Genomic DNA, 56,995 nt, shown 5'->3' with positions numbered 1-56,995 from the left:
CCGTACTAGCGCACACATAGCAAGCTCCCGTCTTCTTCTTCTTCTTAAAAGTGGTTGTCTTCTTAGTCTTTGGTTGGTTCTGCGGTGGCTTTTTCTTGTTCTTGTTGGAGTTGTTCTTCTGAACAAGATTGGCACTTGAAGCACCAACAACTCCTTTCCCACGTATGTCCTTTGCTCTCGCCTTCTCCTCAACATCAAGAGTCCCTATGAGTCCATCTATTGTGAACTCCTGTCTCTTATGTTTTAGAGAAGTAGCAAAGTCCCTCCAAGAAGGTGGCAGCTTAGAGATTATACCTCCAGCCACAAACTTATTGGGTAACACACATGGGGACTCTTTGCTGCAATTTTTGAGATCTTTTGCCAGAGTATGTATTTCATGAGCCTGTTCCACTACAGAACGGTCTTCGACCATCCTGTACTCAAGGAACTGCTCCATGATATACAACTCACTCCCGGCGTCAGATACTCCATATTGAGCCTCAAGAGCATCCCACAAAGCTTTGCCAGTTGGCAGCCGGATATAAGAATCCACCAGGTTATCACCGAGAACACTAATGATCAAGCCTCGAAAGAGGATATCAGCCTCATCGAACGCACTCCCTTCCTCTGGAGAGAATTGTTCAGGCTTACCCTCTTTCACATGGATCACTCTCGATAGTGTTAACCACAGTATAAGCCGCTCTTGCCAACGTTTGTAATTTGAACCATCAAAAGGTGATGGTTTGATTGATGCAGCAAAGCTAGATACCGAAAGCCTATTAACATAATCAGGTTTTTGGATTGTTAGAAAACTAGGCAATTTTCGGTATATTTTAATTCCAAAATTAAATGTATAAACTAGCAATATTTCTATGACTTTAAGGAGTAAAATAAAACATGTGAACATGTTTATACTTATCACACATATAAGCATAAACAATATAAATAACCAAAGTTTCAGGGAGTACCCTAAAGCGGGGCCGTTGCCGGAGGCATTGGCTGCGCTGTTACCAACTGGAGTAGACATCTACTCGGTTGGCCTCAGTCGAAGTAGTCGAACTAAATCGGTGCAGGAAGAAGTTCGCAGTGCAGTCCCACGAGCGGTCACCAAGATGTAGTCGACGTAGTCGTTCGGCCACCAGAATGTAGTCGACGTAGTCGTTCGGCTCGTCCACCAGGAAGTAGTCGTACAATCGGGCAAAGCCTTAGTATTTTTGAGCAGTCACGCTAAAGCGTTACCCAAAAACCTGATTGCCCGCCTATCCCGTGCAGGATCTCAAGGCGAGCAAGGTTGTTGGGGAACTCAGTTGTTGCAACTGGAGAGGGAGAAGAGAGGAGCCCCTTATATAGTGACTCAGGTGCTCAGGTTCGTTGAACCTGGACACCATCAGAGTCATTTAGGTGATGCGGTTATGGCCATTAATTACAGATTTAATTGCACGTTTAATCGCACGATTAATTGCTGCCGCACCGCACCGCCCGTCCGGCCGCGCCGCGCCGCGCCGCGCCTCGGCCTCGGCCACGGCCCGGCCCGGCCCGGCCCGGCTAGGCGAGCGAGCGCGCGCGCGTGGTTCACCGTCCTCCTCTTACCGGCTTCACAAGTGGTGTACAAGAAGTCCACCTTTTAAGTCGGTTGAGATCCTCCTCAATTCCCGGTACGGAATTAAACATTGATTCCCTAGCATTAATAGTGGGCTTTAAATTCTTTTAATGCTTTAGAATAAATGGGCCAAGCCCATTACTCCAACATTATCAAGCGAAATTACAATTAGGGATGGAAATTTTAGAGCTATGATCGGGTTTTAGACGGAAGCTCATGTTCAAGGTTTGGTTGGAGGGTAGAGGTGGCTGGTGGGCAGGGTTGCGAGGTGTTGGGAGCCACTAATAAGATGTTAGAGGATGCTTGACCGGGATGGTCGAGGCAAGGATGTTACATTTTGGTTGGTTATATGGTAGCAAGAGGCAGAGGGTGCGGTGACGGCGGTGTAAAAATGATGGGATACTGCTGAAGTACCATGGCGGAAGGAAGAAGAAGAGGACGGAAGAAAAAAAAAAGGAGAATCATCAGATTAAAAGTTGATGAAGATCTAAAGGTCTGAAATACTTAGGTATGCTATATAAAAAGTTAATGTGCTTATATCAACTACCAAAATTAAGAACATTTCTATGTCTATTATAGTTTCTGGCGGTCACAAAACAGTAGGCAAACGGGGGATCCATTAAACCTGGTGGTGGAATGGGCGGGTACACGTATCAATTCGACCTACTCCACGCAGGCTCGGGTGGGGACGACCGAGGCTGGAGGTCCGGCGCCTACCGAGCCGCAAGACAACTGGAGACAGCCTGTCTCCCACCCCCCTCCGCTCTTCTCCGCTCTGTCTCCGTTCTCTTTCCTCCCCCTCCTCTCTCCTCTCTCTCTTTCTCTCTCCTCCTCCTCAACCCCTCCCCCTTCCCCCATTCCCCACTGCCTCGCTTCACCACCTCCGTCGCTAGGGCTCCATTCCCCTCCATCCCCGCCGCCGCCGGATCCCACCTCGCCTCGCCGCCGCCGCCGGTTCGATCCAGGAATCGCCGGATTCGGTGGTGTTTCTCGGCCGCCTCGGCTTCCGCCGCCGGAGGCCCCTGGCGGCGCTCCCCGCCGCCCTCCGGCCTTCGCTGAGGTGATTTGCTAAGAGCTTGCGCAGTCTCTCCGAAGCTTTTTAGGCAACTCTTTTTTGGTGATCCTGTGCTTACTGTGGGGGTTAATGGTCTGGATTTGAACCGTTTAGCTGCGGGGAATGAGCAAAGATGTTGCTTATTGTAGTATTTAGAGGGCTAACAGGTGCTATTCTTGCTATTTCTGAAGTGGTTAGGAGTTAAAAGAATCGCTGTGTTCTAGTGCAGGAATGGTAAGTTTTCAGTTAGCTGATTGAAGTAATTTGCCACCTACTTAAATGCCCTAGGTTATGCGCCTACTGATTTACCTGATCAAGTTACGGCATTTCAGTACTGTATTAACTGCACTAGCTGTCACTTATGAATTTGTCCTTGTGTGAGCCCTGGAGGTCTAGGGTATAATCAAATGAATTTGCATTAAGTCGTTGTGGTGGTGAAGGGAAAATATCTTTTTTGGGTACTAGTCTTTGCAAATTTGCTTTCTTGTTGCAATCAATCTTATACAGTCGCTTGTCGATTGCAGTGCTGCAGAAGCTGGGCATCCTTGAGACTTAGAAGGCAGCTGAGTATATGGTATTTGTGGGCCATTGTGCTGTCGATGCGAGCGGAGAGCATGCGTGGCAACTGTTCTTCGGGTGATGCCCCTGACCAGAGTAGCTGCCGATGCATTCGGTGTGTTGACAATTACACTGTTTGCCCTGTTCGCTGCTCTGGGCCTCTTCTGCATTTCCCAGTCAGTCTACTTCAGGTGTCGGATTCGGAGAGGGTCCTCCTTCCTTCTGCTTGGTTACTTTAACGGTCCATGGGTGACTCGCATTGCTCTGATTCTGATCACCATTTGGTGGGGAGTAGGGGAGATAGTGAGGTTGAGCTTCTTGAAGAAAAAGTTGTTCTCAAGCTTAGTGTGGCAGAGGAATATATGTGATGTGTACATACTTTCGAATCTAGGGTTTGCAGAGCCAGGGATCTTCTTTGCATTTGCATTCCTGCTCCATGGCTCATTACAGAAGAGGGAGCTGGGCACTTTGAACCAAAGATGGAATTGGAAGACCATGGCCTACATGTTGGTTTTCTGCATTCCAGTGTTCCTTGTGCAGGCAGTTCTAGTGTTTGTTGGGCCAAAATTTGTTAGAGATGAGGACAGTGAACCGGGGAGGAGAAAGATTGCTAAATACTTCATACGGACGTCTATGGCAGTTGGAGATACAAGCGTTTGCACTTACCCATTGTTTGGCACCATTTTTCTGGGACTTGTAGATGCTATCCTGATGAGCTATGTATCATATGTCGGAACTCGGGTGCTGTCCTTGGTCATCAACAAGGCACTACGAAGGAGGGTTTCCCTGCTGATGCTGTCAGTCCTCTGCTTCCTTCCTATCAGGGTGCTTCTCCTTGGTTTTTCAGTCCTACCCAAGCCGGGAGATGTTGTCTTCGAGGGCATTATCTTCCTGTCATTCTTGATGATGCTGTCCTGCACAACTGTTGGGATACTCTTGCTGGTTTACTACCCTGTAGCTGATTCGTTGGCCCTCCGAGATATAGGCCACAGGGAAATAGCAGAGATGGTGCCCTATGATGATTATTACTATGAAGGTGCGTCACTTGTGGCCAACCAGAGTTTCCGAGAAATTGAACGCAATTCTGACACTTCAACGAAGCGGGGCTCCATATCCTTCCGCACAATGATCAGGGAAGACCAGCTCCAGCAGGATGGTGCAGATGAGATTGGCTTCTCTTCTCGCAGCGGTGTCCAAATTGGATCACCCTCAGGATCTTCGCCAAGTGCTGCAATGCCCATGCTCCCTCTCAAGGAAGTACCTAGACACTAAGCAGTATTCACCTGTCCCTTTTGCCCCTCTTTTATGTTCTCCCTTTTTTCCCCCTCCCTCTTACTACCTTAATGATAACAGTTTTGTGGCAATCAAAAGGTTTTTGTAAAGTTTTCCCAGTAGCTTGACTCATCATTAGTCCAGTACTCTAATTCCATTTATCAAAGTAGCAAGTAGCTAGATCTTGCACTGGCATTGGCTGGAGAAGGCTGAGTTGGAATTCACTTTTGGTTGGTTTTGCTGCTCCACAACTCATAATATCTTAGGGTGTGTTTAGATCACTTTGCATTTTGCGTTTTTGTCAGGGAATCTTTAATATTTGAAGTATTAAATGTAGACTAATCACAAAACTAATTACAGATCTCGTCTGTAAACTACAAGACGAATCTAATGAGCCTAATTAATTCAGCATTAGAGCATGTACTGTAGCATTACTGTAGCAATTTAGTGCCTAACCACGTCCTAATTAGGCTCATTAGATTGGTCTCGCGATTTACAGTCCATTTTTATAATGCGATTTATTTTTCGACTACATTTAGTATACCATACAAGCGATTTATAAAAATTTTGCGTTTTGTCTTTACAGCATCTAAACACGGCCTTAGCCAATAAGTTACACCATGGACTAAGCTGGAATGGGCCTCTGCTGTGTCGTCTATTCCTTAGCTGTTTGTCTCTGTGACAGCTGTGCGAGGAGTATATTATATTTGCCTCTTGGCCTTGAATTGAAGGATGGGCAGGGGGCTGCCTGTTATAAATGGCTTGGGAAAAATTTAGTACTATATACTGGGTAAGGACCAAGGACCACAGCCCAAGGGCTTCCATATCTATACACCCTTTTTCTTATCTGTTCAAACAACAAGTTTAACGGTGAAGATATTGATAGTAACAAATGTTTGACCAGATTAAGTCAAACACTAGTTGAGGCTCCACTCAAATCGTGTTGTTTTTTCGCCTTCAGTTTTGTGTTTCACTGTCACCTGGATGGCCGGATGAATTCTGTGCCACTTTGTTTTTGCTCGGGATGTTCTATGAATTTGATATCACTAGATGTGGTGGATGGCCGAGGGGCCCAAGACCTGCTCTATGCTCCCTAGCTGAAAGCTTGTCTTTGCAAGGATTTTGTCATGAGCTGGGCTGGAGTCTTTGGCGGTTCGCACCTCCTGTCTTTGTGCTTGCTGTTGACCACGCCTAGGTCCGCGGGTGTCTCCAGCGAAATGTTTAAGCGCAGAGCTGCGCGTGATCTAGATGCCCGTTGCCTGGGCTGGAATCCAAGGCTTTCCCCGCTGGAATTAGTCAACTGGATGGACAGTGGAGGCTCTGTCATTTTTGCCGTTGCCTTTTTGTCCTGCCACAAATTTTCTACTGCGCTGGATTCCTGAACCCGGGGCAATGCGGGCAAGCTCTGCTGCTCTGCTGCGTAGCGGCTCCCGCTTTATTTATTGTTAAAATTTTATTATCGGCCGTGCATCCTCCGTTGCTACGTAGTACTAACACGCATGTGATCCGTGTTCTTCGATGGGTCGGGTATCATCAGTTTGTCTGGGGGGCTGCTTCGTGTTTAAGTGATGATTACCCTTGGAGAATCACTCGTCTCCCAAACAGGAGCAAAGCAAGGTGAACGTTGCAAATTGTACTGTGGAAAACTGGGAAAGTCCTTTTACTGATCTGACTGAACACATCCCGGAAGGAAAACCGCTGGAACCACCTGTCTGTCGCCACCTCTGTTTCTTCCATCCTCTCTTTTCTTGGCTTCTGAATCGTTGAGGAGCTCAGCATGGAAGACGAAGACCGGCATCCGGAAGCCGTGTCCTCTCGAATAAACTCGGCTGCATCCCGAAGAAATTCATGTGGGCCGTGTTGGACACAGTACAGACTCGCGCCGCAGGCATGTGCATCGGGAGCGTGCGCCACTACCACTAGGCAGCCAACTAGTTCTCGGCTACTCCATCATCCATCGTAAAGAAGCAGAGCAGCCGGGTTGGTTTCTCGGCGATCTACGATCCGCCGCGGGCGTGGTCCCGGGCTCCCGACCGGGCTTCCGGCACCCCAGGTGGATCGCGGGGCCTGGCAGGATCCTCCTAGCTGGACGCGCATCTTCCTTGCGGGATCGGGGGGAGAGGCTAGAGACGACGAAGCTTGCTGCGCTGGCGCAAGTGGCGAGCTCATGTGCCCAAGTGCCAACTGCCCAAACTTGTCGACGACATTCTCCAGCGGCGACGACCCCTTGCGCTGCGGCGCGGTGGCGAAACTGGCAGTGCCACATTGCCATGCCAAACCTATGGGCGGGCTGCCGCAGCTGTGGACCGGGCCCCTGTGCCCGGCGAACGCGCTCCGAGCTCCGGTCCGGATCACGTCGAGCGAGATCACGGCTCACCTCGCGCATCAGTTTGGGCTCTGGTGCTGATAGCTTCCTCATGGAGGACTTGAGCGGTAGGCCCAACATAGAGACGAAGACGACGCTCCCCTCTCGGCAGGCCCTCGTATGCTGTTGTGGGCTGTGGCTGGCTGGCTGCTGTTGTGATCAAGCCATGTCGGCCAGGCCGTCCCGCACTCCCGCCGCGCCCTGAGTGACTGCATTCCGTGGGTCCCTCCCTCCGGCCCGGCCAGCCGCCTCCGGCGAGGTGCCCGAGAGGAAGGGGCATGGAAGCTAGGGTACAGGCCGAGTGCGTCGCCGCTCCGGCGACCGGCGCGCCGCGGCGTGAAGATATCTGAGATAGCGACCGGGGATGGACGGTATCTCAAATACCGTCCACCCCCTGGGCACCTACCGACCGTCCGATCGGTACCATGCGACCCAGATCGGCCTCAAATACCGTCCACCCCTGGGCACCTACGGACCGTCCGATCGGTACCGTGCGGCCCAGGTCGGCGCGTCGTGGAAGGCGTCTTCCTTGCCAGGCGCGCGCTGCAGGCTGCAGTACCGTGCGGCCCAGGTCGGCGCGTCGTGGAAGGCGTCTTCCTTGCCAGGCGCGCGCTGCAGGCTGCAGGCTGCAGCCGTGGCCATGGTCCGGTGGATGAGGAGATGCAGCGGCTTGCAGATCACTTCGGCGGCGGCAGCGGTGTGAAGCGGGAAGCGTGGCGCGAGGCGCGTCCAGACGTGTTCATGGAGGTGCCGCACCCGCCCGAGACCCCGACCTCACGTCACATGCCGCTCGCTACCTGCCCTGCGTCGAGGGCGAGCAGGGAGAGTAGCCTGGCAGGCGATGTGACTACAACGGGAGACTCTGCGGTCTCTCACTGTCGCCCGGAGTGCCGCGAAACGCCCAAGGAAGGAATTCACTATCCGAATGCAAACATTCACCACGCCTGAAAGCCGGATTCCTCATTTTTCTTTACGCCCCATGGCTCTTCAGAAGGCATGCTGCCTGCAGGTAAGCGTTCTGCATGAGCAGTGATCTACGGCGAAGGGCAACATTGCTTGCATATAGACAGACATTGTTGCCTTGGGACGGCTGGAAGAGATCGTGCTGCCAAAGGCAGCCGATTGCTTTCGCCAGAACGCTGAATCTACGATCTACCAATTGCTTTGGAAGTCCAAGCGTGGCACTGCATACATTCAGGTTGAGGAGGCAAGCATCTTGATGCCAAGCACAAAGAGGGCACCGATGAGCTGCTTCATGCGGGCCACCGAACCTTGTTGCTCTCCCAGTTGCTCTTCAGTCTTCACTACCGTACCGTACCCCAATGGATCCCCACTCTTCATCCTGCATCGAGCTAAATCTCCCCTTCTATGCTAGCTGCTCCAGCCACACTGCTGCGTTGTCGGATATTTCACAGTGACTGCACTATCTCCAAGTTCATTTCCTGCTAACAAACTACAGCTACATGTGCAAACCCCAACCGATAAGCCGAAACTCCCTCCAGGGAAGCAGGATGATTGGTGTCTTCCCAGGGATGGTGTCTGAATGTGAATGTGACTGCTGGGAAGTCACATAATCAGCTGATCCAAACCTTGTCTTATCCTGGAGGTCTAGCTGTTGGAACCTATAGAAAAAATCCCTCTCGGGCAAACAAGAGCCAAACACTAAAATTGCCTTAAACTGCCTCCATGTTGTCACCAAATCGATTTTCAGATGTCGCCATGTTGGCAGGCGGCAGACATCCAAGCAAAAACACAGCCAAAAGAAGAAGAAAAAAAAATCAGGTGTTGGCAAATTATCATGTCCAATGCTCTAAAAATGACCTGCATAGATGTGATGTAGATTGCTGAAGATCAACCCAGGTGCTGTGCTGTTTCGAAACCAAAGAATTTTGCAGACCACGCAGTTGGAATCGCACCAGGAGCTTCTCTGCCTGATACCCTCCGTAAGAAAGAACCAAACCGGCATCACACTGACACAGAGGGCCACGTGCTCGGTGCTCCTCTCCTCCCTTCCCCTCCAGCGCCTTCCCGTTCCCGTTCCCCACTCGGCTGCTCTCCCCACCTCCTCTTATCGCCTCCGCGCTCTAATGGCCTCACACCCCACCACGCAGTAAACGAAGAGGACGGGCCCCACTCCCTGGCACCCACCCCCGCGCTCCTTCCATGAGGCAGCCGCACCTCTCGCCGCAGCCCTCCCCCGTCCTCTCCTCCCACTTCTCGCCGCCGGCGGCGCCCGGGGCCTCGCCGTGGCGGCGGCGGCTGCTGCACCGGGGGCGGGCCTTCCACCCGCCGCTCTCCTCGCTGCGGGAGCCCAACAAGGCCACGCTACGCAAGGCCTCGCCCAACGTCCCCTTCCGCCTCGGCGGCGGCGGGAGCGGCAACCCCAAGGACCGCCGCCCCGCCGCCGATGAGGAGGAGGAGGAGGCGGAGGGTTCTGGCGGCGCCGGGGCGGTCACAGGGACGCTGCTCGCTGGAGCGCTCCTGGTTGGGGTCGTAGGGGGCTTTGGGGCGGCCGGCTACGTGTACAAGGACCAGATCAACTCCTTCCTCACGCAGTTCTCTGGGTTCATTGATGGTAATGGGCTCACCAACCTTTGCTCTTCAGCTCTTATTTCCGTGTGCTTGTTTGAGCTCAGCTGGTGACTGGATACCACTGTACGAGTGTTTTGACTTGGTTAAAAGCTAGTGGACTTGAACTAGTGTTTTCAATGACATGGGTACAGTTGCAATGTGTGGATGTCATGTTTCAAACAAGTACAGGTCTTAACTATGTCATAAATTGTGGTGGCAATGATACCATTTAGCATCAGCATTTACCCCTGCGGGGGATCCCAGTGTTACGTCGTTGTCTGCCCATTCTGATCACTCTGTGGATTGTGCAATATGCTGTAACTGTGTTATACGGACTAAATGGGAAAATAAGAACCGAAGAACTGATCAATTGCATGTATGCACTGCTTCTTCTTGTTTAATAGTCATGGAACTGTTGTGCATGACCCATAGTTGGATATTTTTGGCTAAACTGTTTCATTGTCTTATATGGACAGGTTATGGTCCTGCTGGATATGCTCTTTTCGTACTTGTATATGCAGGCTTGGAGGTATGTTCTCAAGTTAGCAACCTTGGTTCATTGTCATTGTAGTGTTGTAGAAGCTTATGATCGTATCCATGGCAGTAGCAGTCACCTGCAGATTATAACACAAAGTTGAAAAAAGTTGTCACATGCATCTAATAGCTTCTGAATATTTACAATATTATTTTACTTCATTTCAGGTTCTTGCAATTCCAGCAATACCTTTAACCATGTCAGCGGGTCTGTTATTTGGCAGTGTCACTGGTACAATTATTGTTTCAGTTAGTGGAACAGTAAGTAACCCTGCATCAACAGCACTTGTGTTGCTAATTCATCCCCTATGGTTGCAGTTCCTTATTGAACTCTATTGTTTTGTAGCTAGCTGCAGCGGTCGCCTTCCTTATTGCTAGATACTTTGCCAGAGAGCGAATTCTCAAACTGGTTGAAGGAAATAAGAAGTTTCTAGCTATTGATAAGGCAATTGGTGAAAATGGATTTAAAGTTGTTACTCTGCTACGTTTGAGTCCCTTATTGCCTTTCTCCCTTGGGAACTACCTATATGGCTTGACTTCAGTGAAGTTCTTGCCTTATGTCTTGGGCAGGTTAGTTTCTATTTCTTTTCTTGCTTGCATTCCAGTGTGTTTCTATTTCTTTTCTTGCTTGCATTCCAGTGTGGTTCTTATCTTCAATTCTATAAACTGCATTTAGTGAGAACCTAGTTTCTTCTGCATATCATGTGAATTGTGATGCAGTATTATCAATCTGGAAGTGTGTATTTTATGATACCAAAAGAATAGCAAATTTCATATGATATATCAGGTTATTATGACTTTAAGACTATCAGTTTCGTGTTAGTATAGTTGGTTGTGAGAAATGATGCTAACACTATGGTTGTTTAAAAACCCTGTTAGCTTCTGTTATAACCATTTTTGTGACATTCACATGCAGTTGGTTGGGAATGCTTCCAGGATCATGGGCTTATGTCAGTGCTGGTGCATTTGGGCGAGCTATAATTGTAAGTTCTTAGGTCATCAGTATTTTTTGGATCCATCTTCAGTAAAAAGAACTTACGCTGCCAGAAAAGTGGATTTGTTCTTTTATATCCACATGTTTTGTGCCATCGAGTTATTTTCCAGCTTCTAATAGCTGCTAGGCCATTCTATTCCGAGTTTGCTAATACGAACACATGTGCATACAGCATTAGACCTCAAGAGTTATTAACCTAGTGTTCAGCATCCAGCATGAAGCAATTATTAAGAGTTCATTCGAGGCAAGAATACTCAAGATGTTCACATATTGCAATGCAGACATCTTAGAACACCTCAAGACATCAGTTAGCCTTTCAATCTATTTAGCAGTTGCTGTTCCCATCTTTTGGCACAGCAGTTCAAAAGATTCATGACAATATTAGAATGATAGAATCTGGTGTTAAGTGTTAACAGCAGAGCATCACATGGTTCTGTTGACTCCTGATAGTGTTACCCTTTCTGGGTTAGGATTGATGAGAAAAATGTAACTATAGTGAGCAAAATGATCTATTGGTTTTCCTATTTGCATATGACCATTGAAAAAAATATCAGTGGCTTGAATCTAATAATGTTTCTCATTTTCACAGCAAGATGAATCAGAGATTGGTTTGCAAGGAAATGGCCAGCTATGGACACTGGGTGTAGGGTTATTATTTACAGCCGTTGCTGCTGCTTATGTAACAAGGCTTGCAAAGGTAATGATTTTTTGTTGGTATGGAGTATGGACTTTACATACCTGTCAATTCACAAATGAGATTCCTGAAAAAAGGCATGACCTAACGTGGTGTTAAATGATGCCCCCAGATAGCAAAACTTCAGGAATGCTTGGGGATTATTCCCACTCGTGTTAATTTGTACTGACTGCTCTCTTTCATCTGTTTTTTTTTCAGGATGCTGTAAAGGAGATCGACGATTAGAATGGTAGGACACTCTAGTAGAAACGGGGGGCCCATCTGGATAGTATACTAGCACATTGTACATCACTGGCACCTTTGGTGCAATCTAATCTACTAATAGAAATTCAGAGCAATTTTCTGAGGGAATTTTTATCTCCTGTTGATGTGGCCTCAGTTTCCAATGAACTGGAATTCCTATTTTGTCATACCGCTTGATTCGCTCTACCATGAACCTTTCACAGGCCCCTCTGAATCTACCAAGATCCAACAGTGGAAACTCTGCCGGATCTACCTACCAGTAATCACCACAAGAACAAGCTCCATCCTTCATGTGGTGGAAGCAGTTCGCATCTCTCAGAATGATCTCCCTACCGTACACCTTGGCGACCATCTTGATCGCGGCATGGCAGTCGCCGCACACCCCGCACACCCGGAGGTTCTTGAACACGCGGATGGGCGCGACCGCCGGCACGGCGAGCAGCCCGAAGGCCACCGCGAGCCTCTCGCTATGGTACGCCAGCCCCCTCTCCCTCCCCTCCGGCGCCTCGTCCTGCAGCGCCCAGTCCGTGTCCGGCACGTACCCTTGGGCCCGGATCCTCTCCGTCATCTCCTCCACCTTCCGGTAGATCTCGGCCGCGCGCGGGTGGCCGCGGTCCTCGACGTGGAACAGGTGCGCCACGCCGTTCACCCCGACCCAGCTGCACCCGGGCTCCTTGGTGATCCCTCTCGACTTCATCAGCGCGCGGATCCTGGCGACGTCGCCCCATCGCCTCGCCCGGGAGTAGAGGTTGGAGAGCATGACGTACGGCACGGCGTCCGTCGGGTCCAGCCTCCACACCATCTCGGCCGCGCGTTCGGCGAGCTCCGCGTTCCGGTGCACCCGGCACGCGCCCAGCAGCGCCTTCCACACCGTGGCGTCCAGCTCTGTCGAGCTCCGGTTCAGCAGGTCCACGGCCTCCTCCAGCCGCCCCGCCCGGCCTAGCAAGTCGACCATGCACGCGTAGTCATCCGGCCCGGGAGCGATGCCGTAGTCGGCGACCATGGACCGGAAGTGAGCCCGGCCGGCGTCGACGAGCCCGGCGTGGCTGCACGCGAAGAGCAGGCCGATGAAGGTCACGTAGTCCGGCCTGCACCCGGACCGGACCATGTCGGCGTAGATCTCGAGCGACTGCCTTCCGCGCCCGTTCTGCGCGCACCCGACGATCAGGGCCGTCCACGTGATGGTGCACCGCGCCGGCATCGCATCGAACACCGCCCGCGCGTCGCGCAGCGCGCCGGTCTTGGCGTACATGGACACGAGCGAGTTCCCGACCGAGAGGAACGGCTCGAACCCGCGCTGGACCGCGGCGGCGTGCACCGACCGTCCCATGTCGAGCATGGTGGAGCCCGCGCACGAGCTGACCACGGCGGCGACGGCGAACTCGTCGGGATCGACCCCCGCCGCCACCATGCCGCGGTACACGCGGGCGGCCTCGCCGTGCGCCCCGGCGCGCGCCAGCCCCGTGAGGAGGGAGGCCGTGAGGAGGGAGGTCCAGGTGACCACGTCCCGGGCCGGCATTCTGTCGAACACGGCGCGCGCGGCGGCCGGGCGGGACAGCTTGGCGTAGGCGTCGACGAGCGCGTTGGCGACGTGGAGGTGGGAGGCGAGGCCCGCCCGGAGGAGCAGGGCGTGCAGCGCGCGCGCCGCGGGCGGGGCGCGCAGGAGCGCGGCGGAGTTGAGGAGCGGCGGGAGGGTGTACTCGTCGGCGCGCAGGCCCCGGGCGCGCATCTCCCGGAACAGGGCGAGCGCGCGCGGGTAGAGCCCCGCCCGGGTGCAGCGGGAGATGGCCGCGTTGTAGGCCACCAGCCCCGTGCCCGGCGGCAGCGCCATGGCCGCGGTGCGGTGGCCGTGGAATGGGATGGTGCTGCGGCAGATCACGAGCCGCGCGCAGCAGGTTCAGGGCCACGCCTGTGCTTGTGCATGCTTGCACAGCTCACCAGACATCGGGTTGCATTGCATCACAGGATCAAGCGTCTTGTGTTCTCTAGCTTAGGCCCTCTTTGGTAGGGCTTCACACCCGCCGGCTCCAGCTCCGGCTCCGGCTCCGGCTCCAATGTTACTGTGCTGCACTGTTTTTCCGACGTCAGGAAAAACAGCTCCAGCTTCACTCATTTTTGCCTAGGGAACAGCCGGAGCCGGTGGAGCTGGTTTGTTGAGGCTTCTTCTGGCTCCGCTACAATGATCTACAGTTCCAGAGCCGGGTAGAACTCTGCCAAAGAGGGCCTTAGATGGTGGTCTAATAGATGGAGCTTTATTTTCCTTTTTTCTCTTGTTTTGCTTATTTTCTTGGAAGAATGGAAGTGCATCTCCTTCATCTTCTTTTTTTTTGTTCAGTAAAAAAAAGTGAAGGTCGATGGAAAGAAGATTACAGTGATTGATTTGGCCCAGTGCGGGTACAGGCGTACTCCCTTAGAAAGCTAGAGTAGTAGAGTCCCTCCTGCACTGATCACTTGCTCAGTCTTGGAAGATCAAGGTAGCCGCCCACCTCCCGCCGGAGTTACGCCGGTCGGTCGCAAAACAGCAACGGCGTCGGGTTACGGCCCACGGCCGATCCTTTGCAGCTGCACGCACCGGGTTTTGCTGCCGGCGGCCAAACTCTAGACTTTTTGCTGACTACTAAACCGACCAAGTTGTAACGACTTGTGCTCCATCATGTGTGCAAACGAGATATGCAGGTTGATATTCTCCACTAACTTGAGCAGCACTAGATTTCGCTTTCACTTTCAGGAAGCCAACGTGCCCATTGCACGGACATGGAGAGGACGACGACCCCGGCCGGCTGCTGTGGGGCTGACGTTAAGCTGGATTCGGAAGAGGTGTTGAACGAGATGTCGCCGGCTCGCCGCCTGTCCGTGATCACCTTTGAGAACAGCCATGGTCCATGGACCTGTTTCCCTCACTCTCTGGCGAGGAATGCAGGAGGGACGCCCGAGGCAGACCAGGATGAAAGAGAGCTCAGCCGTCGACGTGGTCAGACTCTCGCCTTCCATAGCGGCCGCTCCTTCCCCCGCTCCAGGCTTTCATCGTCAAGGGCTCGACGAACGACAGCCCCTAAATTTAACTGAAAACGCTTCGTTTTTTTTTTTTTGCCGTTTATGACTGCGAGAAGAAGGCTCCAAGATCTCGTTCTCCTCCGGACGCCCTATGCCTTCAGTACCAGAGAAAAGCATCAACGGACAAATGAGATTTGGAGGGTGCGCTTCGCGAATCCCGATCGTAAATTTTGACCGCCCCACAGATCGACTAGAAACGACATGGAATGTTTTGTCAGCGGACGCCTCCAAGATCATGGAAAATCTCCAGCTTCGCAGCCGCCGCTAAACGATCACACCTTTTGCAGGCCTCTAAAAAACTGGGATCACTTCACATCTCGTCCTCATTTTCTTTTATTTTGGGCGTGCTCGCTTGTCGAAATCAAAGTGATCATCACAAAATCATGGAATGTATTGTTACAGTGAAGGCTAGAGGCAGCCATAGATCCCATAGCTTCATGTAAACTCCTGCAGAGATCGAGTGCCCACAGTTCTGTAAATTTCACCGGTTTACCGACGACCACTGAATCGCTTCGTGATGCATCATTAGATGCCTCGTGCAGCCAAAAAAAGGAATCGAATTCCATCCCAACCAATCCTTTCCCTCCTCGCCTAAACGCTCAAGACTCCAAGCAACCGCAAAATAACCACCGTTTCCTTCCAACCCCGCGAATCTTCGACCCCCTTCCCAACCCGACACGCCACACCATGAGTCCATGACACCACTCGCCCCTTTCCAGCCTTCCTTCCCCTTCTCGTGGCCTCCGAATCCCCCAGCTCACGCCTCCGCTGCCAAACCCTAGCCGGCCATCTCCGCGAGATGGACGAGGACTGGGAACTCCTGCTCGCGTCCCCCAAGGCGGCGGCGGCCGAACCGTACGCCGGTGGCGGCGGGGAGGACGACGCCGGCGCCATCAAGCACGACTACTTCGACCTCGGCTCCGACGCCAAGTACCCCAGGAGGGCGTCGCTGTCAAAGGAGGACGAGGAGGAGGGGGAGGCGGAGGGGCTTCTTGCGGGGTCGGACAACGCGAGCTGGGTGGAGCCGGACCCCGACGATCTTCTCTTTCCCGGCCGTGACCGAGCGGCGCTGTGGTCGGACTCGTCCTCGGACGGGGAGAGGCCGGAGGTCGAGGTGACCGAACCCGTGGAGCGGACCAGGGCGGAGGCCGGGGCGGCGGCGGAAGAGGAGGGGGCCGAAGGCGCGGTGGCGAAGGGAGGAGGACCTGTCCGGTGGTGGAAGTTGTCGCTGGACGCGCTGCGCGTGTGGGCCCTGCGCGCCGCGAGGAGCGCCTGGTCGGTGCCGTTCGCCGTCGCGCTGCTCGGCTTCGCCGTGCTCGGGCGTCGGCTGTACCGGATGCGCCGCCAGAGCAAGGCCGTCGGGCGCGTCCGCCTCGTCCTCGACGAAAAGGTGATGCCGTTCGATCCTCTTTCCCTGCAAGTGTACCGGATGCTTCTGATTTGTGAATTTTGCCTTCTTCACACGCTGCTTGTGGATCGCCTGTAGAAACTGATACTGAGCTTAGCAGTGACCAGCTTATTGGAGAGCTTAGCTGCTCGTTGCATATATTTTTCTTTCTCTGAATATACGATGGCCTGCCTAAAGACAGCTCTATGGTATTAGCTCCCTGCCTGTCTTGTGCTGTTTACGCTGAAGTTGAAGCAGAGAACAGAAACAAAAGGAAATCGATAAGCTTGTCTTGCTACTCCCACAATGGCATTTGTGGTTACTTCAACTGGTTAGAACTCGGTGATATAAGAACACATACATGTAAAATTAAACCCTATAGTGAAATTTTTTCGAGACGAGGGCCGTACACCATTCCCATTTTCATAAAAGGGAAATCCCCTATAGTGAAATGTGATTGAAATGTTGAAATGCGCATGATTCATGTGAAATTTGTATGATTCAACAAATTTTTGGTTGAAATGTTATCCTCCCTGTTTTCCCCTCTGTTTAACCCGATATTGCTTAGCTCTGATGCACTTTGCAATGCTTATTCTCTCTTACTGACAGAAAGTTTTATCCTGGACTTGTTCGTCTCTGCAGAAGGCATCCCAATTCAGGGGCCAAGCATCACGTCTGAATGAACCCACCACTATGCTGCGGCGAGCTCCAATCATAAAGCCTATGCTTCCAGCAAATGGAGTTACTCCATGGCCTGTCCTGGGACACCTGTGAGATTTGCGACCAGTGACATAGAGCTAATAATACCTTAATCCCCAGTCAACCAGCGTCACTCGCCTTGCTACTGGCGAGTGGCTAGCATACTATGCAAACCCATATGTACCGGCAGCTTGTAATTTGGAATTGCACAGTTGTGGTTGTGGAATGTGGAAGACCTTGAAAGTTTCCGTCCATGCGGAATGATATTTAGGCCTGCTCTAGTTCATGTTTCTTTTGTAACCTTGTTTACATTTTTATTTTCTGTAGCATTGTATCACCGATCCTTTGTGCTTGAGATGTATATGACTGAAGTGCCCATACTGTGGATGTATATGACTAAAATATACATAAGTCAATACAGAGTGGTAGTTCGATTCTGTCAATACTGTGGATCTAGTTATAAGTCACTGCATCTATAATTTGCTGATACTGCAGCACTTCGCCTATGTTTGATGCTATGGAAAGTGAGACAATATAAACTGTAATGTGACGCTACGTCATGGACATGCCGGATAGGTTACTTAGAGTTAAATACACCAGCGCCCCTTGAACTTGTCTTCAGGTGCCACTTAGGTCCACGAACTCGCAAAATCGAAATCTGGCTCCCTGAACTTGTTAAGTTGTACCACTTAGGTCCATACCCCTTCAAGGGGCATGAATATATACAAAAAGGCCCTTGAGTTTTATCGTCTTCTACCTTCACATCCTTGAGGGATAGAAGGCAGGGCTGCCGCCCACAGCGCGCGCCTGCCTCTGCGAGCCGCCGGCCGCCACGCCGCGAGCGCGCCTCCCACGGCTGCGAGCCACCGGCCCCCATGCCGCATGCCCACCTCCGGCGAGCCGCCGACCTGCGCGCCGCTCCTCCCTCCGCCGGAGCGCCTCTCCTCTTGCGCGCGGCTGTCCTCCTCCGTCCCGGCGCGCCACTCCTCCTTCCCTCCGCCGGCCAGGAGCTGCAGTGCACGGGGAGAGGGCGAGCGCGCGAGGGCTCCTCCTCCTCCGGCCACGCTGGCTCCTCTGGTCAGGCCCCTTCCTCCGCGTGTCCATGGCGGCTCCATGGCGCCGGCGGCCAAGCTCCGCGGCGGGGGAGGACTGTGGTGCTGGGGTAGGAGACCCGAGTGGATCCGTCGCCCCCTGGTCCTCCCTCCTCCACCCCCTCCCATGGCGGCGGCGCTGGCGGAGGCCTCCGCTCTCCCATGGCGGCGGTATCCATGGCGGGCCCAGCAACAACAGCGACGAGGATGAGGATTGCGCGCCAACGCCCACCGCCGACGCCGTTCCTCCCTAGCTCGCGATGAGCAGGGGCACGACCCCCTCCTGCCTCCCCCTCCCCATCCTCAAGCTCGGCCCTCCCCGGAGGCGAGAACCACGAGCCACGCCGCCGCGACGCGTGTGGGAGCCGCGAGCTCCGCCGCCGCCGCCTGCACGGGAGCCGCGAGCCACGCCGCCGCGGCATGTGTGGGGGCCGCGAGCTCCGACGCCGCCGCCTACGCGGGAGCCGCGAGCCACGCCGCCGCGGCGCGTGTGGGGGCCGCGAGCTCCGACGCGACGCCTGTGCGGGAGCCGCGAGCCACGCCTCCGCGGCGCGTGTGGGGGCTGCAAGGTCCGACGCCGCCGCCTGCGCGGGAGTTGCGAGCCTTGCTGCCGCAGCGCGTGTGGGGGCGAGTCCCGCAAGCTCTGTCGCTGCCGCACATGGCTCGCGAGTTCGACCGGCGAGCCAGGTGGGCGGCCGCGAACTCCAGGGGCGGCGGTGAGCGCGAAGTCCGCGAGCTCCAGGGGGTAGCGACGTCTGCGAGCTTCAGGGGGCAGCGGCGTCCGCGAGCTCCAGTGGAAGGCGAGAAGGCGGGGCGGCGAGCTCCGAGGCGAAGCAGGGGAGGCATGGGGAGAGAGAAAGAGAGAGAACGGGAGGGAGGGGGCTGAAGGTAGAAGATAGTAATTTTAGAGGTGTTTTGTGCATATATTCATGCCACATGGCGTCATATTAAGGGCTGTGGACCTAAATGGCACAACTTAACAAGTTCAGGGTGCTAGATTTCGATTTTGCAAGTTTGTGGACTTAAGTGGCACCTCAGGATAAGTTCGAGGGCCGCTGGCGTATTTAACTCGGTTACTTATTTCCATGTAACTATTTACAGGCGTGCAGGCAATTGATGGAGTCCGCCCGGGATATGCTTGCTACAGGAGGCTGACCACCACCTTGTTCTGCATCTGGATTCTCAACAGAATGGTCCTAGTCTCTCCTCTCTCAAACACTGAAGATGAAAACGGAGGCTACTTATTTCCATGTAACTATAAGCATGATGTGTCAGCCTAGAACATTCTTTAAATCAACAAGTCTGACAGAAAAACATACACATACAGTTCAGGTTTTGAGACAGCGGTCATGTTTGAGGATCGAAGCGACGGTATAAAGTTAAACTCATTCTTTCTCATGCTATGTCGGTATAGCACTACCTACGTGATCCATGGAGAATGTCATGCAACAGGGTCACCCAGTAGCCAAACCAACGGCATGTACCAGGGACACCGGGACAGCGTCGCTTTAACACCATGGACAGTCAACTTCGGTTCTGTTCTTCTATTTGCCGACACATAAAAAATGTGTAAGAAGAGAATTTACTATGTTAATACCACCGAGGTGGTCGTGCCAGAGTGGTTATCGGGCATGACTAGAAATCATGTGGGCTTTGCCCGCGCAGGTTCGAATCCTGCCGACCACGTTTTTTTGGGTGCATTTTCATTTTATTAGTCTTTCAGCTCCTTCTCGCGTTCGAATCCAGCGACATGCCTAGCGCTTCTTCTTCTTTTTCCCCTCCTCTACCAAGGAGGCGAGGCGCTTCTTTTTTTTTCCCCTCCTCTACCAAGGAGGCGAGGACGTCTTTCTTTATTCACATCGAGAAAACTTTTTTCCCCATAATTCATTAATTCCAGATTCAGTTTTGTTATTATTCATGCCAGTTGGTCACTCTAATATAAGAAAAGGGGTTCCTCGTTTTCTTTTAGAACCATTTTTAACTTCCTATTACTAATATTAGATCATCATTAATAACTCTCTAATAATGGATACAACATTGTTAATATTAAATTAATAGCATTAGTCCTTTTTCATATTGGTAACTTTTAAATAGCTTAAATGGTTAGTAGTATTAAAATTAATACCACTTGTCCTAAAATTTAGTCATGGAGTAGGTACTATGCGCTGTCTTCTATGTTTGGATCACTGACCCATTAAACACAGAGGACAGTGGTCATTAATGGTCTGTGGATGATATATTCGGCTTAAAGATGGATATAGATGGTCCTGGATGATATTTTCATCTTAAGAGTAAGTATTATGGGTGACGAGGAGCCGGCGGAGTCCCGATGTGGGAGAGAAAGCAAGAGAGAAGGAAGCGAACGCCTCGCAAGATGTGGGCGGATGCGCGCGCACAAGCCTCCTATTCGCTGCGCTGCTGCACTGCTCGCCGCTCATTGGTCGCTGCCGCTGCCGCTGTAACATTAAATGCTCACCACACAAGCTTTCTTTCCACCCGTCGCCCGCACAACCATTAGCCATGCTCTAAAAATGCATTCTATATGTTGCATGAGCCAATCATCTTAAGTGAGGATATAGTGGTCTCACACGTAGAGATGCAAGTGGGTATCCAATGATGTTTTTTAATCATCTAATTAATTACGATAGCGTGCCACTTTAGTTCATTTCTCTTTCTAAATTATTTTTATATTATGTTATTCTAATTCATTTTACTAACTTTTTGGATCAACTGAATGATCCAAAAATTATCAAACATCCTTACCCACACATCAGCCTCTCGTATATTCCACGCAGACGGGCAATGGAGGGTGAGAAAATGAATAAAGAGTAAAGTATGACCTAACCACCCACGTCTTTTAATATCTTAAGTTGACACGAGCAACAGAAACCATGTTTCACCTGGTTGCCTCACACCGGCAGCCTCTCACATGGACCGGGGATATGCTGGCCCCAACCGTCAGCCCCTCCTCCCGTTCCGCAGACCAGCGAGGTGTGTGCGAGAAGGCACCGCAAGCGTCCAACAAGGTTACAAGGAGGTGCAGTAGCCACGCGTCAGTGACCTGGCGCCCGACCCCGACGGCGTGCGGCCCCTCCCCCCCCGGCGCGACGCGAGGCTCCGGCGGGCCGTTTCACTTGCCCACGGCACACCGCACACCACTAGGCGCCCGCTCCTCTGGCCGGCAAACCCTCCTCCAGACCACCCCGACCCGACGCCGCCATTTCCGCCCCCCCCCCCCCCCCACCAAACCAATCCTCCTTCGCCGCCGGCTGTCTTTCTCTGCGGCGCGGCGCGGCTCCGGACGGGGATCGCGGAGGCGAGGGGTATCTCGAGGTTCTGCGGAGGTTTTTGTGGGGGATTAAGTCCGGGCCGGTTCCCTTTGCGCGCCGCCGCGCGTCGAGGGGAGGGGGGCATGGGCACGAGGACGAAGAGGCAGGATAATGAGGAGGCAGCCGAGGAGTTTTGTTTCACTTGTAAGGACAGCGGCGACGACCTTCGCGTCTGCGACTTCAAGTAAGCCTCCGCCGTCTTGCATACGCGCGATTCCGCCGCCGCCCCGATTGTTGAGTACTTGAGTAGATGGTGAACACGCGGGGTTTTTCGTTGATCTGTCACGATTCGCGGTTAATGGGTTGCGGATTTTCGTGCTATTGGCTTATAGCGGCGTGTTTGGATGGCTGAGCGCAATGCTGCTCGCCTGCTCGGTAGATGTTGATGCAGCAGTTTTGCGTCTCTGTTGGCTTGGGGAACATCTTCTAGGTTAGTTCTCAATCCAATCGTTGCCAGCTAATTTTGCCTCATTCTTTCCAGGAACTGCCTCAAGGTTTATCATCCACGCTGTGTTGGAAAGGAAGATGGTTTTCTTACTTCTGGTGAACAATTTATTTGCGGTGAGCACATGAATGCTGTCCTTTTTAGTGTTCCTGTAATGAATGCATGAGTCCTATGTTGATTTCAACCAATAGTCTTGTTTTCTTCTTCTGGATGTGGGGGTTTGCATGACATATGTGGCGTGCTCATGGTGAACATGACCTTGATCCTAAATTTGGTCATGGCTTTGTGAACCTGTAATGATAGTGTTTTGACAGTGTACCATCATGCATGACTGCTATGAAATTGCCATTCATAGTTTTGACTGGTATTCTTTTCCGCGGCGGGGGTGGGGGGGGGGGGGGGGGCGTCTGGTATGGTAGTTTGATGCAAGAAAAAATGTACCCCTTCCTGTCACTAATACTTAATGTTTGGACAACATCATGGTCTTAAGGAAACCTAGCTTGAACCGCTATTTCCTATTGGAATATATTTATTAAATCCATAAACTTTCTATCTTTATTCCTTTTTGTAAGAAGCGGTTTGCTGTAAAAGGGCGGGTTGCAGGCCCTTAATTCTGTAACAATCTTGGGTTCTTGTTCCCTTTTCTTTTTAATATATTGATGCGCAGCTCTCCTGCACGTTCGAGGAAAAAAAAATAAATCCATAAACTTTTGTGTTGTGAAAGTGTTTTGCAAGGAACATATACTCTTATGTTTTTCATGTTTGATTCTAATATACATATTTGGAATGTATTGATTGTGAAAGAGATCTAATTTTTTTTACTAGAAGCTTGTCCGCATTACGTATGTTTGACTAAAGGGGTTACCACATTGGAATACACATATCATGCTGGTGAATTGTTCGCCATCTTACCTAGCTACCTGTTCCAGCATCATGCAGCATGAAACAGAAATAAAACCAGCATTTCAATGTTACCAATAAAAACTTGAAACATTAACCATCCTACTACTACTTTTGTCTGGCGTAGACATCACTTAGATAATCGCAGATAATCAGCAGTTCTGCACAAGTGCACATGACATATATAAGTTTACCTCAAATTTGCACTATGGACTTATGTTTATGAAGTGCCTGTTTTCACCTCTGTGCTCTGGTAATCCAATGGTATTGATTTGTGGTCCTAATTTTGACTTTTTACAGGTTCGCACATATGTGTCGACTGCAGACGAAGTTCTGATTATCAGTGCCTGTGCTGTCCACTTTACTCAGTTTGCCATGCTTGCCTTGGAAAAGTGGAATTTGTGCAGCTGAGGAAGCAAAACAAAGGATTCTGCAGCACATGCCTGAACCGGGTTATCTTGATCGAGAAGAATGCTGCTGCTGATCCTGATGTGGTAACTGCATGCATATACCCAACTAATTTTCAAATCACAATATTGTCTTTGTCGGTCAATTCTTTTGTGTGTGTGTGTGGGGGGGGGGGGGGGGCATGGAGCTTTCTTGTCAAGTTAGTTTATACTATTTAGAAACCTGATTTTTTCTCTCCATTATGTACTTGTCTTTTCTGACAACAGTTCATGTGCATCTCCAGGTAGACACAGATCACATAGATGCAGGGACCAGCGAAATTTTGTTTAAAGACTACTGGGAAGTAATTAAAGATAAAGAACATTTGACATTGGTTGACCTAGAAGAAATTAGTGTTTATCTTAATAGAAGGATTAACTGTAAAGAAGGAGTGAATTCTGAAAAAAATTCAGATGATGGTCACAAGTCAGATGAAAATATATTGGCTGACAATAACACCAAAGATCAAACAATTCCTTTTGGCTCTAAGGGCAAACAAAATAAAGTGAACACATCACAGAAGAACAAGTCAAATAAGAAAACATATGTTGGCTGGGGTTCGACACAACTAATTGAATTCTTGTCAAGTTTTGGCAAGGACACAGCAAAACCTCTTGATGAACTTGAAATCATTGGAGTTGTGAAGGGGTACATTAAAGAGAAGAATCTGTACAAGGATGATAAGAAACTTTGTTTCTTGTGTGATGATAAGTTGCAACCTCTGTTTACAAGGAGGAAAGTGAAGTGCAAAAATATCCCAAGGTTCTTGGCAGTCCATCTAGCTTCAAATGCTGTTTCAGAGGATGAAATATCTTATGGTTTTGAAGATGATGATACCCCAGTTATGAAAAAGAAACCTCGGAATAGTCAGCAGCCGAAGATTGCTAAGAGGGTTCCAGAACAAAGCAAGAGATGTTTTGCCTCCCTTGTTCCGAATAACATCAGACTAATATATCTAAGAAGAACTTTAGTTGTTAGTCTTTTGAGTCAACCAGACACATTTGAACAGAAAGTTGTTGGCTGTTTTGTTAGATGCAAGATTGCCTACAGGGTGCAGTTCTATAAAGACTCAACGAAGGCATTCATGCTCGGACGAGTAACAGGTAAAGGTCAATTGCAAGCATTCTTACTTATCCTGATGGTCTAGTTCATTTGTTGAGCATGTACAGAATGTTTTTAGCAGTACGGTACAAAGTCAAATCAGACCTTGTTACATTCTTTTCCCTTTTCATTAATCGGCATATGAAGTGCTCTTTTGCTTTTGAAGTGGGTTGAGGGTCCAAATTGATTCATATTTTGTACATGAGACTTAACACCGTAGATTCTATACTTCACAGGAAACAACTTCTTACCTGCTCTTGGATAAATTCATGACAGGCATCAAGAAGTCTTCAGAAGTATACAAGATAAATGACACACATACAAATATTCTCTTATGTGTTGCCGGTTTGTGGGATGATGTCAACATCTCAATGCTCTCAGATGAGGACTTTGAAGAGGTATGGTTTTTATAATCCAGTAGCATTAATGCTAGTATGTTGACAAAGCTTCCTGGGGCGCAACAGTAGAGTGATGAATTCCTGGGATCTTCTGTAACCAGACTGCGTTTGAAACCGAGTTGCTCTTTTTTAAGACGAAATCAGAGGGATGTCTATCCCTGTGACTGTTTTTTTTTGGTTAATGGTAGTATGTTAGTTCATGGAAAATTGAATATAAATCTTTTTGACTGCATAAAAGATGTGGTCGAATAATTATGCCTTTTTCCCCATTTGTAACAGGATGAATGCAATGATCTTATTTCTTTAGTTAAGGAACGACTCCTGGAAAGGGCTACCGTTGTAAGATCGCATCCTGAAAGCTTCGTTTTTAAAAAAAGCAATGCCTAACCATGTGATATTGGATGGAGCAGACTTACCATGCAATCAAATAAATGATCTCATTCTTCTTAACTTTCACATTTATTGCTCTAGCGACGAGAACATTTTCTAGCTGAATGTGTTTTATGTATGTCTCCATTTATTGCAAATCAGTATTATGGCTCTCACTCATGCTATCATTTTTTTTAACGTACTCATGCTATCATATTCACATTATTTTTTTTTGAACGTACTCATGCTATCATATTCACATTGTGATTACTAACACAAATCTGTGACTGTATCTTCATGTCAAAAAAATCACCAATTCCTCTAGCATATTCCAATCCTAAAGTAAGATGATAATTGGTATACAAGTACATCAGGGGGATGTATGCTCTTTATGTGTCGTTAAATTGGTCTAGTCTTTTTTTTCTTTAGTTGCTCTTATCACTGGATGTTTAGAGCATTGGCAAGTGCTTAGTTAGGAGGATGAACAGACCAGATTGTTTAGTTACTACTAGAAAGGAAATTTACTAGTCCGAAGAGATGAAGGACCACAGTGATGCTTTCTGTAGATTTTGCTAGCTGGAATTTGCATCTATTAAATAGAAGGATGGAAGATGTTGAGTGTTGCATGAATGTTACTTTGTTTATACGAGGTCATATCATGGACGGTCCATATTCTGTATTCTGTTCTTGTTGATAGACTGTTGATGTGTTTCCGCTACTCCTTTGGCCATAGCATGATTGTTCTTTGAACACCGGCCATCTTCTGAGTGCACCGTAGACCACTATTGCACAACCTTATAACATTAATGTTTAAGAAAGTTTCCAAGACAAATCTACAAATACTATTTCCAATACAGCCAAAGATAATATATTGACAGTATATGCTTCAAATATCTTGCCTGCAGTTCTCTTGGGGACACTATGAACAAGGAAAAATTGTATTGCGGCTATATAAGCTAGCTTGTTTATCTAAGTCCTCACCTATTATTCCTGTTAGCTGGAAATACTTAAAAATCGTTGGGTCTCCTGTTTTACTTGAGTTTCTAGTGTGAATATTCGAAGCTCCATTATAGATTTCTGAGTTTGCCCTTTTTGGCAGTCTGAGTTCGAGGAAAAGGTGGCAGCTGTACATACAGACATAGTAAATCATGTAAGTGCACCTGGGAGTTCAATGAATACCACATGGATTTCGTACTTCATGCCTGTATATGTTGGAAGTAAAATGTATGCGGATTGATAAATTAGAAAATCTTAACAAGTAACTGGTTATCTGAATCTACTAAAAAGTACTTGTAACTCTTACTAGAGGACATAGTGCACCATATAGCAAAATATATGTGCTATTCATAGACACGATAGAGTATCAATATCAGCCTTAGTTTCGTTTTAAACTTGTACACAAATAATTTATAATTGTTCTCTTTTGCTTGAAACTTGAATTATCTGTCCACCGTATCCTAACCTTTTGAAATCTGAAAGCAAAGTTATAAAATGTTCAGATGTTGGATTCAGCACTTCATTGAGCCTACTATTGTAGTAATATATTCTTTCTTTCCATGTGTTTGTCTTTTGTGCTATTGACCAATTTCAGTGGATTGAAAGAGAACTTGTGAGACTGGAAAGAAATATTGACCGAGCAAATATGAAAGGGCTACATGTGGAATATCCTTTCCAGACTAATGATCATGTGTTAATAAACTTGTTGTGTTTCTTTTCTGATGTCATTTGCTTTTCTGTTTCACTATCAGTACTTTAGTAGTTGACTCTGTTAGGACCATTGAAGAATCTTCCCACAGGTTTCTTCCTTGACTCATTCTTTTCATACATTCGAGAAACTAATGGACCAAAAAAAGCTGCTAAGTACACCAGCTGAAAGACAGCGTCGACTTGAAGAGGTTCCAGAAATTATTCCGGACACAGAATATGAAGAAAAGGAAACTGAACTCGGAGTTGCAGCAAGCAACTCTTCTCGAGGGAATAGAGGTGTAAATACCTTAAACACATTTTCCTTCTTTTGGATCTGTTTTACATTCGTAAAGGTCCAAAATATCTAAGTTGTTACATACTTAATCCAACATCTCACCATGGAAAGCCTAGTTTAGACAGAAAGGTATCTACATTATTTTGCCAGTGCATCATTTTTCTTGTGAACTAACACCATAATTTTCCACTAAAAATGCAATATGCACATACATTTTCCCATGCAAAAGCTGGCTACCAATTACTAAATGGAATTCCATTCATTTATAGGTTGCAGCTATCCATTTTCTGTATATTAAACTAGAATGAGTTTGAGCCTCAACTTTTGCAACCAACACATTTAATGTTACATTAAGTATGCATGTGCCATGTTTCAAAAATTCTGGAAACTTCAGTATAGTTCCATACATATTACATTCCTAAAGTTATGCTTCATTTGAACATTTTCCTTGTTTATTGGGTCCGTTCCCTATTGAGTTTACTAAATACTTTTTAGAGCTATTTAGCTCTTTTTTTCCCTAAAAGCATCTATGTCTTTATATGTCGATAGAAAATATATTAGATCAGTTCATGTGTTGTGATTTATAAGTCATTTTTTCAGTCTCCATCTTCGACTTTTCCTACTAATTGCCACTTATGGCTTGCTGTTGTATCTCTGCAGCTAAAACTTTTATTTTTTTTTCTAGATGAAGGCTAAAACTTTTCAAACTTTACCTTTGGCCTGGCCATGCTTTGCTCCCCCCCCCCCACCTCACACACACCACACCCTACCCCAAGGTTCCAGTAGCATTTAATAACAATCCACTGAATCCTCTAGTTGTGTTCCCTAAATGGTTGACTTCCTATTCTGAAATTTATTTAGTTAGATGAAACTGATGGTGAGTTCTTCTTGTAGGAGGGAAATAATGGATGTATTCCTCCAAACCCTAGAAGGGTGGGATATATAGATCCTATACATGGGCCTCTAGATGGGCTTTTATACATGGGCTCACATATACACCAACCCCCCCCCCCCCCCCCGGTAGTCTGAACTACGCAGCGGCGTTCAAGACTGGACAACAAGAAAGCCAACACCCCCGCAGTCTGAACTGCCGGCGCAGCGGTGTTCAAGACTGGACAAGAAGAGAGTACAAATAGAGTACAAAGGGAAAATACCCCCCCCCCCCCCCCCGCACAGCCACAACTAGCCACCGGCTACGTTGAGGCTGGAGCGAAACTCCGAGAAGGTCGAGGAGGGCAATCCCTTGGTGAAGATGTCAGCAAACTGGGAGGTAGTCGGGACATGGAGTACCCGAACATCGTCGATGGCGACTCTGTCGCGCACGAAGTGTAGGTCGATCTCCACATGCTTCGTCCGCTGATGCTGGACGGGGTTGGTGGAGAGATACACGGCGCTGACGTTGTCGCAGTAGACGAGCGGGCTGTGGAGCTCCGCCAAGAGCTGTCGTAGCCAGGACACCTCCGCCACGCCGTTAGCGACAGCCCGGTACTCCGCCTCAGCACTGGAGCGGGAGACAACCGGCTGCCGCTTGGACGACCAGGAGACCAGGTTGCCACCCAGGAAGACGGCGTAGCCGGAAGTAGAGCGATGAGTGTCCGGGCAGCCAGCCCAGTCAGCGTCGGTGTAGACCACCAGCTCAGCAGAGGACGAGCGGTGAAGCACCAGGCCGAGGTCCACAGTGCCACGGACGTAGCGGAGGAGACGCTTCAGCGCAGCAAGGTGTAACTCATGGGGATCATGCATATGGAGATAGACCTGCTGAACAACGTGAGGTCCAGCCTGGTGAAGGTGAGGTACTGCAAAGCGCCAGCCAGACTCCGGTAGGCAGGGACCAATTAACTTCTTTAAGAGGCCGTGTTAAGCTGAGTTTCATCTTATCTTATAATTTACTATCCCATGCCTGTACTTTTTATTTCGAAATATAGTTCCACAGTTCCAGTATTAGGTGGAACTATTGGTGGAGTTGCTTGCTCCCTATCTAATACTAACGAATGCTTATTTGCATGTCACCAGGTGCTACGGAGCAAATACCTGATTCTTCAAACATTCTTAACAAAGGATCATCAGAAGGTTTGTTTCAGTTATGATGTTTTGGGTAGTTGATGTTCAGGAAAATTACTCTACCTGTTTTCCTTTGTTTACCTTAGAACTTCCCTTATGTAACTAACTGCTATCTATGGGCTACTTTGGTGGTTTTGCCTGCTATCAGTTACATCTAAGCAAGGTGATGCTACTCGTGAAGCTCCTTCTGAAGGTACTGTATTGCGATTTTTTTTAATTCCCATTACTCATCTTCCGGAAGGGATCCTCTTATGGCGGGGCCTGTCAAAAATATTGTCTAATTTAACATATGGAGCATATCTTGTGCTAACACTTAACAAACATTTTGATTTATATATTTAATCAGCTCAAAATGTTCTCAAAAAAGTGGAACCAATCCGAGATTATATTTTTACTTGCATATGAAATTTTTAATCAAAACTTGATTGACACTAGAGACAAATAAATGATGGAAATGTCGGACTACCCATACATAAAAGGAAAAATGCTTCTATCCATGGTAGCAGGGTTAGCACTAGATACTAGTACAGTGATGCCAAGAAACCCTGATAGAACACATTATGTTCAATAGCAGTAATAAGGTAATACCTCCATGCATAAAATTTGTGTTTGTATACGGGTCAAGTGTTCATAGAAAATTGAACCTAGTGTCTTTCTTATAAAAAAAACTCGATCTGCGAGGGGCAAGCCCCCCCCCCCAAGCATTAATGTAAGAAGATCTCTCACACAGGTTGAGAAATCTCCGAATCCCTACCCCACCCTTACGCAGCGGCGCCGTAACTCTACCGTAACCCGTGTGAGAGCGGGCCAGGGTGGGTTGGGACCTATTTCCATGTGCTTTGGTGTGTAGGCAGGCGAGGGGATGTTTTGAACCTCAGTCTGAAATTCACTCCCACCGGGAGTCGAACCCAGGACCTGAGGAGTGCTACTGAGGCCACCTAACCAATCTAGCTAGGCACCCGTTCGCATGTGTCTTTCTTATGACTGATGATCATAAGTGTTATGTACTGCTTGTCCCTTCAACATGTTTAACCATCAAACCGTTTCTTCTAATATATTGGTTATATCAACATGTTTAACCGTCAAACTGTTTCTTTTGATATATTGATTATATGCAATTAGTTCTGCTAGTTTTGGATCTTATGTATTCATTTTATCCACGCAGCTCGTGAAGCCTGCTTCAGTGGTGTTACTCTTGATCCTGCACTGCAATCTCAAATGCACGATACTCAAGGTTTGCTACTCAACACCTTAAAAGAGCTTCAGGAGGTTTCTTATGTTGCATGTTTGTCTACCATTTCTTAATATTTCGAGTTTGGTCATATTAGTTAAAGTGCCAAGTAGAATTTTATTGACTGAGCATTGTGAAAGCAAACAATTTTTGTTTTGTATTTTCCCCATTCGAACTCAGAATTGTTGTTCTGATTGTACTGGTGTTGATCATATCCTGCTGCAGAAATAGCTGTGCATTAACTGTTTGCTATGAAGAGATGCACTATGGCATGCTACTCTCAATTCTGTCATTAATACTGTTGGAGTATATTGAGCCCATGTGTATAGAGGCCCATCTAGAGGCCCATGTGTAGATATATATATACCCACCCTTCTAGGGTTGGAGGAATAGAGAGCAATTATTCTCTCCATCATGGTATCATTAGCCTAGGGTTAGGGTTAGCCTCTCCTCTCCCTCCCTCCCGTCCATCCCGCAGCAGCCGCCGGCCATGGCCGGACGCCCGCGCCACCGGCCCCCTCCCTTTCCCTCTCCTCTTTCCCTCCCCTCCCTTCCTCCTCCTCTGCTCAGGCTACCGGCGCCATGGACGCGTGGCCCCTGCTTCCCCATGGTGTTGCAGCCGCCGCCGCCGCCGCCTGGACTCCGGCCGCAGGGCCCGGCACCTCCCCTGCTCGCGTGCCGCCGGTCGCGTGGCCCAGAGCCACCGCCGCCGCCCCTGGCAGCGCTCGCCCCTGGCAGCGCTCGCCCCCCTGCCCGATCCGGCCGCTGCTGCCGCCGCCGCCGCGGCTGGCGCCGGCACGGAGGTGGAGGGAGCAGTGGGGACCACGGAGCCTCAGATCCAGGCGCCGCCAGGGCCGCCTGGACCACAGGCACCGCCGCCAGAGCTGCAGCCGCCGTCCCAGCCTGGGCCGCACGTGCCCCTGCTGCTACCTGAGGCGCCAGGGGCTGCTGCCGCAGCTGCCGCCGCGCAGGCCGCCCACCGCGCCGCCGTCGCCGCCGGGAAGCTGCCCGCCACCGACGCCGCGCCAGATCCCGCGTGGCCTGGCCTCGGGATGTCGCCCACGGACGCGCCGATCTCCGCCGCCGTCCTCCGCGGGTATCAGGCCGGCGCCGCTCTCGCCGCGGCCCTCCTCGCCGCCAAGTCCGAGGCTTCGGCGGCCCAGGAGCGGGTCCGCGTGGCTGCCCTCGCCTGGGAGCGCGAGCGCGCCGTGGCCGACGCCCTCGCCCTCCGGGTCGCCGAGGTGGAGCGCTTTCTTCGCGTTTCCTCCGGCCAGCCCGTCGACCCCGAGCACGGCACCTCCTCCTCCCACCAGGCCCCGCCCGCTGGATCTGGAGCTCGGTACGACCCGACTGACCCCATGGTCGCCCAGCTCCACCTCCAGGCGGCCGGCGTCCAGAACATCAGGGCTCTGGTCTCCGTCCTCCTCGACCCCGCGTCCTCCTCCTACGGCCGCTGGCGGGACCAGGTCCTCCTCACCCTCCGCCGCTACACCCTCGACGACCACGTCCTCGTCGACTCGCCGATCGAGGCGCGTGACGTGACGTGGCTGCGCCTCGACAGCGTCGCCCTGTCCTGGATCTTCGGGACCATCTCCCTGGATCTTCAGGACCTCGTCAGGACGCACGGCGGCACCGCGCGGCAGGCCTGGGTGGCGCTCGAGGGGCAGTTCCTCGGCAACGCCGAGTACCGCGCCCTCCAGCTCGACGCCACCTTCCGCACCTCCGTGCAGGGGGACCTCTCTGTCGGTGAGTATTGCCGGCGGATGAAGAGCATGGCCGATGCTCTTCACGACCTCGGGGATCCAATGTCCGATCGGGTCTTGGTGCTCAATGTCCTACGGGGACTGAGCAGCACCTACGACCACCTGAAGGGCTGGATCGCCCGCCAGAGGCCCTTCCCCACCTTCCTGCAGGTCCGGGACGACCTCGCCCTCGAGATCACCAGGGGTCTTCGCCCGGATCGTCCTCGCCCACCCCCGCCGCGCTAGTTGCTACTCCACCGGCCTCCTCCACTGCTCTTGCCACCTCCCTCCTAGGTGCTGCTCCCGCCGGGCAGACCGGAGGAGGGGGGGCCGTGGACGTCGCCGGCGACGGGGTGGTGGTGGCGGCACTGGTGGCCCTGCTTCTGGGAACACCGGTACTGGTGGGGGCCGTCCGGGCGCGCCGACACCGGCTACCGCTCCTGCCCTTGCCGCTGGAAGTACGCCCTGGCCATCCTTCAGCAACCCATGGTCAGGGCGCATCTCGCTGTGGCCGTTCCAGGGTCCGGGAGGGGGGCCTCGTCCTCAGCTCCAGCCGGCGGCCATGTTCACTGGCGCTGCTCCACTCTTCGCGCCGTCCTGGACCCCGCCCACTCAGCCCAGCCAGCAGCCGACCTGGCCTGGGGGGTGGGACCAGGCCACTCTGGCGTAGTCCTTCAGCACCATGGGACTGACGCCGCCGACCAGCACCGAGTGGATCGCCGACTCGGGTGCCTCGTTCCACACCACTCCCGATGCTGGTATCCTCTCTTCTGTCCGACCCCCACACTCCTCTTGTCCTTCTTCTATCATGGTTGGTGATGGGTCTTGCCTTCCTGTCACCTGTCACCGCCGTGGGTTCTGCTCCTCGCCTTCCTAATGTTCTTGTTGCTCCTCAAATGGTTCACAACCTTCTTTCTATTCGCTAGTTTACTGCTGACAACTCTTGTTCTATCGAATTTGACTCCTCTGGTCTTACTGTGAAGGATTCGGCTTCCCAGCGTCCGCTCCTCCGATGTGACAGCCTGGGGCCCCTTTACACTCTTCGGCTTCCCACTTCCGCTGCCACGCTTTCGGCTTCTTCGTCTTCTGCTTTTGCTGTGACGCCTTCTTCCACTACCTGGCACCGCCGGCTTGGTCACCCCGACCGCGACGTTTTAGCTCAGCTCCGCCGTAGTACCGATGTTCCATGTACTATGGCTCCTGCTGAGCACCTCTGTCATGCGTGCCAGTTAGATCGTCATGTTAGACTTTCGTTTTCTTTTTCTTCTTCGCATGCTGCGCATGCTTTTGATCTCATTCACTGCGACATGTGGACATCTCCTGTATTCAGCATGTCTGGCTATAGATATTATCTGGTCATTGTTGATGATTTTTCTCATTACTCTTGGACTTTCCCTTTGCGCGCCAAGTCTGAGACCTTCACCACCCTCCTCCACTTCTTTGCCTGGGTGTCCACTCAGTTCGGCCTCACCGTTAAGGCCGTCCAGTGTGACAACGGGCGGGAGTTCGATAACTCCACCTCCCGGTCTTTCTTCCTGTCTCGGGGTGTTCAGCTGCGTATGTCTTGTCCGTATACCTCTCCTTAGAACGGCAAGGCTGAGCGGATGATTCGCACGACGAACGACGTCGTGCGCACCCTTCTGATCCAGGCTTCTCTCCCCCCGCGCTTCTGGGCTGAGAGCCTCCACACCGCCACCTACCTGCTCAACCGCCTTCCGTCCACTGCTTCTCCTGCTTCCACTCCACACCACGCTCTTTTCGGTACCCCTCCTCGCTACGACCACCTTCGGGTCTTCGGGTGCGTGTTACCCTAACACCTCCGCCACCGCTTCTCACAAGCTGGCGCCCCGCTCGACTCGTTGTGTGTTCCTCGGGTACTCTCCGGACCACAAGGGGTACCGATGCTTTGACCTCACCTCTCGCCGCGTTCTGATCTCCCGACACGTCGTCTTCGACGAGTCGGATTTCCCCTACTCCACCTCCTCCGCACCTTCTTCTGATCCCGAGCTGGCGTCTCTGTTTCCGACTGACCCGGTGGTACAGCCACCGTTACATGTCTGTCCTTTTCCTGCAGGTTTTCCCGGCACACCGGCACCGCTTCCGGTGATCCCTGCTGCGCCGAGCGCGGCCCCGGTGCCCGCGTTCGCGCCACGCGCGGCCCCCGGACCTCCGGTCGTGCCGCGCACGGACCCGGTGTCTCCCACTGCACCACGCGCGGCCCCGGTGCCTTCCCCTGCACCTGAGCGGTACGCTCAGCCGGTGCAGGTGTACCGGCGTCGCTCGGCGCCGAACCCGGCGCCGCCTCCTGCTCCGGAGGCTCCTGCGACGCCGACACCGGAGCCGTCGACGTCTCCTCCGGCTCCCTCTCGAGCCGAGCCGGAGGTGTACCACCCGCCGGTCATCCATCGGGATCCTCGACATATCCATCCCATGGTGACTCGGCGGATGGCGTCCCAGGCCGCGACTCTCTCCGCCACCGAGGGAGAGCCGCGGGTCTCTCCGGTACCCTCTTCTGTCCGTGACGCCTTAGCGGATCCTCACTGGTGTCGTGCGATGGAAGAGGGGTACGCAGCCCTTCTTGCCAACCAGACGTGGGACCTCGTGCCGCGTCCGTCTGGTTGCAATGTGGTGACTGGCAAGTGGATCTGGACGCATAAGCGTCGGGCTGACGGCACACTGGAGCGCTACAAGGCTCGCTGGGTTCTCCGGGGGTTCACTCAGTGGCCTGGTGTGGACTATGATGAGACCTTCAGCCCGGTCGTGAAGCCCGCTACGGTGCGCACGGTCCTCTCGCTTGCGCTCTCGCGCACTTGGCCTGTGCACCAGCTGGACGTGAAGAATGCGTTTCTTCACGGCACCTTGTCAGAGACTGTCTACTGCTCTCAGCCAGCGGGATTTGTGGACTCGAGTCGTCCGGATATGGTCTGCCGGCTCAACAAGTCTCTACGACTGAAGCATGCTCCTCGGGTTTGGTACTCTCGGTTCGCCACATTCATGATGACACTGGGGTTGACCGAGGCCAAGTCTGACACGTCTATCTTCATCTACCGCCGTGGGGATGAGACTGCCTATCTGCTGCTATATGTCGACGACATTGTGCTCACAGCTTCCAGTCAGCAGTTACTTCAGAGTGTCATCTCCTCTCTGCAGCAGGAGTTCGCTATGAAGGATCTCGGTCAGCTCCACTTCTTGGGCGTCACTGTTGAGCCGCGCCCGTCTGGTCTTCTCCTTCACCAGAGGCAATACGCCCTCGATATTCTGGAGCGGGCTGGGATGACTGATTGCAAGCCCTGCTCCACTCCAGTTGACACTCAGGCGAAGCTGTCTGCTGATCTGGGTGATCCGGTCGATGATCCTACTACCTATCGGAGTTTGGCTGGCGCTTTGCAGTACCTCACCTTCACCAGGCCGGATCTCACCTACGCTGTTCAGCAGGTCTGTCTCCATATGCATGATCCCCGGGAGTCACACCTTGCTGCACTGAAGCGTCTTCTCCGGTACTTCCGTGGCACTGTGGACCTCGGCCTGGTACTTCACCGCTCGTCCTCTGCTGAGCTGGTGGTCTACACCGACGCTGACTGGGCCGGCTGCTCGGACACTTGACGCTCCACCTCTGGCTACGCCGTCTTCCTAGGCGGCAACCTGGTCTCCTGTCGTCCAAGCGGCAGCCTGTTGTCTCCCGCTCCAGTGCCGAGGCGGAGTACCGGGCTGTCGCTAACGGCGTGGCGGAGGCGTCCTGGCTACGACAGCTCTTGGCGGAGCTCCACAACCTGCTCGCCAAGAGCACGCTCGTCTACTGCGACTACGTCAGCGCCGTGTATCTCTCCACCAACCCCGTCCAGCATCAGCGGACGAAGCACGTGGAGATCGACCTACACTTCGTGCGCGACAGAGTCGCCATCGGCGATGTTCGGGTACTCCATGTCCCAACTACCTCCCAGTTTGCTGACATCTTCACCAAGGGGCTGCTCTCGTCGACCTTCTCGGAGTTTCGATCCAGCCTCAACGTAGCCGGTGGCTAGTTGTGGCTACGGGGGGGGGGGGGTGTAAGGCCTTTTGTGCTCTTCTTGTACTCTCATCTTGTCCAGTCTTGAACACCGCTGCGTCGGTTGTTCAGGTTGCGGGGGGTGTTAGCTTTCTTGTTGTCCAGTCTTGAACACCGCTGCGCCGGTAGTTCAGACTGCGGGGGGTGTTGGAGTATATTGAGCTCATGTGTATAGAGGCCCATCTAGAGACCCATGTGTAGATATATATATATATACCCACCCTTCTAGGGTTGGAGGAATAGAGAGCAATTATTCTCTCCATCAAATACCAGTTTTCTCTTTTCTCATATCACAATTAATTTTGTAAGTTAATGCAGATGATAACTCAACTCAAGCCATGGACGTTGACCAGGAGGAAAATGACCACTCCAGTCAAGTTGCCATGACAGTAGAAGTTATAAATCTGGAAAGTGATGAAGATGAGGATCTTCCCATGGTGCAAGAAAAGCCAGAAGGCAAAGTGATGCATCCTCCAAGGGCCATGAATGCGCGGTCCGAGTCAGCCTCGCCTGCAACCTTACATGCTCAGGGAGGCATGAATGGGGTTGTCCTCCCCGAGCCAGCACCTCCAACAATGAATGGGGTTCCTCAGTCGGAGCAGCTCCAGCCAGCACCGGCAACGATGAGCGGGGTTGTTTCCCCTGCGCAGCACGAGCCAGCACTTGCACCCATGAATGTCGCTCTTCACCTGGAGCAGCGCAGGCCAGAGCCAGTGCGTGCAGCTGAGAACAGGGTGTCACCTCAGGCGCTCCTGTGGCATTACACTGATCCTCAGGGAGACGCCCGAGGGCCATTCACCCTGTTGCACCTGCTCCTCTGGAAACGGAAAGGCTTCTTCAGCAAGGACTTCCGAGTGTGGAGGACGGGGCAGGCGGCCGAGCAGGCTATCTTGCTTGATGATGCTTTCAAGATGCTTCTGTAGTCTGCTCACCTTCTATGGAGACTTTATCTGGCTTCCTTTTGCAGCCTGGACTCTGGACATGAAACACCTTTGCCCGTCCTCGGGTGCCTTTTATTACGCCCTGCTGTAATTCAGTCGGGCATATCAGCATATGTGGATGTAAATGTTCTCTCTGGGCTGTTCAGCTTGTAGCGGTCATTTTATTTCCTTTTTTTTCGTTTCTTAGACCAGTCTAGTTGGGTCAGCATATATTTGTGGTTAAAATTGGTCATATTTCCAAAATGAGAAAAGGTTAATCAGTTAAAGTTTTGAGTTGCCTCCTGTATTGGGGTTTGCTCCACAGATGGTACTCTCTCCTAATCGCTGTCCCGATTTGCAACGGGCGGCGGTGGGCAATCGGGCGGCGAAGCCAGCAGTACTCTCGCCTCCTTACGAGTATTAATGAATGCCCGAACATTATCTTTCAAAAAAAAAAAGAAGCCAGCAGCTCTCCTGACAGTTTAATTTTCACAGTTTTGGAAATATACTAGTCCCTCAATTTTTATACGCATGACGTTTGGGTACTAACTAATTTATCTTTCGAACTAATTAATTTGCTCTAAATGCTATATACATTTAAAAAGGGAGGAAGTTTGATTTTAGATAGTACTTCGGCTTAGAAAAACAAGCGGTGTTTGGATGTGAAATTGTATGTAATCTCAGGGGGTGTTTAGTTCTCAAAAAAATTTCTACAGTATTCATCACATCGAATTTTTGGACACATACATGAGACATTAAATTCAATTGAAAAAAAATAATTAATTACACAATCTAACTGATTATCACGAGATGAATCTTTTAAATCTAATTAGTTTATGATTAGGCATTATTTGTCAAGTAACAACGAAATGTGCTGCAGTACCAAAATCCAAACTTTTCCACCAACTAAACACACCCTCAGTCATCATACCAAGCTGCTACTGCTACTTGATTTCGTCTGTCATATTTGCAATTTGGGTTCTAACGTCACAAACTGAACAGGGGAAAAATGATTAGCACGTGATATTCCAAGGCGACGTCTTAAATCAATCATTCTTCAATCACTCGATACCCTGGAATATCACTACTTATGCCCAGTTGGCCACTATGGGATGTACACCACTTGCCCAACCAGCATGGTTGTGCAAGAATGCAAGGAAAAGCAGTTGTAATTACATCAGAAGGTACACCGGAGTACTCCAATATTGTCTGAAATTAGCGTCTAATGACCTTGCCAACTTGGCGTTGGTTGCGGAAAAAGCTCAGAAGAACCTGTGCCTGCATATATGCATAACAAAAAGAAAAAAAATAGTAAGCTGGTGAAGCTACTAGTTCTATATAACATATAGGCTTCTCTTGTAACTTTTTACTTCTCCAGAATCAAGTGCAGAACTGAAAGGTTCAGCTTATGCCCAAATCAAAATGATATGGACTGCAAGTGCAACAGTACCTTCTCTCTCGCACGGGCAGTGCCAGATTGCGACAGCGCCACCAAAGGTGGCATGGCACCTTCCTGGAGTACCAGGCTGCAGAACTTGCTGTTGTTAGTGCAGAGATGAAGCAGGGCGGCGGCAGCATTCTCCTTCGCCCGTGCTGAGCCCAGCTCGACGACCTCAACCAGCACAGGGATACCACCAGCCTGAGCGATGCCATTCCTGCCCTCCTGCACCGTGGCAAGGATTGACAGAACAGCAACAGCCTTGTCAACCATCCCGGCCGCTGGATCCATGAGCTCCACCAGAGGCTTTACAGCCCCGGCCTCAATGATCCGGGCCTTGTTCTCGTGAAATATCGATAGGTTGAAGAGAGCCGTTGCTGCATCCTTCTTCCCCTGTGCATTTCCATCTTCTAGCAAATCTACCAGTAGTTTGATCGCACCAGATCGTCCAATTTTGGCCTTGTTTTCTTCAATTACTGAAAGGCTGAAAAGAGTTGCAGCTGAGTTTGCTTTTGCTTCTGGGTTACCTGTCTCAAGAACGTGGATGAGAGCCTCGATGGCATTGGCGCTTGCAATAGCAATCTTGTTGTTGTCATTTAATGACAGGTTCAGGAGTACTGTTACAGCACTTTCTTGCGTGGTGACATCTGCAGAATAAAGAAGACTAACCAGGAAGGGTATAGCACCATGGTTTGCAATGGCAATTCTATTCTCCATGTTTTGCCTAGAAAGAACCAGCAGCTCTCCTGTTGCTGCTCTTTGGAGATCAGTAGACTCATTTTTCAGGTCCTCAATAAGTCTACGAACTTTAATATCGACAACAGGAGAATCAGATCTTGAATCTGTAGGAACAGCTTTATCTGATAGTTGACGCAAGACTAATTGACTTCGAGAACGAACACCACCCAACCTTGGCAGGCAATTCGGTTCTACCTTCGAAGGTGTGACCATTTGATCATTTCTTATAGTTTCTGATGCACTACTGTTACTTGAAACCTGTTCCTCCTTATGCTTCGCGGCATCTTCAAGATGGTTGCTGCTCAAAGAAGTACCTGTGCCAGTATCACTAGTGCTATGACTGCTTGGGAGATGCTGGTCACAATCAGAAGCATGGAGACCATCCTTTCTCAACTGCTTAAGGGCTTCACCATGATGAATCGTCTCATTGCATATCGATTTGTTTGCTTCAGTAGCTGCCAACGGTAACCTGAAAGCATCAAATTCAGAATCATCTGTGTCTTCAAAAGATGACACCTTGGAGATTTGGTCATCTGAGTCAGAATCGTCATGCGTCAAATTATGACGACTGTCATCTGAGGAAACCTTATGTTCCTGGGAGACAGACTTGTTTGACCTTGGAGAGTTATCAGAGAAACGAGATTCAGCACTTGTACCATCATTTGCTAGGTTCAAGGAAACAGGAAAGTTCAAACTCAAGAGTTCCACAGGATCTGGTAGCATTATGCCATGTATCTCAGACCAATTTTCTATCAACTGTTTGACAGTGTAATTAGGAATCAAATTGGTGTGCCCCAATGTTTGACGTGTCTTTGGGCAGACATTGTAGCCCAAGTCAAGCCATTTCCTGATGAAAACACGTTCATACGTCTGACCAGATGCCACAATCACTGGATCTGACATTAGTTCAAGGGAAAGGGGGCAACAAAAATCAGCAGGAATGGGTATTCCATTAATGCTGTGCATCTGCTTTTCTTCCACATGTTTATCATGCATATAGTCGACTAATTTAAAGAGATCGTTGATACCATCAAGTTCTGGACTATCGTCACTGCTGACTCTCATTTTAATCTTAGACAGAGAGACAGCCTCCATCAGCAACTCTTGATTTGTAGATAAGCTCAACGAGACTTGGATATTGGTCAATGTCTCTGATTTTGGCATAACTTTCCCTACAAGATCCCTGGAAGCCTCCGCAATGACAGCCGTCAGTTTCTCACAGTGAAATTGCTTTGCTTTCTGAAATTGCAAGATGCCCAGTCAATAGAAGATGAGACCATATCAAAAGAGTGACATTGATATGATGATAAACTTGTAGTTACCTCAAAATACACTGAAATACAATTGGCTTCTGATGGTAACATGAGAGAATTGACAACTTGGCACACTTCAAGCACATATTTTTGCATCTTGGTAATAAGGGACTCCACCTGTGTGACCTTCATGTAATAATTTGCAAGTATCATACAGTGGACTAAATACTGAAAGCACAGTACTTATCTAATGAGTTGTTGTATCATGTCAAGGACAGTAGTAAATGGAACGGATAAGGGAGTTACAAAGTAAATTTTGCTCATCATCCAATCCCAGCTTCCAACTAGCTTCAGTGCCTCGTTGATGATATGATCGAGTTCTTCAAGCACATGTAGTAGTTTATCATCTGGAGTGATCTGGGTTAAAACTCCATCTATGACCATCTTCAGAAGATCCAGGATTTCATCAATCTTCCTTCCATATCTCTTAACTAGCTCAGTTTCAACAACATTGTTGGAAAACAGGACACGGAAGTTTGAAATACTGTTGATAATTGACATTGGCACTGACTCCGCCATTGACCTGCACGATGAACATAAAAGCAAATTTATTTTAGCTGCACAAGCCACCGAAACGATTCGACAGTTCCCATACAGCTTAACGGAATCTCAAACGCCATTTATGGGTCTTGCTCATGAAGTGATCACTGATGTACCCTATCAGTTGTATTTGATCATAAATTTTTGAGGCCATATTTGATCATAAATTGCACAGAATTTTGTTTCAATGTTTGAAATGTGGAAATTTAGCGTGGGAACAACAAATTATCATACTCTGCGTTTGTAAAATCTAGCGATCGGGAACTCCATTTACTCCAAAGAGCTCTCTACCCATCAGCTCATTAAATACTAATAACCGCGTCGAAACGCAGGATTACCTCAAAACCTCCTGCTAATCCCGCGTCCAGCAGAGCGAGAGCGCGCGCTGGTCTTCGCACCTGCGCACCAAATCAAGCTCTAATGCGCTATAACCACAGCACTCCAACACCACCTAATCACAAATGCGGGGGCAACAGCACGGCCCGCTACTCCGATGCCGAAGTAAATAAGTAATCAAGCCGACATGATTACGATGCACGGCGACTGGGAAAAGGCTGGGAGTGAGGGACGCTAGGCATTCCGGGGCGAGGAGAGGCGGGCGAATTCGTACCTCCGGGAGCTCCAATGGCGGTCGCCGCCGTGAGCTCCACGCGGCTCGCGAGGCGGACGCGGGGGCGGGGGCGGAGGCGAGGACGAAGACTGGGGAGGCGCAATGCCTAAGGAGTGTGAACACGAGGGGGAGGCGGCAGCGACCAGAGCGTCGAGAGCCCGGGTAGGCGGGGTGGTTGAGGTAGAGGTGATCCAGGTGCATGGTGTTCCGGGGTTTCGTCCACTGACCTGTGGGATCACTGGGGAGGGCACCGGCGGGTCCCTTATGGACCGGGTGCACGGACGTGACGAGGTCCGTCTGCGGGACGGCAGCAACTGCTCCCTGAGACGCGGGTCCCGCAGCTGGTCGCAGATTCCCTGAGCTTGCTGGTTTTGTACCGGCCTCTGCAGTGACTGGGAGGTGGGACCCTATGTTCTTATTTTTCTGAAAAAAAAATCTTTTTTTTTGTTTTTGAGAAGAGCCATGGGAGGTGGTTTTTTCTTCAGGATGTGGGCCCCCACATGGGTCACTTTTATTGTCCGCTCCGCGTGTACGGACCGAGGTTCATACCGAATGGTGGGCCAGATGGTGGCCTATGGGGGATTGAATAAAACACTCGGCCCACAAGCCACTGAAAACATTGGGTGCTGAAACCTGAAGTCAGTGCACAGAGTAAATAAGCTTCAAATGTCTAAAACATGAGTAAGGGTGTGTCTTTGTTCAAATTTGCAACTGGAGTATTTACGTGTTCAAACATGAAGAAGATTACGTGTTCATCTATGGCTGCAACCAAACAGCTATCCGCTCACATCGTATAGCCTTATTACTATTTATGCAAAATAGCATTCAAAGATATATGTGCTAGTTCAAAGCTTGTGCTGACAGCTCACATCGTCTTCCTGTTAGGAGCTCACTCTGTTTTCTATCACTCATCTGATCATCACCGAATTACATTTTTCATGGACATTGTGTTTTATATAGAGCATGTTCTGCGTATTCATCCTGCGCTACTATTTTAAGGCCAATCTCAAAAAGAGTGTCATGGGTATTAAATTTGCTGACAAGTCAGAAGTGAGAGAAAGTGTAGTGTTATGAGATGTAAGAGAAGTGTAATCACCATAACACTCATGTAGCTCGGTTATCTAATTCACAATCTTGATAACTGTGCGTTGATACTCTCCATTAAAACTAGCCTAAAAGGAAAGTTGTACGTATGAAGCTAAGCGCACCCATATAGCTCTCTTATCGATCAAATAGCCTCACATTAGCAGCCAAATGTCACACAAAAATTCTAATCACCCACGGGGTTAGAATCATATGGGTCTAATACTAATACACCACTAAGAGCAAGATTTATAATACAGCCGGCTGCGGATCATAAGAATCTTTGCAGCCCACTCATATACTTCGTTCTTCACTATTAATACATGGTCCACTTCTTAATTCTTGTGTCAAAGTAAGTTGTAAATTTACAATATGTTTCTCCTCTCTCATCCACCTCAACATTCAGTCTGTTTACAATATATTATAATACATGCTCTAAACAATAGGTTAACCTTTTAAAAAAAAGGAAAAGCAGATAGACATGTGCGCGCAGAGGAGATGTCGAAACCTGTCTTCGTACTAGGAGTCACGGTCCTGCTCTGTCCCGGCCGTGGCAGCTAGCTGCACATTGATTACTCGTTAATCTAATGCTAATGCGCCACTAAGCCAGCATAGATTAACCTTGCTGGTGGGCGACTGGGCGAGATCATGAAAGGACGAAAGCATAAACAAAACCGCGGGATCATCCAGATCCCTTAAACAAACGCTGCTGGCGTTATCCCGGAGTCAGATAAAAAAAACTCGACTGGGTGGGTGTGACGGCCCCATCCATTTTCATTAAGAGGAAGCGACAACGAATTACTCCCCAGCCGAGAAATCTCCCGAACCTTGGCCCATGCCCACAGGGCCCAAGCTCCTGCTCATGCCCAGCGAAGGGGTTTTTTACTCCACGACCCCGAAAATTGGTCCCCGTGGGGAATCGAACTCCGCCCGTGGGGTGCCGCCGGTTCGCCTTGACCACTTGGTCTAAGGGCCTTTGGCTATCCCGGAGCGAGATCATACATGGAGTTAGGTTAGCGGGTGCTTTCGTTCCTAACCAGACGCCATTAGAGAATGGGTTTTCTGTGTGTGCCGAGTGATTGAGAGACAGCCAGCCAGGACGTGTGGATTATTTAACTAGTACTTAACTAGTACACATATAATAACTTGACGGAAGCAGGCAAGCAGCTAGGCGACCCTTGCTTTTTTTGAAAAATAAACAGATCATATATATATGTTTGAAAGGCACAGCTAAATTACTATACCTGCCATTTGGATTTGGTTGCAGGTAATGACGACGCCATCTGGTGCTTCATTGGGCACACGTAAACATGTCCAGGTTTCTAGAGAGATAAGAACGCGTAAGGTATGACTCAACATCCATGTCACTGTTTGTTCCTGAACCCTGACGCGTGCACTTTAGTGAAAGGCGCATCTCCTGTTTTGTTCCCACACGGTACATCGCACCGTGCGTGATTAAAATACGCAAATTAAATGTGTACATTGTAAATATTGTTGCGATGCAGAGGAGAGGATATGCGAACTCGGCAGATGATGCATCCGTCTTCTTTTTTTAGCTAGCTGGTGGTGGATACGATACGAATACGAGTAGTGTACGTCAGCATCCATCGTCCATGGAGAAAGAGAGGGGGGCGGTGTCCAGAACCTGTACGCGGCATCGGCATCTCTCCCAGTAAAGTCCCCAGACTTTCAACCCGCGTGTGGCCACGCACGGTTGACAACGAGGAAGACGACGAGGAGGGGATCGGATAACGGTGAGGCGATAAGCATCAGTGCATCATGCCTCCGCTGCCGCCGATGGGATATGATTAGAGCTCCTTTTTATTAACCATCTGAATTATCCGGGCATGCATCTTGGCGACTAGCTTAGATACGGGCGCGGTATACTTAGCTGCATGATTAGACGATCGATGTCGATCTGATGATGATGCAAGTACACGCGTGTGAGCCTACCTTGAGCCGGCAAGCCACGTCCCTAGCCAGCGCCGAATGAATCGTCCTCAGTCCCATCACGTTTTTCTTGGGGCCTAGCGCCTCGCGTGTCCGCAGGATGACACGGAACCACGTGTAACCTCGACAACGGTTAACGATCGTCGTCCCAGCATATTCGGATCGGGCAGAGAGACGACGACGCCAACATGCGGGAGACCAACAGCGGGAGGACCGGGACATACACGATCGAATCGGCGCCGGCACCGATCGTTGTTCGATCGCGTCCTGCCGGTGGGCGGCGGCGGCGGCGGCGGCCCCAACGGCCGGCGACGTGGCCTGGAAGCAGCCACGTCCGGCGAGCGGGGAGTCGCCGAGTTGGGCGCCGGAGCTGAACCGCTTTCTAGCTGGAGATAGATGGACCTGAAAGGGAACACGATGGGCGGTGCTGACCATTGACCGACGCCGCAGCCGAATCATGCCCATCACGTCGTCCTCACCCTTATGGCCGCCTCATCATCTCGTCGTCGACTCATCCTTATCCTGCCCATCACGTCCTCCTCACCCTCCCCTCCCGCGCCGAGCCATCCGTACTTTCTCGGCCGCCCCGACGTGTCGCGCCGCCACCGGAGGGCGGAGGCCCCCGGTCCGTTCCCGAAACGGAACGCGCCGGCGAACGCCAGCGCTGGCCCCACGCTGATGACGCGAGCGCGCCTCCGTCCAAGAAGCCTGACGTAAGCAGTGACAGAATTGGCGCCGCCTCCCGGCGCCCACGTGTCGGAGTCAACCGGTCAGAAGGGGGCCTTCCACGTGTGCGCCACCGCGGGGGCCGCCCGCCCGGGCCACACGTGTCGCGGTCGCCCGCGGCTATAAATGCCCGGCTCCGCACCCGGAACAAGTTTCAAGCCCTCCTCCCCTCTTCCTACCATTAGCAGAAGAGAAGAAGAGCAGAGACAGACAGGCTGCAGAGAGCAGAGCAGCAGCAGGGAAGCGCGGTCGAGAGAGAGGCACGATGAGCGGCGGCGGCCAGGACCTGCATCTGCCGCCGGGGTTCCGGTTCCACCCGACGGACGAGGAGCTGGTGATGCACTACCTCTGCCGCCGCTGCGCCGGGCTGCCCATCGCCGTCCCCATCGTCGCCGAGATCGACCTCTACAAGTTCGACCCATGGCAGCTCCCCAGTACGTGACGCCCCCGATCTTGCTCGCATACATGAGTGGCGATTCCGGGCGATCTAGTCTGATCCTGACGGATGAACTGACTTCAATTCGTTTGCAGGAATGGCGCTGTACGGCGAGAAGGAGTGGTACTTCTTCTCCCCGCGGGACCGCAAGTACCCGAACGGGTCGCGGCCGAACCGCGCCGCCGGGTCCGGGTACTGGAAGGCCACCGGCGCCGACAAGCCCGTGGGCACGCCCAAGCCCCTCGCCATCAAGAAGGCGCTCGTCTTCTACGCCGGCAAGGCGCCCAAGGGCGAGAAGACCAACTGGATCATGCACGAGTACCGCCTCGCCGACGTCGACCGCACCGCCCGCAAGAAGAACAGCCTCAGGGTAAGCATCTCGCCGGTGAACACCGGCCGTAACGTGAGGACAAATTCGTGTCATCGTCCCAAAAAGAAAAAAGGAAACTCGATGGTAACGCGCTGTTGCTTTCGAAATGAATGCGGGGGATAAGCGTGGCCCATGGCTTTGGGCCGCTGAAAGTTTCTTTTTATTGGAGATGGGCCATGCTAGGGGGGCTGCACCGCCGCAACTTGCCCGGATGATTCCGAGCGGCGCGTGGCTGTCGCTGTCGCTGTCGCCGGTGGGAAAGCATTCGATGCCATCCATGGCCAGCCAATCATTCTCGCGCGGCGAGCCCTGCGACGGCGACGGCCACGAGAGCAGCACGCCGGCGATGATGGCGCTAGAGTTCTGCCTGTTCTGGTGGGGTCGTCTGGGATTATTAGATATCGAAATGGCGCTGTCAGATTTAACTTGGTTGGTTGCAGAGTGTGCTTACGTGATCATCGAGCGGTGTCTGACTGACAATTTGTTTTTCTCCGTGCAGCTGGATGACTGGGTCCTGTGCCGCATCTACAACAAGAAGGGCGGGCTGGAGAAGCCGCCAGTGGCCGCCGGCGACCGCAAGCCGGCGCTCGCCGCGGCGGCGGGCTCCCCGCCGGAGCAGAAGCCGTTCGTGGCGGCGCCGGGCGGGCTCCCCCCCGCGTTCGCGGACCTGGCGGCGTACTACGACCGGCCGTCGGACTCGATGCCGCGGCTGCACGCGGACTCGAGCTGCTCGGAGCTGGTGCTGTCCCCGGAGCAGCAGCTGGCGTGCGACCGGGAGGTGCAGAGCCAGCCCAAGATCAGCGAGTGGGAGCGCACCTTCGCCTCCGACCCCGTGAACCCCGCCGGCCACGGCGGCGCCGGCGCGGGCCTCGGCGGCGACCCGCTGCTGCAGGACATCCTCATGTACTGGGGCAAGCCGTTCTAGACGGTCTCGTGCGCGAACCAAGGGAACGGCAGAGCGGTTGGCTGGCCTGCCTCTCTCGGCAGCGCAACCGCCGCGGCGTGGGCTTGACTCAGGCGAGCCGCCCTAGCTGACTACTAGTAAGAGCTCTAAAGATGGGATGGATTAGACGGAGATGTCATCATCATCATAAACTAAAAACAAGAAGATGATGGACTGGGATTATTCGAGGCGGCAATGAGACCCGTGTGGCCCCGCCGGGAGCTAGGGAGAGATCGCGATGCATTGGTGGTCGATCGTGCGTGGCATGTGTGTGTACTTGTACATATCCATACATGGTTGGTTGATTCGGTGCAGGGCTTCTGTTCCTTCATTGGTTAATTAGTTAGGTCATGTTTAGATTTTTACCCGTAAATCTCGTAAACACAAAAAAATGTCACATCGAATGTTGGGATACATGTATGGAGTACTAAATGAAGTCTATTTATAAATTATTTTTGTATGGATGGGCTGTAAATCGCGAGACGAATTTAATGAGCCTACTTAATCTATGATTTGCAACAGTGATGCTACCGTAATCATTCGCTAATTATGAATTAATCATAAATTAATTAGCATTATTAGATTCATCTCGCGATTTACAACCCATCTATGTAAAAAATTTTGTAAATAGATTTTATTTAGTACTTCAAATTAGTAAGATTCTAACGCAAAATTTTTACATGTAAAGAACTAACCACGGCTTTATATATAAGGGCTTTGTAGCGTATTGGTCTGGTCCAGGGGTAGCTCTAGTGTATGCCATTAAGCAGGTAGTTGCAAGGATCATAAAGAAAAGCCCTCCATAATATTGTAGTTGTTGCAATTGCATTGGCTCTTTTTCAAAGGAGCCCCTTATATAAAGAAGGAGAAAATCTAGTTGCATTATACGGAGTACTGTTTTTTGTTCTTCTGACAGGTATGAACTGCAGAGCAGTTGTTTTGGAACTTCAAACATCGGACCAGTTGCATTCCAGCTAAGCTAGGCGCTGGCTTATGGATGAAGGAACGTGCTTGAACCACGTTTTCCAGTGAGCAGGAAACGTGGGCTCGTAGAAAAAGAGGCGCTTCACCTGACAAATCTAACACATTGAAAAACGCGAGGGTGGATGAGCTCGACCGGCCGGCGGCGGCGGCGGGCACGGCAGAGGGAGCAGGTCAATGCGCACGTGTAGGCCGCCGCAGTCGTCGTGGTCCTAGAATCCACGGCGGCGACGGCGGGCGGCCCAGCCCGGACTTCCACGGATCTCGCGCGTCTTGCCTATCGCTCGTTCGGCGAACTGTCAAATCTTGCCTGCTCCCAGCATCATCATCCGCTCTGGGCCGTAAATCTCACACGTGTGGCTTGTGGTAGCGCGTTGTGCTCGTGTTGGTCGGCAACATCTTTGTGCTGCGAACCGCGCGCATCCGTTGCCTGACAAGTAGACTACTGCTTCAGTTCTACGCTTTGTTCACGTGTTGCGAAATTTAAAATTCTAAATTTATCACATCGAAAGAGAAGGCGAAATAAAAAATAAATAGCATAGTTTGATTGTAAATTGCGAGACGAATATAATGATCATAATTAGGCTATGATTAGACATTACTCCCTCCGTCCCACAAAGAGTGTAGTTTTAGCATTCAAATTCTGTCCCATAAAGAGTGTAGTTTTAGCTTATAAGAGCATCTCCAGCAGTTTGGCAAATCGAGTTATCTTTGATTTTTTGGCAAAAACGTTAAAAATACTCCTCCAACAGTTTGGCAAAAGACTTGTCAAGTTTTGGCAATTTGAGAAAAACCAGCCTCCAGCGCGTAAATATACGCGCGCGACGCCCGGTTGGTATCGTGGTTTCTAGTCAGGTGGGAGGGTGAAAAAAGAAATAAATAACAGAGAAGGGTTCCTGATTTACGTTTTCAAGAGGTGGAAGGGCATAAATATAATTTTGTTTATCTCTCAGAGTTCCTGATGTAAGTTAGATCTGGATTTGGCAAATGAATTATGCCAAACTGTTGGAGATAAGCTTTTTTTTACTTGGCATATCTTTTTAGAAGTTGGCAAAATACAAGATATGCCAAGTAAAATATGACAAACTCTTGGAGATGCCCTAATTAGATCCATTTCATTAAAGTAATACTAAGTATCAAGAAAGCATTGCATAGGAAAATGCATAGAGTCAATCAAATATTTAGTAGATATTATTTTTCTAGTTCCAATGCATATGCATTTATTGAGGATTCAGAAAATCAAATAAATAACACGGTTTTCAATCATAATTGATAGAAGTATTAGGGGCGACAAGGTCATTTTGTTGGATGAGTAATGTGTCTGAAATTTTCTAAAAATACACTTTTTGCGGGACGGAGGGAGTAAATTGCTACGGTACGCATGCTCTAATGATGAATTAATTAGGCTCATTAAATCCGTCTCGTAGTTTAAATATAACTTCTGTAATTAATTTTGTGATTAGTCTATGTTTAATATTTTAAATGTGCAAAAATTTTATTTTTACAATTTTACAGCGGGACCGTATAGATTCTGACTAAGCGGTGACCCGGGTGTCAGATCGGCAGATGCTGTCAGCGGACCAGAGCAAGTTGCAGCCAACGCCATCCGGCTCTGGACTCGGGAAATCCACAGGACAGTAGCACACAGTTCGTTGCTTTGGCACCAGGCCAACGACGAGCTGCGGTGCGGTTAGCCTGTTAGCGCTAGCCAGGGACAAAACAGCTGATCGCACCGCACCTCCTGCTGAAGATAAGATAACACCGCTCTCCATCTAGTGACTCGCCGGATACCAACAAAACGGTGGCGTCGCCGTCGCCGCCGCCGAGCTTTCCAGCGGGGCCGCGACATGGGTTTTTGTCCGGTACTCCAGCCAAGGAATTGTCCGGCGTTCCTGCCCGCGTCGCCGTCAGCGCTACGGCGGCGGCCTGAGCTCTTTGACCGGAGATGATGCGCGGCGCGGTTTACTGTTCGCGTCTGCGCCGTGGTTCCGTTCTTTGATCTACCGGTTCCACACTGGAGTTTCGGCGCCGAAACTGAGAGGGAGGAGGACTGGAGGAGTGCGGCGCCGATTGGTTTTGCCGCCTCCTTTGCTTTGGAGGGCATCCTCTGCTGGTTTCTACCTACTACCAAGTGACATTAGATTAAAGTACGAGCTCATCAGTAGGTAACTTGTGCAGTGAAGATAGTGCAGCGCTAGCTGACTTTTCCAAGCATTTCCTTTGTAAAGATTATCCATGTGCCGTGCCGGTTGATGTTAGGGACACAAAGGGTTCGTGTACACGGGGAGAGATGAAATAAGAATGATGTGCAGCTACGTGCTTTTTTTTAGATTCTATACGTGCTTTGTTTAATTAAACTTGATGTACTTCGCATCTCGATCATAAGCGAGAAATAACCATTGATTCGATTTGCACTTTCGTTAGTCACATCAGGCCCACACCAAAGGTCCGAGGCGGAAGAATCGCATGGGCCTTTTTCTCATGTCTCGGCCCGAGTTGAAGCAAAGATTGAGGACCATCTCTGAACCGGGCTGGACTTCGTTCCGAGAGACCCGCACTCAGCGCCCAGCCCATCTGATCGACGGCTTCCCCAGGTCGAAGCCGAAGCCACGGTCCACGGAGACGAGGGGCTCCCCTCCTTCAAAAACAGCTCCAGCTCTGACTTTTTTGATGGAGCGGCTTCTCTGATGAGTTAGAGTCATTTTGTAAAACGTTTGGCAAAACGACTTCTCCAGATTGTTTAAAATATATAGGAAAGGTGAAATGTCTATAATGCCCTTACCTTTTCATTTTCATTTTTCCATTTTTTTATTTTCTTTCTCTTTTTCTCTTTCCTCCTTATCTCCCTTCTCCTGTCGCTTGTTCCTCCTCCTCCCCCAATCCCCAGCGCCGTCGGCCACCTCGCCCCTGTCCTCCCCGCGGGCCGTGGCTGCCGGCCAGCCATCTCCGCCGCCGTGGTCGGCCGCCTCAACCTCTTCCCTACGTCTGCCCGCGGCCGCCGCCGGCCATTTGCTCCCCATCACCGCTGGCCTCCTCCTCTCCTCCCGACAGTGGCGGCGGCGGCCCGCGTCGCTCTTCTCCCTGCGGCGGAGGCCCGCGCCTGCTCCACAAGCCGGCGGCGGCTCGCGCCTCCTCCTCCTCCACAAGCCGGCGGCGCGCATCACCTCCGACCGGTCTCCTGCCGCCTCCACGCACCTCCGTCCGGCTGTCCGGCCGCCCTCCTCCCCGCTGGGCCGCGCCCCTGCGGCAGCCATCGGCCGCGTGGTCGCGCGCACCCGCGCCCAGGGGCAGAGGTGGGAAGAGCAATGAGGAGCCACGCGGAGCCCGTTTCCGTGGCTTCGCCTCCCAAGTGAAAGCCGAAAACGGCTTCGGGTGCTGCTTTAAGGACGGAGCTACTGTGCGCCCACCCATTTGGCAGGGCTCCGGCCGGAGCCGCTCGCAGAGCCACTCGTGGAGCCCTGCCAAACAGGGCTGAGGAATAGTCCTCGGCTCCTCTTCCTGTTTCGAACTCGCCGGCGTTGTCGTCAATTGGCTCACGTTGGACAGAGGCTGAGCTGCACTTCACCGTTGGAACAAAGGACAAATACCATTGGAGTCGCAAGCTTTTTCTAACAAAGCTGAATGCCAAGCACGTCCAGCATGGACAACCTGAAGACAAATGAATGCCACACTGTGCCTGCTCGATCAATTCGCAAAATACGCGGCACACAACTGCACAGGGTGTTCGGTGCGGCGGAGAGAGGGAAGCAGAAGCTCTCCGGAGAGCCACGGCATGGAGTCGAGGCAACGGCGGCACGAGCACCATGGACGGGGGGTGCACGGTGTTTCAAATACCGTCCACTCTTTGACCATTTTTGGCCGTTGGATCCAACACGTAAGACTCAGATAGGGCTAGCAGAGCAGAGGACTCGATCGTCGCAGCACCCTTGGATCATTTTTGGCTGCTAAATCCAACACGTAAGGCCCAGATAGGGCTAGCAGCGCAGAGGACTCGATCGTCGCTGCACCCTTGGACCAGCCCTAGGACCATTTTTGGCCGCTGGATCCAACACGTAAGGCCCAGATAGGTCTAGCAGAGCTCGGGCTGGCGTTCGGTTAGAACCGAACCGATCGGTTCCTTTCAAGATCAGGAACCAAGCAAATTCGGTTTTGATTCCTTCAGTTTGGTTCGGTTCTAACCGAAGGAACCGAAACTTCAGGATGCACAAAACAACCCTAGGCAGCCTTGAAGCTTTGAGCTGACAGCCTTGACCCTTGAAGTCTACAAGAAATCAAGAACTAGAATCAAGAAAGAGGAACCCTAGGCAATATGAGAGGGGGAGAGAGAGAGAGAGAGAGAGAGAGGAGAGAACTCACGTGGTGCTGGCGGGCTGGCAGCACACGATGGCCTGGAGGGCGGCGGCGCACGGCGACCTGGCGGCCGGCGCGACAGCGGGGTCAAAGGCGGCTCGCGGGCTTGCAGCTCGGTACCTGCGTGCGACGGCGGCGGATTGCAGGGGCCGGGCCATAGTCGCTGTGTCGGGGGCACGAGAGCTCGGGGCATCGGCCGTCGGGGGCTCACCGTCACTGGCTCGGGGCGAGTGGGCGATGCCGCGACGGGGCGTGCGGCTGGGCGGCAGGCAGTGGCGGCTCGGGTGTTTGTGCGCCTGAAGACTGAAGGGGTGAAGGGCTGAAGGCTAGGGTTGCTGATCCAGTTAGGCTTGGGCCGGTGGTCTATCTATTAGGCTTAATGAGTTGCCTTAGTGGGCTGAAACTTCCTCAGTTCGGTTCTCTCAGTTTAACCGAGAACCGAATCGAAGTAATCGAGTTAATTCGGTTCCTGAGAACTAGGAACCGAATAGGATCTAAATTTTTTGATTTCGGTTCTCGATTATTTCGGTTCGGTTCTCAGTTTTCGATTAAATTTGACTCGATCGTCGCTGTTAGGCAGGTGGGCGCCCACACGGGAGCTGGATGCCCCAGCACCATGGCGGTTGTGTCAGCCTAAAACTATCCAGCCCTTGAACCATTTTTGGCCCCTGGATCCAACACGTAAGGCCCAGATAGGGCTAGAAGAGTAGAGGACTCGATCGTCGCTGTCACCCGCGCGGGAGCTGGATGCCCCAGCACCATGGCGGTTGTGTCAGCCCAAAACTAGAATAGGGCTAGCAGAGCAGAGGACTCGATCGTCGCTATCAGGTAGGTGAGCGCCATGGCGGTTGTGTCAGCCCAAAACTAGAAGAGTTGGCCTAACCGGACACACACCCGAAGAAAATCCTGCTACACTCCAAAAGCTAGCCCAAGAGGTGAGAGACTCCCCTTACTTTTAAGTTGGGTTCAGTTCTCCCCCGACAACCAATGTGGGACTAATACCAACACGTTAGCAGAGGCTGGAGGTCCAGCCATCCAGGTTCGCCGCACCCGCACCTCTGGTCTCTGGAGCGTGGTGGAGCATGCACGCCCTTGGGCTCGACGGCCGAGGATGCGGGGGTGGGGGGACGTCACCGCTGCTTCCTTCGAGGATAGGAGAGCTTTGGCGCGCTCTGGCTCGTACCTCATCGCTGCAGCCAGCATGGGCTTCCTAGTTCCTACTGCTCCTTGTTTCATTCCAATGCAGGATCGAGGACGGCGGTGCGGAGAGGCAGAGAGCACGAGCACAGCAACGATGTTGTACTTTGCAACTAGGTTCAGACTTGAGGATGGTCAGGGAGACTGAGCTGCTACTTGAACAGATGTCAAACTACACGCATTACCCACATGGACATGAACCCATGAGCTGCTTGCTGAGGACAACCTCATCGGCATGATTTGGAAGCTAACCAACACACAAATGTAGTAGATGCAATCGCCATAGGTAGTTGTTGAATTATGACAATGCATACTTGTGTAAAATTCTAGAATATTTTGGAAAGCATAAAAGAGAAGGTAAGTAAAGAAGATTCTAGAACCTAGATATTTATGTATTATAAGAAATATCTAGATATTAGGATAAGTATGAGAATGTTCTAGAGTTGAATGTTTTGATTAGAATAGTGTGGAATGTTATCACATGGCAACATCCTAGAGGTCATGTACTAGTATAAATAGGGGTGCCACCCCTCCCCCAAGTGCTATGACTTGGAGTGCCATTTAAGTCCTAGGTAGCATGGCAAGGTTGCCATGGTGTGAGTGTGTAGGTGTGTCATGGTGAGTCATAGGATATCCACACAAAGAGTGTACGTGTTATCTTGTGTTGTATCATGTTGAGTTATGAATAAAGGTTTGAGTTCCCTTGTAAGTGTTAGTCTCTAAGTTTCTAAGTACTTAGTGTATAGGTTGTAATATATTGTAGGTCGGCTCTGCCACCCGGGATTACAAAGGGTCTGGGCTTCATCGTAGGAAGGCACTGCCTCTCGAAAGCCAGCTTCATCTGTTGGTAGGTTCTGCCACCCGGAAGTGAGAAGATGGCTCTGCCGTCGAACAAACCTTATACACTAAGTAGCTAAAAATTGAAAAGGCTAACCGAATCTAGAGTTGGTGTTTCTTAGGTGTAGGTTCTCTGCATAGTAGGTATTTGGGCCACCTAGATTCCCTACAGTAGTGAACAGGATAGCTTCTGAAGAATCCTCTTGAGATTATTCAGATATGCTAGTTTAGTTTGTGGCTCTGCGAAAGGACTCGACTCCCAAATTCGAGAACACGTACCTATCTTGCCTTGGCAATCCAGGGCGCGAGACATTGAGCACCTTTGCTTCATGTTTAGAGAACAACGTTGGAACACACTTAGCCGAAAACCCAAGAGCAGCTCCAACCATCCAGCGCCGCGACGTGCTATAGTGGAGTACACGGCGAGCAGGTTGAAGCGCCGGAACAGGCCCGGTCGGTAGTAGCCTGTAGATGGCGCGGGTCATGTGGGAGCGCCAGCGATCAGCTTTGTGACGCGCACCATCATGGTGACCCCCGGCATGGCGACCTTTCACCGTCAGAGTCTGATCTCTCCCTGTTCACGCACGGGGGCGCTATGGAGGCTGCCCTCTTCCAGGAGCATAGGCGGCATCCTTGCCACGACCGGGGGCAGACGGTATTGACCGGGGGTGGACGGTTCCACCCTGGGTCCCTAATAGCCGTCCGAACTTGTGAGGCCTAGATTGGGCAGGATGAAGGATCCCATGCTATTGGAGGTACATTAGCAGACATGGTACATTAGCAGCTGACTTCATGGATGAAACTGCGGAGAGTAACAGAATCGAAGCACTAGAACTCACACAACCCAACACTGTTGCAAAGCTACAGAAACTAGGAGTAGCTGGAGCTAACAAATCCCACCAAATTCTGACAAATGCGTGCCTAAAGATAGGATAACTAAAAGTACTACTCGTGGCACGGACAGACTGTAACATTTAACTTGCTTCCGCTTCCACAGCACCCCCCCTCGGCTACCAGAGTTGTCGTCGCCTCCATCACCTCACCGCTAGCAATTCTGGTGATGGCCTCCATCACCGCACCGCTAGCAGTACCACCCACGTTAGTGATGCACTGTGGTTTCTATGGTTAGCACGCCCTTCCAACTATTCAATTGGAATGTTCGGGGACTAAATGGCCCCGGCCGCCGTGAGGAGGTGCTCAAACTTCTGTAGGCAGCCAGACCGCTCATTGTATGTCTGCAGGAAACCAAACTACAAAACATATCACATAGATTAGCTGCTGAATTTCTGGGGAGCCGCCTGTCCAACTTCTCTTTCCTCCCAGTTGCTGGAGTTTGTGGGGGCATCGTTTTGGCTTGGGACTCTAACCATGTCGATGCTGGTCAGTTCTGTATGCGAGAATTTAGCCTGTCAGCCACAATTGTGAGAACCGCCCAATTTGATACTATTTTAAACGAATCGCCGGTCATTATCATCCAGATGAGAGTTAACACGTACTTGCTGGAGAGCGTGCCACGTGTTATCCCACATCTAGAGACACGAATAACCGACACGTCATTCATCCAAAATAATATCAAATCCGGTACTCCCGGTATGTGCTCCAACATACGTCCAGAATCAGCATATGCACATACTGTTTACAATCGAATACATCGCTAATAATCCACAAAGAGCAGTTTTATCAAAAACATAGTTCGAAACTTAATATTACAAGTTCAATTTAGGTGGGTTTCAGGCTAACTTACAAGCCTTAGGCTCACGATAGTCATATTAAATAGAAAAATAAAGTTTATTGCATTTACATGCTCTCACGAAGCTCGATTACGATAAAGACTTACTAAGGTAATGATGCCTTACTCAAGGACAACATTACAGCCACCACGACCTACTCTTCCCCCGCGTTTGGATCAGCGGGGTAGAAGTGGCCGAACACTACTTCTGGCTCACCTGCAACTAGGTTTAGAAAGCAACCTGAGTACAAAAAGTACTCGCAAGACTTACGCGATTACATATACAAGGATCATGCAATGGCTCAAGTAAAAGCTTTAAGGTTAAGTAATTATTGCATAAGCATTAGCTCTCTACACTATCACCTATCAGAATTAATTAATCTTGCCCAACCCCAAATACTTTTAGTTGATTAAGAGAGTAATATAATCCATAACTGATCATAGCTGTAACATGAACCATTCCCATCATAAACGAAATTCTATGAGGAGTTCATGGGATAATGAGCTCTCATAACCGAGAGCGCGGCAATTCGAATTGATTATGACCTTGCAAGGGTGTACTACTTTACCCACACGATGCGAGGACCATGCGACTCACCCAACCGATCACGCCGGGCAAGGGGGTACTCACGTCAGCCGTTCCCAACAAGGCTCGATCATTGAACCTCACACCTAGCTTATGAGTAGAGA

General features: G+C 50.8%; 7 protein-coding genes and 1 non-coding gene across 14 annotated transcripts; 6 read left to right on the top strand and 2 right to left on the bottom strand.

Moving 5' to 3' along the window:
- The first annotated feature begins 2,364 nt into the window (after nt 1–2,364).
- LOC120673419 lies at nt 2,365–4,702 on the top strand. The gene is made up of 2 exons (XM_039954244.1): nt 2,365–2,639; nt 3,158–4,702. The coding sequence occupies exon 2, from the start codon at nt 3,273–3,275 to the stop codon at nt 4,461–4,463; it is 1,191 nt and encodes a 396-aa protein (XP_039810178.1). The 5' UTR covers nt 2,365–2,639; nt 3,158–3,272; the 3' UTR covers nt 4,464–4,702.
- Nucleotides 4,703–8,876: 4,174 nt separating this feature from the next.
- On the top strand, nt 8,877–11,978 carry LOC120672702 (TVP38/TMEM64 family membrane protein slr0305-like). Its single transcript, XM_039953233.1, has 7 exons — nt 8,877–9,403; nt 9,876–9,928; nt 10,102–10,194; nt 10,280–10,503; nt 10,850–10,916; nt 11,517–11,624; nt 11,820–11,978. The coding sequence occupies exons 1-7, from the start codon at nt 8,992–8,994 to the stop codon at nt 11,844–11,846; spliced, it is 984 nt and encodes a 327-aa protein (XP_039809167.1). The 5' UTR covers nt 8,877–8,991; the 3' UTR covers nt 11,847–11,978.
- On the bottom strand, nt 11,830–14,128 carry LOC120672701 (pentatricopeptide repeat-containing protein At2g03880, mitochondrial-like). The gene has a single exon (XM_039953232.1). It carries the CDS (start codon nt 13,693–13,695, stop codon nt 12,118–12,120), a length of 1,578 nt encoding a protein of 525 aa, XP_039809166.1. The 5' UTR covers nt 13,696–14,128; the 3' UTR covers nt 11,830–12,117.
- A 1,134-nt stretch (nt 14,129–15,262) lies between these two features.
- On the top strand, nt 15,263–17,447 carry LOC120672703. 2 transcript variants are annotated; one of them, XM_039953235.1, is made up of 2 exons: nt 15,263–16,308; nt 16,915–17,447. In XM_039953235.1, the coding sequence occupies exons 1-2, from the start codon at nt 15,718–15,720 to the stop codon at nt 17,077–17,079; spliced, it is 756 nt and encodes a 251-aa protein (XP_039809169.1). In that variant the 5' UTR covers nt 15,263–15,717; the 3' UTR covers nt 17,080–17,447. The 2 variants fall into 2 exon arrangements, with proteins under 2 accessions (XP_039809169.1, XP_039809170.1); XM_039953236.1 differs by having other exon boundaries at nt 15,309–16,308; nt 16,948–17,447.
- A 2,252-nt stretch (nt 17,448–19,699) lies between these two features.
- TRNAS-AGA lies at nt 19,700–19,781 on the top strand. Its single transcript has one exon. It is a non-coding gene; the product is annotated as a tRNA-Ser (tRNA).
- A 1,459-nt stretch (nt 19,782–21,240) lies between these two features.
- Nucleotides 21,241–37,358, top strand: LOC120672922 (uncharacterized protein At5g08430-like). 5 transcript variants are annotated; one of them, XM_039953548.1, is made up of 13 exons: nt 21,241–21,608; nt 21,906–21,985; nt 23,070–23,263; nt 23,461–24,319; nt 24,594–24,715; nt 24,995–25,054; nt 26,184–26,234; nt 26,676–26,746; nt 26,910–27,067; nt 29,079–29,135; nt 29,275–29,319; nt 30,292–30,360; nt 36,463–37,358. In XM_039953548.1, exons 1-13 carry the CDS (start codon nt 21,508–21,510, stop codon nt 37,065–37,067), a joined length of 2,472 nt encoding a protein of 823 aa, XP_039809482.1. In that variant the 5' UTR covers nt 21,241–21,507; the 3' UTR covers nt 37,068–37,358. The 5 variants fall into 5 exon arrangements, with proteins under 5 accessions (XP_039809482.1, XP_039809481.1, XP_039809483.1 ...); XM_039953547.1 differs by having other exon boundaries at nt 36,454–37,358; XM_039953549.1 differs by lacking the exon at nt 24,995–25,054 and having other exon boundaries at nt 36,454–37,358.
- Nucleotides 37,359–38,059: 701 nt separating this feature from the next.
- On the bottom strand, nt 38,060–41,863 carry LOC120673704 (U-box domain-containing protein 4-like). Of its 2 annotated transcripts, XM_039954675.1 has the most exons (6): nt 41,704–41,827; nt 41,432–41,491; nt 40,800–41,076; nt 40,563–40,679; nt 38,515–40,479; nt 38,066–38,342 (listed from the first exon to the last, which is right to left on the bottom strand). In XM_039954675.1, the coding sequence occupies exons 3-6, from the start codon at nt 41,070–41,072 to the stop codon at nt 38,280–38,282; spliced, it is 2,418 nt and encodes an 805-aa protein (XP_039810609.1). In that variant the 5' UTR covers nt 41,073–41,076; nt 41,432–41,491; nt 41,704–41,827; the 3' UTR covers nt 38,066–38,279. The 2 variants fall into 2 exon arrangements, with proteins under 2 accessions (XP_039810608.1, XP_039810609.1); XM_039954674.1 differs by lacking the exon at nt 41,432–41,491 and having other exon boundaries at nt 38,060–38,342; nt 41,704–41,863.
- Nucleotides 41,864–45,606: 3,743 nt separating this feature from the next.
- Nucleotides 45,607–47,550, top strand: LOC120673909 (NAC domain-containing protein 48-like). Its single transcript, XM_039954950.1, has 3 exons — nt 45,607–45,896; nt 45,994–46,268; nt 46,768–47,550. The coding sequence occupies exons 1-3, from the start codon at nt 45,728–45,730 to the stop codon at nt 47,191–47,193; spliced, it is 870 nt and encodes a 289-aa protein (XP_039810884.1). The 5' UTR covers nt 45,607–45,727; the 3' UTR covers nt 47,194–47,550.
- Nucleotides 47,551–56,995: the final 9,445 nt, after the last annotated feature.

Source organism: Panicum virgatum, chromosome 5N (genome assembly GCF_016808335.1).
Source record: "Panicum virgatum strain AP13 chromosome 5N, P.virgatum_v5, whole genome shotgun sequence".
Taxonomy (NCBI): Eukaryota; Viridiplantae; Streptophyta; class Magnoliopsida; order Poales; family Poaceae; genus Panicum; species Panicum virgatum.
The sequence above is the reverse complement of the archived record's forward strand: the minus strand, read 5'-3'. Positions and strand labels throughout refer to the sequence as shown.

Coding starts and splice junctions, on each gene's coding strand:
- LOC120672701 (XM_039953232.1), bottom strand. CDS start 13,695: ATGGCGCTGCCGCCGGGCACGGGGCTGGTGGCCTACAACGCGGCCATC.
- LOC120673704 (XM_039954674.1), bottom strand. CDS start 41,072: ATGGCGGAGTCAGTGCCAATGTCAATTATCAACAGTATTTCAAACTTC. Junction 40,480..40,562: donor GTATTTCAGTGTATTTTGAG/GTAACTACAAGT, acceptor TTGCAATTTCAG/AAAGCAAAGCAATTTCACTG. Junction 38,343..38,514: donor CTGCCCGTGCGAGAGAGAAG/GTACTGTTGCAC, acceptor GCATATATGCAG/GCACAGGTTCTTCTGAGCTT.
- LOC120673419 (XM_039954244.1), top strand. CDS start 3,273: ATGCCCCTGACCAGAGTAGCTGCCGATGCATTCGGTGTGTTGACAATT.
- LOC120672703 (XM_039953235.1), top strand. CDS start 15,718: ATGGACGAGGACTGGGAACTCCTGCTCGCGTCCCCCAAGGCGGCGGCG. Junction 16,309..16,914: donor GCCTCGTCCTCGACGAAAAG/GTGATGCCGTTC, acceptor TCTTACTGACAG/AAAGTTTTATCCTGGACTTG.
- LOC120672922 (XM_039953547.1), top strand. CDS start 21,508: ATGGGCACGAGGACGAAGAGGCAGGATAATGAGGAGGCAGCCGAGGAG. Junction 23,264..23,460: donor CTGCTGCTGATCCTGATGTG/GTAACTGCATGC, acceptor GTGCATCTCCAG/GTAGACACAGATCACATAGA. Junction 24,320..24,593: donor CATGCTCGGACGAGTAACAG/GTAAAGGTCAAT, acceptor AATTCATGACAG/GCATCAAGAAGTCTTCAGAA.
- LOC120672702 (XM_039953233.1), top strand. CDS start 8,992: ATGAGGCAGCCGCACCTCTCGCCGCAGCCCTCCCCCGTCCTCTCCTCC. Junction 9,404..9,875: donor GTTCTCTGGGTTCATTGATG/GTAATGGGCTCA, acceptor TTATATGGACAG/GTTATGGTCCTGCTGGATAT. Junction 9,929..10,101: donor TTGTATATGCAGGCTTGGAG/GTATGTTCTCAA, acceptor ACTTCATTTCAG/GTTCTTGCAATTCCAGCAAT.
- LOC120673909 (XM_039954950.1), top strand. CDS start 45,728: ATGAGCGGCGGCGGCCAGGACCTGCATCTGCCGCCGGGGTTCCGGTTC. Junction 45,897..45,993: donor CGACCCATGGCAGCTCCCCA/GTACGTGACGCC, acceptor ATTCGTTTGCAG/GAATGGCGCTGTACGGCGAG. Junction 46,269..46,767: donor GCAAGAAGAACAGCCTCAGG/GTAAGCATCTCG, acceptor TTCTCCGTGCAG/CTGGATGACTGGGTCCTGTG.